The 72,089-nt window shown below is 39.3% G+C and overlaps 1 protein-coding gene across 2 annotated transcripts; it reads left to right on the top strand.

Annotated features, from left to right (window-relative positions):
• Positions 1 to 26,750: 26,750 nt before the first annotated feature.
• SPARC (secreted protein acidic and cysteine rich) lies at positions 26,751 to 48,871 on the top strand. Of its 2 annotated transcripts, none has more exons than XM_070739035.1 (10): positions 26,751 to 26,985; positions 38,087 to 38,156; positions 39,377 to 39,427; positions 39,890 to 39,974; positions 42,124 to 42,245; positions 43,177 to 43,297; positions 45,198 to 45,331; positions 45,431 to 45,579; positions 46,641 to 46,789; positions 48,176 to 48,871. In XM_070739035.1, the coding sequence occupies exons 2-10, from the start codon at positions 38,100 to 38,102 to the stop codon at positions 48,202 to 48,204; spliced, it is 897 nt and encodes a 298-aa protein (XP_070595136.1). In that variant the 5' UTR covers positions 26,751 to 26,985; positions 38,087 to 38,099; the 3' UTR covers positions 48,205 to 48,871. The 2 variants fall into 2 exon arrangements, with proteins under 2 accessions (XP_070595136.1, XP_070595137.1); XM_070739036.1 differs by having other exon boundaries at positions 26,771 to 26,985; positions 39,380 to 39,427.
• Positions 48,872 to 72,089: the final 23,218 nt, after the last annotated feature.

Here is a 72,089-nt window from a genome sequence, read left to right on the forward strand (position 1 = left end):
AATGTGGCAACTGATCATCAGTTAAATGCTTGTTCAAATGGTCAATGATTGGTCATGGTACTAAAATGCCTTTGGCGTTAATATCCTTTTCATCATAATAAAACTATCAGGATTAATTATCACCAAAAAAAATAAAATAAAAGGCTGTTGTACCCAAAGTTTTATATGCACAGGGTGATCTTATTTTGGAAATTCACTTACAGGATGTCTAGTTAAATTTTACGTAACTGTTTTCCTCTTTGCTGAAATTCCAGTTAATTATAAAGAGCTGAAAAGCCAGGGCTATTTAAAAACACCACTAAAGGGACCAGCAAGATTTTTTTCCATCACCAAATGGTAGAAGGAAAAACAAATCTGAAAGATGCAAAGTGATTCAAGGGAATACAAATTCTGAAGTCTCTGTTAAGCGATTGGCCTGCTTACGTTATGATATAAGAGCATCGGTACCAACTATAATGACTTGATATTCTGTTCTTTGGTATTTGCACTAAGCTCTCCTTGAAATTAAACATGTAAAAAGCAGTTAGTCTCAATATATAAAAAGTCAAAAAGGGCATAGACATCTGTTTCCAGTTTACCATTTCTGAACAGCTCAATTAATATGCAAGAACTCGCCTCTCATTGTATCAAAAATATCTCCAGCTTTTACTGACATCCAGTTAAATACGCACATACTTCTTTCCCAAGGAAACCCTGCTTCTTTATGGATTAGAACAGTGAAGAATTACCATTGTTGTCTAGGTGTTGCACCAAATATTTGGCAGGATCCTGTAGGACCAAAACAAGGTAAGCTGCAAAGACCAAAGGCAGGGTTTCTGTCCTATTTTTTTCTGGTTGGGAAGGGAAAGAGAATGGTCAGGATCTGAGATCTATCTATCTTTCTTTCTTTCTTTCGTTCTCTCTCTCTCTCTCTCTCTCTCTTTCTATAAAGTTGGGTGAAATCTATTTTAGAGCATAAGTTATCTTTATTATAATGCAGAAAATCAAGGGTCAGCCCTTGCTATAAGAATGGATTCTAGGCATTGCAGAAAAGGTACTGGGGAAAGTTTGGAACCCTAAGAACTAAGTAATTCTATATAGGTTTGGGTGGTTTTGTTTTGTTTTTTCAAAAAATGACATCTATAAAACCCAGTTCCTCCAGCATACATAAATAAGCAGTCAGTGTTTACAGGGGTGCGGTAGAACTAGTGCTGGCTTGATTTTACAGAAAATAGACTACTGCTGATGCCACTGTAACCTTTCTGTGTGAATTGTGGGAAGTGAATAACGTCAGCACAGCAATTCTTATCTGGATGGCCTTTCAACATTCCAACATTCCACATTTAACATCCTCCAGATGTGCTGATTCCAATTCCCATAATCCCCTATCATCTTACCAAGAGGCTGAATTGCTTCCTTCTTAATTACTAGAAGGAGATGCAAAAATCACAAGCAAAGCCCCAAATTTAGCTATTTCAGGATATTTTCCAATATGGACATATACCATATAGCTATCTATAACATTAGAGTAAGTTCTTAGTAGCATAATCCACTTCCCCTTTCTGAGCCCAGTGGGAAAAAAGGAATAATTCTATTCTTCCCAGCCTTCTGTTGGAAAACTCAGCCTGTCCCTACCGTATTTGTATATTTTTAAAGCTCCATGTGAAACCGGCAAAGTTAAAAACACACACAGAAATAGTTAGTTTCCCAGAGATGTTTAATGCAGATGTTTAAAAGAAGAAAAGACAGCTGTATGTAAGTGTATTAAATTAATTTCATACTATATCACAAAATAAGCTAATTTGAACATCTGGATCAAGAAGGACTCAATATAATAGTTCTTGGCAAGGACTCTATATTTTGCTCTTGTGAAATAGGTATCCAAAGCAGTCCAAGCAGTCAATGGCACGAGTGATGTTGCCTTGTAGAAAAATATTGTAGATCTCCTAACATCAATTTTTTGAGGGCCATTTCAGTGTAGTGGTTAAGATCAGAGTAAAACCTGGGGAATGTGCATTCTAGTCCTTTCTGAGGCACAAAATCAGCTGAGTGACCTTGGGCCAGTCACTTTCTCTCTGCTCTAGAAAGGAGGCAATGGCAAAGCCACTTCTGAAAAACCTTGCCAAGAAAACTGCAGCGTCTAGTCTTGGCAGTCAATGACTCAAAGTCACCAAAACAACAACACAAAACCAAACATCAATTTAGCAGGTGGACATTACAAAAGTTGTAGCAAGCTAAGAACATTTTATTATGATTTTCTGGGGCCAGGAGAAGGCCCAGGAGTCAGGAAACACTGTAGCTTCTTGGTTCCCCTTTGAGCTGATCTATTTCTAATAAAACATTTTAGTCATGGAAATGACAATTGAGTTTTTGCTTATCTATGAAAGCAAAGTAATTATACAGTATTATCTATGGCATCCTTGCCACAATTTTGATGGACAGCAGACAAGTTCTCATTGAATCAGATGCAGTGGTGGGATTCAAATAATTTAACAACCAGTTCTCTGCCCTAATGATTTCTTCCAATGACCAAGCCGTTCAGAAAATTAACAACCGGTTCTCCCAAAACTGATGCAAACTGGCTGTATCCCACCACTGAAAATGGTTTCTCGAATAGTTGCATTTCCATCCATTCAGTACTTTAAAGGGTAAAGTCAACTACTTTAACTAGTTTGGAGGAAATAAGTAGCAAACATTGCATTTACTATGACCCTCATACTGAACACCAATTAGCACCTAGTTGCAACATTTTACACCAACTGAAGTTTCAGATATTGTTTGGAAGCAGCACCAAATTGACTCTATTGCACTAGTATTGTATTAACTATGTTATAACTATAGTATAGGGCTACTGATAATTGGGGCCAGATCTTATTCACTGAAGAATGGTTGCAGCTAAACAGAGAGTTATATAAATGCAAGAACAAGGGGACACAATCTGAAGTTAGTTGGGGGAAAGATCAAAAGCAACATGAGAAAATATTATTTTACTGAAAGAGTAGTAGATCCTTGGAACAAACTTCCAGCAGACGTGGTTGGTAAATCCACAGCAACTGAATTTAAACATGCCTGGGATAAACATATATCCATTGTAAGATAAAATACAGGAAATAGTATAAGGGCAGATTAGATGGACCATGAGGTCTTTTTATGCCGTCAGTCTTCTATGTTTCTATGTTTCTAATTTGCTATTGCTGTTATTTTGAGAACCAGTCAATCAGGGATCAAAGAGCACTCTCAGACACAGGGTTAATGTAGGATATTTATCTACTCACTGGGGCTTAGCATTATGTATATAAACTTAGCCACTCTTGTTTAAAGAAACCTGCAGATGGAAAATTGAAGCCTGCTTCCTTCCACTTCTCCTGGTGCCATACGTAATACATTTGAAAGGTTCAAACATGAGAAATGTTTTGTATGACATGGAAACCCCTCTGTCTGTATGCTTGCATTGCAGGGAATTGTGTTTCGGTCATTTGAATGTATCCCTGATCAATAAAGGCAGCTCTTGGATAAATAGCTTTGAATGGAGTTGGAAGCAGTTCCTGATGGCTTCAAAAAAAGGGACAGTATACTTCAATTCCACCAATAGAATGGAATGTACTCCCACATGGATATCATTCCTGCTTCTGCTCTGCAGTCCCTCAGAAACATAATTATTTTCAGGCTTCAGTGTCTTAAAATGTTGAAGATTGGGAGCAAAATTGGCACTGGACAGAGGAGGGAAATAAATTGCCCAACTCCAACTTTATGTTTACATTATGTTGTCTCTATTTGTCTGGTCATATACCAAAACACCACAGCAATTTGCATGTAGGGGACCAAATCATGAATTATCTTGAAAATTATGAAGCCCAGGTATTAATATATAGATGGATGATAGATAGATAGATAGATAGATAGATAGATAGATAGATAGATAGATGGATGGATGGATGGATGGATGGATGGATGGATGGATGGACTGACTTTAGTGTCTATCAAGTCATGTCATTTCAAGTAAACCATAAAGGAACCAGAAATAAACTAGTTCAGCTTTTGATTACATCTGATTTAATGGATGAAAGAGGTCTAGAACTGCTTTCAAATTGGCAGGGTTCTTATGTGAAAGCCCCTTATGTGAAAGCCTTACATGAGATTAAGTCAATGGTAGAGAGGACACTAAACTTATTACTTGCAGTTTCTATTGTCTATGTATTAAATATCATAATCTAATTTGATAGGGGGGGGGTTTCCATAAAGGCAACAGCATCTGTCAGCTTCACCTTTCACGCCTTTTTGAGAAAGTGATAATATAGAAATTGCAAAGCATTGACTTTAGGAATAAACAATGTAAAGGGGGAGAGAAGTAACTGCAATCTCCCTCCATTCCATCAGATTTAGAATGCTTTGGTATATAAATGCACAATGAGAAAAGAGTGTGTGAAAAGAAAAGTTAGCTTGGGAATTCAAAATAAAGAAATTCTTTATCTGGATAAATCCATTGTATGCATTAAGCAAGCGACTAACATATTAAGTGAAAATTCTCTTGAGAACTAAACTATCTCACTAGAAGTTTTAAAAGCTGAACACTTGACATACCCTGGCTATGGTTCCAAAACTTTAGAGCCACAGATTGGCCTTTGTCCGATATAAAAGTAGTCTGGCACCCTCTAAGATACCTCCTGCAGCAATTGCTCAGCCCTGAATAATATAGAGATGCTAAAATTTCTTGAATCAAATACATCTTCCAAACTGGGTCCAAGGGATCACAAAGCTTTTTTGACATTGCGTATTAATCTATAAATCTATGTACTCCTAATATTTCTGCATCTTATTTCTTATTTGTTTTCACCTTTCCATCATCTCAAGAGCAGTAAAAAGAAAAAGAAATACCCTTCTTTGTATCTCTAAATGGACTGAATGGCTTTTCTTTCTGAAGTGGGAGCTCAAAGCCAAAAGCCTTCAGCCAACTTGGACAAATTGTTAAAGCAAAGGGAAACAGCCTAACCAATCTTTGTGGCACTTTTAGATTCCTCTACAGTTGAAAATTCAGCCCTCTTTATATTTAACTTTGCCTCGAGCAGATTTCCTAAATCATTCCTCCAAAATTTCAAACAAAATATTTGCATATCTGCTATGTGAGTTTTTAGAAGCCCTCACAATCTAGTCCATTCAGATGATAGTCTTCCTCCTTTTTGTTTCCACTGTATTTGAGGAGTAGCAGTAATTTCCTTGCTCATGTTGAGCTAACTAAAACCACTACAGGTATATAGCATGATGGTCCATTGTCAATGTAGAAGGCATAAATAATGACTTTGAAGGACAAGAAGAGAAGCTGTTACCAAGGCAACCATTAGACAACCATAGATTAAGTCTATTCCAAGAAACTGATTTGAGAAAGCGGTTCATATAGACCTTACCCAAAGATAAAGCGATGGGGAGAAGATTCTGATACTATACTGTATATGTTCCAAATAAAAGTGGTTTTAGATATACAGTATATGGCAATGGGTTTTTAGTTTGGTTTACCTTATAGAGCTGCTTGTCAATATTTGTATGTGTTAGGGAGGAAAGTAATTCGGAAATATGGTTCCCCTATAAGTAGTGGCACACTGATACCCCTGAGATATTGGAACACTGCTATCATGTCTCCCCTAGTCCTTCTTTTCATTAAACTGGAGGTACCTAGTTCTTGCAGTCATTCTTCATATGTTTTAGCCTCCAATCCCCTAACCATCTCTGTTGTTGTTGTTGTTGTTGTTGTTGTTGTTATTATTATTATTATTATTATTATTATTATTATTATTATTATTATTTAGATTTGTATGCCGCTCCTCTCCGGGGACCCGGGGCAGCTCACAACATATAATGCAATGTTGCTCTTCTCATACTCTTTCTAGAGTCTCAACATCCTTTTTGCAATGTGATGGCAAAAATTGAATGCAATATATTCCAAGTGTGGCTTTAACAAGGCATTATAAAGTGATATTAACAGTTCGCATAATCTTGATTCTATCCCTCTGTTAATGCAGTCTAGAACTGTGTTGGCTTTTTTGGCAGCTGCTACATTATTGACTGCATTTAAAGTAAATCAATATAAAATGCTTTCTAGATGGCATTTAACACCAGCAATTTACACAGGAAATCAGACCACATCCTCCAAGATCTCTTTCTAACTTTCATTGATTATGTGCCATCAAGTCCATGTAGACAAACTTTCTCCACAATAATCTTGTCTTTCAAGTTTTCCAACAAGCCACTGTAACTGAATCTGTTGATCTTATCCTCTTCTTCTCTTTCCTTCCACGTTTCTCAGCATTACAGCCTTACTAGGTCTTTGCATAATGTGCTTTAGGTCTTATTACCTTTTAAATAATTTTATATTTGTATCATCTTTAAAACTATTACTGGCACCAGATAGTTTATTCATTTAATGGCAAGTCCTATGAGCTAGGATTTTCTCTCTCTAACCCTCTAATTTTTTCTATATATTATTTCACATTTGTGAAATACATTTAAATGTTCAGTTTTTGCAATTACATAAGCAGAACAGAAATCTAACATTTCTTTAAAAGGCAATAAAACTGACTACCCTGTAGAATGGTTCCAAGATTCATCATAACCACAACAGCCAACAGTGGGTTAGTCTAGTTGGCTTTTGGCATTCAAAACATTAGAAGCCAAAAAGTGTATTGTCTAATTTTGTTTTTTTGCTCAAAGGTTTTGCATGATATTTAATTCCACAAGAAATGAGTTGCATGTGGAGGAGGAAAAAAAGCTTAAATTGCAGCTTTGGGATAATTTTCTGTGATAGATTATCAAGCTAAATAAAACTTATATATTGTGCTATTATACAAGTAGCCAGTATATTGAAAGGCTATGATCTGTGTCATATTGTTAGATTGTAAAATTGTCTTATCATACTGGTATAGTTTAATGAACACTGACATCCAACAGTATATATTTCTTAAAGACAAGTATTGGTCAATTAATTAGTACACAACCCTTAATGGAAAGTCCAGAAATATTCAAGAACACACAAAAAAAATATTGCTTTTTTTACATTTTATAGACTAAAAAGATCATTAATATAATCTCAAATGTTGAATATGAGAATTTATTTCTAAGTAAACATACAAAGATCAAATGTGTATTCCCTTAGGAATCTAGGGATTAAATAGCTACATGTCTATATAAATATTTTTATTTTTGAGAGAAAAGATCACCAGTTGCTGCTAAGTACCATACAATTTGGGGTTCAAATTTGTCCTATTATCCTCAGTTTAAAAGTAATGCTTCCCTTGAATTGAGATCCATCAGATGGAAAAATCGGTGCAGTTTCCTTGATAACTAGGTAGAAGTTCGTTTGCTGTACTTGTCCCAGAATATACATGTTTTTAACTTTCCAGTCTAGCCTACAGAACTGTGATTTCTTAGTGGTTTCCCATCCCAAGTGTGATGGCAAAGAGAAAGTGGCAAGACTATATTTGATTGAAAAAGAGTGAATTATTTTCTTATGGCTAAAAACAATTGAATTCAGTGGCATTGCACTGCAAATAATTATGTACAACCCACAAAGCATCAACATGTCCATACTTTTTCTTTCTCTTTTCTTTCATTTTGGATAATGCAAACTCCTGAGAAAAAAACTGCCTGCTGACTTTCTGTCACATCAACTTGGAACTGGAGTGACCTGCTTTCTATTCCAGATGCAAGCTATCACTTGATCAAAAGCAGCTGCAAGACCACTGAACCTTTCTCACTCTTTCCAGAAAGAGATTCCAAATCGGAGACTCATTTTAAAAGGGAGGGGTGAGCTTGTAGAGAAATTACATCCCTTGATTTGATTTGATTTGATTTGATTTGATTTTCAACTGGACTCCTACCCTTCATTGATAAAAGTGGGAGCTAATTTCACAAGGAAATTGTTTTGGAAAAACAAAGAATCTTTGAATCTTTCATCATTTGCAGTGAACCGCAAAGCAAATTTTCATCAGCAACCCTTTTTATTTGCTGTGTCCTCAAAATGTTGTTTTCAACTGATCTCCAGTTCATAAGTGAAGCAGTTGTAAATTGCGCTTAGCTGTAACTGGGTTTCAGTGTTTTTCTCTTATCCTGACAGTTTTTTCCATGGATACAATTTAATCCACTTCTCAACCACTCTGTTGATGGCCCAATCAAAGGACTCCTATCCTGGATGATGGGATCAGCCAGCCCTATAGCTCACTTTAGGCAGGTCACACATTTCTCTCACCTTTCTAATCCCTGAGCAATGTTTTCAGGAGTATTCTGCTTTGAGAAGCAGGAGGTTCCAGGTTTTTTTCCAAATTAATATCCCCTCTCCCCAATTTCCAGACCTTCAGTTCTCAGCAGCTAAACAACAATAGTGGCAGGGGTTGGAATTGTTTTCAAATATAAATTTAGCAACATTCCAGGGGAAAAAAACTATTTCATAAAGTAGCATTACTATATGAAATCTATATCCACAAAGATCGAGCAATATTAGCTGCCTCTAAACTTTTATTTGTTTGTTAAACCAGCCCTTTAAAGCCCTACGAATCCCAGCGACCGATAAGGTCCCACAGAGTTGGACTTCTCCGGGTCCTGTCGACTAAACAATGTCGTTTGTCGGACCCCAGGGGAAGAGCCTTCTCTGTGGCGGCCCCGGCCCTCTGGAACCAACTTCCCCCCGAGATTAGAATTGCCCCCACCCTCCCTGTCTTTCGTAAACTACTCAAGACTCATTTATACCGCCAGGCATGGGGGAGTTGAGATATTCCTCCCCCCTAGGCCATTACAAGTTATGCATGGTATGTCTGTATGTATGTTTGGTTTTATAATAAGGGTTTTTAGTTGTTTTATTATTGGATTGTCACATGCTGTTTTTATCATTGTTGTTAGCCACCCCGAGTCTACGGAGAGGGACGGCATACAAATCCAATAAATTATTATTAATTATTATTATTATTAATTATTATGAGTATCATGGCTAAATAGATGGCTAAACCAACCGACAAAATTGATTATTGACTGACATCAATTAGAGTGACTGGAAATATGTTACTGCTGGCCCAGTGATGTTTGGTGAGAGTGGATGGAAATTAAAGTCAGGAGAATTCACCAATCCTTGTTCTTAATTTACCCTTCGTACTCTAAATAAGGATGTCATTACATACCAGTCTTAATTCTGCAGCAGGGTTGGAATTAACAGTGGGTGCAGCAAATTTTATGAAGGCTCAAGAACTGGTGGATAAGTTTTTAAGTCCATTCCCTAGAGCTGCCAACATTGGGGGGGGACCTCTTATTTTTCCATCCTTCACAGCCCCTTAATCGTCAGCAATTTGTATAGCATTTTTCACAGAATGCTATAAAAGCTTCATTTATTAATTTCAACAGTTCAAACAGAGAGCAGATCCAACTATTTGTCTAGTGAGTTTACATAAGAAAATTCCATCCTTTGGCTGTTTCTGATTTAAGAACAGCATAAACGCTTTGCCTTCCAAATATTCTCTGTATCAATTCCTCAGAGAGACAGTAAGTGGCCCAATTTTTGAGCAAGAAGAGAGTCAAACACAGATACACAGCAAAATGAAGGCGTTTGCTTTGTAAATTTTCTTTGGAAAAACTGTTGGCTGAAAGGTCTAATTTAGTCTTCTGCAAAGCCTCAAAGGCTTTCCTCGTTCACCCTTTTCAGGGTCACCAGAATGGCCAAGTAATCTAACTTTAACCTTATCCTCATGACTCTGTCATTGTCCTATCTCAGTCCATGATTTAACAATTTTTTCCCTACATACTCTCAAGCAGAAGAAGAGGAAAGGGCTAGGAAAAGGTCTGTTACTGCATGGGGTGGGGGGTGGCTTGCGCTAAAGATTGATAGCAAGGAAAGATTCTTATACAGGCTCCATCTCCATTGGAAAGATGCCAGTTGGATATGTTCTTTCCTTCTGAGCTGATCTTTTGGCTTGTACAACGCCATCTGCACACCACACCCTTCCAAAATCATACCAATGTCCTACATTTTGTACAGCTGAGACTGATCATGCTACATATCTTGGCGGGACCCAGGGGAAGAGCCTTCTCTGTGGCGGCCCCAGCCCTCTGGAATCAACTCCCCCCAGAGATTAGAATTGCCCCACCTTCCTTGCCTTTCGTAAGCTACTTAAAACCCACCTCTGCCGTCAGGCATGGGGGAATTGAGATCCTCTTTCCCCCTAGGCCTTTACAATTCTATGCATGGTATGTATGTATGTATGTTTGGTTTTTATATTAATGGGTTTTTAATCATTTTAGTATTGGATTACTATTGTACACTGTTTTATTGTTGCTGTTAGCCGCCCCGAGTCTCCGGAGAGGGGCGGCATACAAATCCAATAAATAAATAAATAAATAAATAAAATATATTTAGAGTTTGGCCACTAATTTATTACCCAATTAAAAATTTGGATACTGATGCATTTATTCAATGGTTGATAAATACTGGGCGATAACTAAAAGTGAGAATATAAATGCCATGGCACTTCAGCAGTTACCAATTCAAATAATAATAATAATAATAATAATAATAATAATAATAATAATAATAATTCACTCCATGTGTAAATTATCATCTTTTTTTCATTTTTCTTCCTTTATTTCCACATACATTGATTCACTTATGGAATAATGCCTGGGTAAGGCCATTCCTGGAATACTGCATTCAGTTTTGGACACCACAATGTAAAAATGATGTAGAGACTCTAGAAAGAGTGCAGAGAAGAGCAACAAATATGATTAGGGGACTGGAGACTAAAACATATAAAGAACGGTTGCAGGAACTGGGCATGTCTAGTTTAATTGAAAGGAGTAGGGGAGGCATGATAGCAGTATTCCAATATCTCAGAAGAAGGAGTCAGGCTATTCTCCAAAGCACATGAGGGTAGAACAATAAGCAATGAGTGGAAACTAAACGAGGAGAGAATCAACTTAGAATTAAGGAGAAAGTTCCTGGTAGTTAGAACAATTGATCAGTGGAATGGCTTGCCTCCAGAAGTTGTGAATCTCCAACACTGGGAGTTTTTAAGAAGATGTTGAATAACCATTTGTATGAAGTAGTGTAGGGTCTCCTGCCCAAGCAGAGGGTTGGACTAGAACAGCGTTTCCCAACCGGTGTGCCGCGGCACACTGGTATGCCGCGAGATACCGTCAGGTGTGCCGCGGCGAGAGGCGGCGGAGGAGAGTGGGCGGATCGGGCGGGCAATGGGGCAGGGCAGAGAAGCCAGGGGCACTTTGCGCCATGAAGAGAAAACGGCCGACTTTTCCCTGCTGCCGTTTTCTCTTCATGGCGCAAAGCCACACAGTCCCGGACTCCCGGATTCCTCGCCCCAAGGCAGGAGGCGGTGGCAGAGAAGAGTGGGCGGATCGGGCGGGCAATGGGACAGGACGAAGAAGCCAGGGGCGCATTTGGCCGGAGGCACCGTGGGGAGGCAGGGGCAGCCGCGGCTCCCTTTACTCCTACTGCCGCACCTCCCTGCCCCTGCCTCCCCACGGTGCCTCCGGCCAAACGCGCCCCTGGCTTCTCCATCCTGCCCCATTGCCCGCCCGATCCGCCCACTCTTCTCCGCCACCGCCTCCTGCCTTGGGGCGAGGAATCCGGGAGTCCGGGACTGTGTGGCTTTGCGCCATGAAGAGAAAACGGCCGACTTTTCCCTGCTGCCGTTTTCTCTTCATGGCGCAAAGCCACACAGTCCCGGACTCCCGGATCGCTCGTTTCTCCGGTCAGCAAAGCCATCTGCCCAGGAAAGCGCCGCGCTGGCCGGAGAAGCGAGCGATCTGGGAGTCCGGGACTGTGTGGCTTTCGGCCGGGCTAACGGGAGGCGGCGCGAGGCCGGGCGCTGGGGACGTCTGGGAGGGCGAGGAGGCTGATGGCTGCTGTGCACTCCACTCTCTCTCCGGCTCTCTCTCGCTCTTTCTTTTTCTCTCTGTTGCTGGCGTGGTGAACGAGAGAGAAAGAGAGAGAGAGAAAAAGGAGGGGAGAGAGAATGAGAGAAAGAAAGCAAGAGAAAGAGAGGGAAAGAAAGCAAGAGAGAGAGAGAAAGAAAGGGGGGAAGGAGGGAGAGGGAAAGACATAGAGGGAGGGAAGGAGGGAGAGAGAAAGAGAGCAAAAAAGAGAGGAAGAAAGAAAGAGGGATGGAGAGAAAGAAGGGAAGGAAGGGAGAGAAAGAGGGAGGGAGAAATAGAGTGAAATGGAGGAAGAGATATTTTTTTTGTCCAAACTTTTCTTTAGCCCCCCCGCCCCCGCCTTCAGTGTTCCCCAGAATTTTGAAAACATGAATAATGTGCCGCGGCTCAAAAAAGGTTGGGAAACACTGGACTAGAAGACCTCCAAGGTTCCTTCCAACTCTGTTGTTGTTAAAATTTCATTTTCTGAAAATCAGGCCTCTCTTCATATATCTGTCTTTCATACCCCACACAATTATGGCTAACATTTCCAACAAGTCTTGAATGGGACTGTCACTGTTGCTCTTTATTTGAGTCACAGAACTTAAAAAAAAACCTTTTCCTCACATATAAATTTTATATAATGGAACTTATTCACAAGAGTACAGCCTCTTGGCCTTTTTAAGGACCAGAAGGAATCAAAATGGTCAAACACTGATCTCTTCTTGTGCTTTATTCAGTGTTGTAACCCAATCTGTCTTGTAAAGTTTGCAGATACAGTAGATTCTGTAAAATGAAACGCATTGTTACTGTTGTATCCTGAAATGGCTACCTTGTAATTCCTGTAAATAGTTTGTTCCTCTTTCCAGCGCTGTCTGAGCCGAAGCAGGAAGTCGCTCCTGATTGGCTCAGACGCGGCCGGCTCTAGCTTTGGCGGGAACCGAAAATGTATAAAAGGAGCGGTTTCTCCAGGCAGAGTCAGTCGGTACTCGCTGAATTGTCACTTTGCCTTGCTGAGCTGTCACTTGTTCTCTGAGCTGAATAAAAGTACCGATTGCTTGAATCCTGCGTCTGGGTCTACTTCACTGGCGACGAACGGACGGAAGAAACATCGCGTGCAACATGAACAAAGTCCAGATCGGTCAGGCTCCGGAACTCTTCGATCCCGAAAAAACGTCCTGGGACGAATACATGGCCACCTTCGAGATCTTCCTCGAGGCGGCGGGAATACAGGACGCCGAAGCCGATCGCAGACGGGCTATTTTCCTTAATTACTGCGGCCCAGAGATCCGTGGCCTTGCCCAGACTCTCACCGACCCGCAGCCAGCAAGAACCGTAGCTTGGGACGTCCTACAGGAGAAGCTAGCGAGCCATTTCAAACCGACCAAACCAGCCATGGTTTTTCGGCATCAGTTTTCCATGATGGCTCAGAAAGAAACTGAGTCAATCAACCAGTTTACAACGCGACTTCGAACGGTACTTGCTCAATGCAAGTTTAAAGACCCGGAAGCTCGCCTCACCGACGCCCTGGTTTTCGGCATGAAAAGCGCCACAGTGAGGAATAAACTCCTCACCGAAGAAGAGCCGACTCTACAAACCGTGATTAAACTGGCGCAAACCGCAGAAGCCGCCGACGCAGCAGCTAGAGAATTGAAAGAACACGGAAGGCTTGAACTCATTGCCAAGATTGACTCCGCGTCTCCCCGCGCCGTAGAATTAGACGACCCCAGCCAACCAGCTCACAACGGGGACAACTGCTTCCTGGTACAAGACCAGCCGAGACACCACAGAGCTACTCACCCAGCCCCTTGCGCGGGCTGCCGGGGAAACCACCAGCGCCATCGATGCCCTTTCCGAGACGCCACATGCCACCGCTGCAACCGTCGAGGCCACATCGCCATCGCATGCAGAGCAACGGCACCAGAAGAGACATTCGCCACACCGCAATACCAACGACCACAAAACCAGACCCCCCAATCGCGAGAAAAGAGACTGTTCCGCAATTCGGGTCAAAGAAACTACTCAACCGCTAACCGCGACTACTATAGAGGTAACTCTCAATTTTCCGTGAATAACACGGCAACAAAAAAAGGGGCTAAAATTGTTATTTCACTGTTACTAAATAACCAACCTTGCTCAATGGAGCTCGATACGGGATCTAGATATACCATCATGCCTTGGGAGAAGTTTAAACTGTATATGCCTAATATGTCTAAAGCTGATCTAAATCAAACCTCTTTAGTGATCAGAGATTTTCAAGGGGGGGTAATCTCGGTCCTGGGAACAGCAAATGTACCTATTGCATTCAAGAATGTTAAATGTACCCTTCCCATGCTTATTGTAACGGGGGCTAAGCACTCTCTTCTGGGTTTAGCTTGGATGGAACCGTTGGGGATCGAAATTTCGGGTGTGTGTAATGTAAAATGTGATAATATGCCTAACTTTGTGAAAGAGTTCCCTGAAGTGTTCAGCCCCACCTTAGGATTGTATAAGGGGGCCCCTATATCATTCTCTATTGACCCCAAGGTCCCACCGGTCAGGCTAAAACCTCGCAGGGTCCCCCTTCCGCTTCTCCCCAAACTAGACCTGCAGCTGGATAAACTCATAAGCCAAGATATTTTGGTCCCTGTGGAACAGGGGCCATGGGAAACTCCCATAGTTACACCTCTGAAGCCAGATGGTTCTTTAAGGGTTTGCGCTGATTACAAATCTACCCTGAATAAGGCACTCCAACACCACCCCTACCCCATCCCGGTTGTACAACAGCTTCTACACTCCCTGGGGGAGGGGAAAAGGTTCGCAAAGATCGACCTTGCGCAAGCTTACCAGCAACTCCCGGTCGATGAACAAACAGCAAACGCACAAACAATTGTAACGCACAGGGGGGCGTTCAAATGCACGAGGTTACAGTTTGGGGTAAGCATAGCCCCAGGGATATTCCAGAGCATTATGGAACGCCTATTGTCAGGGGTAAATGGGGCCATTCCATACTTTGATGACATCTTAATTGCAGGGGAAAACCAGGAACAAGTAAACAAAAGAATAAGGGAAGTACTTAAGAGGTTACAGGACAAAGGCTTAAGAATCAAGCCTGACAAATGTGTCTGGGGAACAAACAGTATAGAATTCCTAGGATATAAAATAGACAAAGAAGGTATCCACCCCACAACAGAGAAGCTGAGAGCCATTAGAGAAGCCCCAGAACCACGAGATAAGAATGAGCTGCAGGCATTTTTAGGCCTCCTTAATTTTTATTCCGTTTTTTTAAAACAGAAGGCAACAGTAGCAGAGCCTCTTCATCGTTTACTCCAGAAGGAAGCCCGCTGGACCTGGGGGGAAACTGAACGTGAAGCGTTTTTTCAAATAAAGCAATTATTAACTTCTAAAAGTGTAGTAGTCCAATATAGTGCTTCACTACCCATTAGGCTCGCGTGCGACGCTTCGCCGTACGGCATAGGAGGAGTCCTAGCTCACGTTCTACCTAATAAGACAGAGGCCCCAATAGCATTTTTTTCAAGAACCATGACCAGCACAGAGAGGAATTATAGCCAGTTAGACAAGGAGGCTCTAGCTTTAGTGGCAGGGGTAAAGAAGTTTCACAATTATATTTTTGGAAGAAGTTTTGAACTAGTCACTGACCACAAGCCCCTACTAGGTCTGCTAGCCCCCAACAAGCCCACTCCGCCTTTTATGTCTCCAAGACTAATCAGATGGGCTCTTTTCCTCTCAGGGTACCAGTATGATCTCACCCACAAGGGGGGGAAGGAAATCAATCACGCAGACGGCCTCAGCAGGTGCCCCATAACAGACTTAGTGGAGGACCCTGTTCCTTCCACAGATGTACTAATGATAGAACTCGAGGATAACCCACTAACCACGGCCAAAGAGGTAGCTGCACACACGCAGCAAGATCAAATCCTTAAACAAGTGGTGAACTGTGTACTAAAGGGATGGCAAAGTGATACTGTGAAACCTGAACTGTGTGATTTTAAAAACAAAAGACTTGAGTTATCTTATGTAAAGGGTTGTCTGCTGTGGGGAGATAGAGTGATCATCCCCAAAAGCCTAAGGGAAAAGGTACTCAAAATGTTACATGTGGGTCATCCTGGGATTGTCAGGATGAAGAGCCTAGCAAGGGGACATTTATGGTGGCCAGGGCTGGATGCTGACATTGAGAGTTGGGTTTCGAAGTGTGAACCATGCCAAGAGTCACGGCCTAGTCCCCCCAAAACAACTCCGGCTGAGTGGGAGCAGCCTGCTGGTCCTTGGTCAAGAATCCACATTGACTTTGCTGGTCCAGTGGGGTCCCAGTATTTTCTAATAGTGGTTGATGCTTTCTCCAAATGGGTGGAAATAATAGCAATGAACAACATAACCACAAGTGCCACCATCAAGGTATTGAGTAGACTGTTTGCATCCCATGGTTGCCCAGATATCTTAGTGTCTGACAATGGGCCACAGCTAACAGCCAGGCAATTCGAATTGTTCCTAGATGGCCTAGGGGCAGGCATGCCCTCATCTCGCCTTATTCGCCCTGGGCTAATGGATTGGCAGAACGTTACGTTCATGTGGCAAAGGAGGCATTGCGCAGGTCAGGCCCTGGGGATGTACAACAAAACTTGGACCAATTCTTACTCACCCAACACATTACCCCTAACTCGCACACACATGTAAGCCCTGCAGAGTTATTGATGGGAAGGAAATTAAGGTCACCACTAGATAGGTTGAACCCAAGGTTTTGTGTTAATAATAACCAAATGTGTGTAAAACCTGAAAGAGAAATGTATTTGGGACAAAATGTATATGTAAAAAGTTTTGATGGAAATGTAAACTGGATGAAAGGAATTGTTGTTAAGCAAAATGCACCAAAAACTTATATTGTAAAACTTGAGGATGGTCGTTTGTGGAAACGACACATAGACCACATTCGGAAGCGAACAGAAAACCAATTGCCACAAACCGCTGACATGGACTCTCCCCCTTCAACAGACTTTAACACACTGCCCGAGCTAAGAAATACGCAAAGAGACTTATCGGGCCAGGGGGAGCCTTCCAGCGACGCCGAGCCATCCTCATCCTCCGAAGCCTTCGTTGGGCCCGCCAGGCCAAGTCCGCCGCGCCGGGAGAACAGCGGCGAGCCATCCTCCACAGTCGGTGTCGAAGGAGAAATTGAACTGCGCAGGTCAGAGCGAGCTCCACGGAGGCCTCACCGATTGGACGACTTTGTCACATGGCTTTCATGATGGTTGTGTCCAACTATGAGGGGAGGGGTGTTGTATCCTGAAATGGCTACCTTGTAATTCCTGTAAATAGTTTGTTCCTCTTTCCAGCGCTGTCTGAGCCGAAGCAGGAAGTCGCTCCTGATTGGCTCAGACGCGGCCGGCTCTAGCTTTGGCGGGAACCGAAAATGTATAAAAGGAGCGGTTTCTCCAGGCAGAGTCAGTCGGTACTCGCTGAATTGTCACTTTGCCTTGCTGAGCTGTCACTTGTTCTCTGAGCTGAATAAAAGTACCGATTGCTTGAATCCTGCGTCTGGGTCTACTTCAGTTACCTGATTCTTTCTTTCTTTATTTATTTTGTCCAATACATAATACACATTGAAGAGAAAGATATGTAATAATATAAGTAAAGAAAAGAATAGAAGAAAAGATATAAAAATATAGGTGAACATATTTGAAAGGAAGAAAAGATAAATGAGATAAGGAGAGACAATTGGACAGGGGACGGAAGGCACACTGGTGCACTTATGCATGCCCCTTACTGACCTCTAAGGAACCTGGAGAGGTCAATCGTGGATAATCTAAGGGAAAAATGTTTGGGGTTAGGGGTTGACACTACTGAGTCAGGTAATGAGTTCCACGCTTCGACACCTCGGTTGCTGAAGTCATGTTTTTTACAGTCAAGTTTGGAGCGGTTAATATTAAGTTTGAATTTGTTGCGTGCTCTTGTGTTGTTGTGATTGAAGCTGAAATAGTCATTGAGAGGTAGAACGTTGCAGCATATGATCTTGTGGGCAATACTTAGATAGTATTTTAGGCGACGTAGTTCTAAGCTTTCTAGACCTAGGATTGATAGTCTGCTTTCATAGGGTATCCTGTTTCGAGTGGAGGAGTGAAGGGCTCTTCTGGTGAAGTATCTTTGGACATTTTCAAGGGTGTTGATGTCCGAGATGTGGTATGGGTTCCAAACAGATGAACTGTATTCAAGGATGGGTCTGGCAAAGGTTTTGTAGGCTCTTGTGAGTAGTGTGAGATTGCCTGAGCAGAAGCTGCGTAGGATCAGGTTAACAACTCTAGAAGCCTTTTTGGCTATATTGTTGCAGTGGGCTTTGGCACTTAGATCATTTGATATTAGTATTCCAAGGTCTTTTAATGAGTGGGGGTTGGCTGTGAGATTTTGTTTATTCAGTTTATATATGAGGTTCGGATTCTTTTTTATTCTGTCTCATCGCTCATATACACAAAGCCAAGATCCAACAGCTGGGAAAGACAAAGGGAGGACATCCCAGAAATAAATGTTTATATTAAGTATTTCCCTCCTTTTGTGTGCCATGAGCTATCTTGCAGCGTGTATGCATTATTGGAGCTTTTCTCATGAGAGACTGTGATTCATTGCCAAATCATGCATTTCTGAATTCCTCTCCTCCAGTCTCGCAATCTTCTGAAAGTCAGATGAACGATTTTCTCCATTAACATGTGTTCACTTGTTTCTGACTATATCCAGAATTAGGCAAAACTATTATTTGTGCTTGCACATAAAACATAAAGAAATGGCAAAAACAAGTAACCTTCTCTCCTGGTGTGTTGTAAATTCACAGGCTTTAGATATCTTTTATAAAAAAAGTTTTTATTATACAAAGATTAAAAAGCAGGCATATGGGATAGTACATATTATATCATTTTACAGTATCATTATTATTTGTTGAAATATTGTACTTACATTCTAAAATATAATCTACAGAACTGCCAGTACTTCCCCCTCCCTCCCAATTGAACTGTTAGTCACACAGTTCTTTTTAAATTTAATTATGCAGCCTATGGCATCAGCGGTTATCAAATGTTTGTTCTATAATTCAGTTGATCTAAGGTCAGATTAATTTGATCTTAATTTTATATATTGGATTGATTCTGGGAACATCCGATTTATTTACCAATTGGAGATAAACTGGCATATCCATATAACTTTTGAATAGAACCTTCTGCTTTGCTACTACTTCAAAAATTCCAATTGTTATTTGAAGAATATTTTTTTTTAAATGAAATATTTTATGATATTTCATATGTTATAAAGAAAATATGTAGAATTTTGCATCTAAGATCAGTCAATTAAGACTGACAAGGAAATTCATTGGTATTCAATTGACTAGTGATGAATTATTTTTAAAAATGCATCGAAATGAACAAACAATAGCACATGCTATTTAAGGAGTTGATACTGTATACATATACATATACATATTCAACATATTTAAAGGCAAAAGACAGATATTGCATGATAACAGGTACAGCCATATAATTCAAAGAGATACATGGTAAATAGTCAATTAACTATTATAGTGATCTGTGGGGATAGTGGTCTGCTTTTTAAAGAAAAGATATTCTTATTACAATACTTCATAAACTGGAAACAGAAATATATTGTACATACTATAATACTAATACAGTACTAACATATACTGTACAATACTAATACTAATACTAATACTAATACTAATACTAATACTAATACTAATACTAATACTAATACTAATACTAATACTAATACTAATACTAATACTAATACTAATACTAATACTAATACTAATACTAATACTAATACTAACACAGTGGTACCTCATCTTACGAACGCCTCTTCTAACGAACTTTTCAAGATACGAACCCAGTGTTTAAGATTTTTTTGCCTCTTCTTCCGAACTATTTTCACCTTACGAACCCAAGCAGCTGCTGCTGGGATGAAGGAGTTTCTTTTTTTCCCTTTTTTGAAGAAAGAAAAGGGAGGGGCGGCTTGGAGGGGGAAAGACTTTGCATTAACAAAAGTAGGAGAACAACATGCTTGCAGGCACTGAAAGAGTGTCTTTTGAAGAAAGAAAAGGGAGGGGCGGCTTGGAGGGGGAAAGACTTTGCATTAACAAAAGTAGGAGAACAGTGTGCTTGCAGGCACTGAAAGAGTGTCTTTTGAAGAAAGAAAAGGGAGGGGCAGCTTGGAGGGGGAAAGACTTTGCAGAGAACAGCGTGCTTGCAAAGGCACTGAAAGAGTGTCTTTTGAAGAAAGAAAAGGGAGGGGCACCCCCTTGCCTTACTTCCTTCCTACTCACCCTTTAGCCTAGCCTTGCTTCTTCCACCTGCCCCCTTTAGCTTCTCCTCCCTGCCCTCTGTTCGCCTCCCTTCTAAAGTTTGGGATTTTCCTGAAGGATTTGCATGCATTATTTGCTTTTACATTGATTCCTATGGGAAACATTGTTTCGTCTTATGAACTTTTCACCTTACAAACTTCCTTCTGGAACCAATTAAGTTCGTATCATGAGGTACCACTGTACTAATACCAATACCAATACCTATACCTATACCTATATCTGTACCTATACCTATACTTATACCGTATCCTATATGGTGAAACTTTTTTTGCTTGAGTGCAAAAAGGATGTGCAAGTGGGTGCCCACACCCATAATGCAATGCCCTCGCCCTCAAGTATGTGCACCCAACCCCTGCACTGCCATCCTATGCAGACCTCACTGAAGCCTCCAGACTTCCAGTAGGCCTATTGGGCAATTTTTTGTGTTTCCCAGGCTTCAGGAAAGGAAGCTTCAGAAAGTTTGGAAAGTTGTTTCCAAACTTCTGGTAGGCCTTTTGGGTAAGGTGACCAGACATCCCGCTTTCCGCGGAACAGTCACGCTTTTGAATCATTTGTCCCGCATCCCGCCAAGTTTCCAAAATGTCCCAATTTTGGAATGAAGAGGGGGACGGCCAGCTGCGGGGGGAGAGCAGGAGGGGAGGGGCATGTTTCAATTCTGCCCCTCCTCCTCCTCTTCGTTGGTAGTCTTTTTCCTGCCTTCACCCCATGCCCCAACCAAGCCATGCTGACCGTGACTTGGTTGGTCAAAGGCAGCGTTTGGGGGCCACCATAGGAGCCAGTACTGTGAAGAGCTGAGGAGGAGGAGGAGGCGCTGAGCCCTGGAGCAGCCCTCGGGCTTGGACTCTTTTTACGCATGCCATCCTGAAGTTTCCCCCCTCCCCTTTAACAAGTAAAGAGCATTTATTTTTCTTCTTTGGCTGCCTGCGTTTCCTCCGTCCCTCTCTCTCTCTCTCTTTTTCTCTCAAGGTGGGAGGAGGGAAGGGGAGGGCTGGCGGATTGGAGGAAACCTGGCTCCTCTTTGGCCTTTGCCAAACCTCACCCCCTTCCCACCTCAGCCTCGGCTATTCTTGAGAATCTTGAAGCCATCCCCCTTCATCAGCTCGAGCCCTAGCTCTCTTCCCCCCCCCCCACTTGCACCCTGTTGCTCCATTTGGGTGGCTCCCTGGAGGGAAACTTTCCCGGTCTCTCATAGTTTAACTGTCCCCCCAACTTTGTTTTCAGTGAGGGAAGAAAACGGTGGCGGGGGGGGGACAGTGGGAGGATGAGGGTGATGGGCACCAATTTTGCTGAGGCTGAAGGCACGCGCGGGGGTGGGTGAGTGGGCGGCACAGGACATTTCTTTTGCAAGGAGGCAGAAGCCAAAGCCGAAAAGTAGCAGTTTCAGAGCCGGCAACCTAGTAGTAGCTAGAAGGGAAAGGAGTGAAAAGTTGAAGAGAGAGAAAAAAGAGAGGAAGGAAGAGAGAAAGAGAAAGAAAGAGGGAGAGAGAAAGAAAGAGAGAAATAGAAAAGGAGGGAGGAAGAGAGATAGAAAGAGAGGGAGAGAAAAAGAGAGGAAGGAAGAGAGAGAAAGAAAGAGGTACAGAGAGAGAAAAAGAAAGAGAAAGAGAGAGGAAGAGAGAGAGAGAGGAAAGAGAGAGAAATAGAGAGGAAAGGAGGGAGGAAGAGAGATAGAGAAATATTTTTTTGCTCCATATAGACCAAATTTTTAATCAAGAACCTCTCCCCCCTCCGGTCAATGGTGTCCCTCTTTACCAATGTTAAAATCTGGTCACTTTACTTTTGGGTCTATTTTTTGTCATCCTCGGGCTTTGGAGGCTTTTTTGAAGCCTGGGGAGGGGAAAAACAGCCCCCCACCTTCCATAACACTGAAAATCAGCTGCCAGTACACATATGCACCCTGGAACTGACATAGGGCAATGCCTCGTGTGCCCTCAGATATGGTTTTGGGTTCCACCTGTGGCACACGTGCAGTGAAGGGCTACCAAAATTTTTACTACCGCACTGTGGGCGTGGCTTATGCGTTTTCTTTCAACATCTTTCAGTGCAAATTTATTGGGTGCTCTGAGGTGGAGCTCCATTTTCGCTACCCCACTGCGTCCCCGCCTCCTGTCCAGGCAATAGCCCACCCCTGCACATGTGCCATAGGTTCACCATCATGGCTATATACTATATATGTAACATATTTTTTCTGGTAAGGAAGGACATTAATATAGATCTATTTCAAGCTATTTAGCTCTCATCCGTGTGGTCATCCAACTTCTCTCCAAGCAAAAAAAATCAACTTCAGATTACTGAACGTGGTGATCTAAGACTCCAGCTAAGTGACTTAAAACCAGTCATTGGTAAACTGGTAACACTTCATAAAGCCCATCCATCATATTAAAAATTTATTGAACAGTCAAGTAGTTACTAAATTTTACTGGGTTTATTTCGTTAGTTGTTGCTAAGGTTCTTGATAAATGACTATCAGACTTTGAAAACCTGGTATCACTGGATCATGTTCAACAATTCTGTTGAATTAACAAAAGGTTTTTCAATTGGATTTTGTATAAATGTGCAGTTGTTACAGTTTTGAATGTTACTGTTACTATCTTCCTTAGTGGTTCGGGGGAAGTGCTATTCCAAACAACGCTATTTATAGGGACGGTAAGGGGGGGGGCACTGAAGATACGTTTGTAGCACCAAGGTGGCAGAGGACTGAAAATGTTTGGGAACCACTGCACTATACTATACACTACTATACTATAACTATACTATAACTTTATTATGCTATGCTATACATTTCCTGTCTAGTTAGATTCAGATAAACAAGGCAATGCAGAAGAAAAATGGGTGCTTAATTTTATGCCTTTTAACCCAAAGGCAAAAAGAATAAATGTTGTTTCTGCAATCTTTTGTCAATGATCTGCCTTCAACTGCCACGTATGTTAAGAAATTCCCATTGTAATTATCTTGCTGGCTCTGTTATTTGGGGCTCTTTAAGTAATGAAACGGTTGTGTGTGTTTTTTTTTTAAAAAAAAAAACCTTGAGGCCAGCATATCTAAGTTTAAACAGCTGCCACGTTGCAAGTAAACTGAGAGGTGGTTCTACTTTTTAAACTTTTCCAGATGTTTTTGTTTCAGCAGGACAAGTCTCAGCAGCAGCTGCCTCTTCTCAATGCCTCTTAGTCCAAAAAGGCAAAGCTAATCCGCTGTAGAAAACATTCAGCATTCCTGGGCAAAGCAATATAAATGTAAGACTAGAAATAGAAGCACCCATAATCTTCACCATTTTTCTTTTTTGACTTTGCTTTTTCGTTGTGTTTATTTCTATGTATTAAGCAACAGTTTGACATGCAGAAACACAGCAATGTCATGCATTTCAGGATTAGCTCTTCTTTGATTTTTTTAATACGAGGAATACTGTAGTGGCTTTTCCAACTTATGCATATCTAAGCTTCATTAAGCTTGGTTACATACGATGCAGTTTTAATTCATTTGATAGATTGATATCTTGTCTTTCATCAGGAACTCAAGGTAGTATATGTATAGTGCTTCTTCTTTCCATTTTCACCCATAACAACAAACTAATAATGTAAGTCAGGCTTATAGAGTCAGATAATCCTGCATGTACGACCAGGCATGTACAGAACTGAAAGAAGTGACTTATGATTGTTTTTCAAACTTATGACTGTTGTAAAATCCACATGTCACATGATTAAAATTTGGACAACTGGCTCATATTTATGATGATGGTGGTAGCATCCTAGGGTCATGCAATCATCTTTTGCGACCTTCTGACAAGCAGAGTCAATTGGGAAGCCAGATTCACTTATCCTATGGTCTTCCTTCCCCATCTTTCATTGTAAATTATTGCTTTTATGGTTGTTTATTGTTTTAATATTTTATTGATTTGTAATATTTTCGAGACAGACAGAATCACCTCTAAGCTGGGTGGCAAAATCATTAGATGATAGATAGATAGATAGATAGATAGATAGATAGATAGATAGATAGATAGATAACTTATCTGATCGTGCTCGTGGATTTTGCATTGCCGTTCCGGATTTTTCCCAGGACCTTGTGTCTGGATTTCAGGACTCTGACCATAAATCATAGTGAGTTTACAATGTCTGAAGAGAAGTAGCTGTGACGAATTCACAGCTACTGGTTAATTGACTTGAATTTGTTGTTTTTGTTATTTCACTGCATTCAAGTTTGTTTGTTTTTACAAGTGAACCCTTTGAATTCAAAAGAGGGTTTTTCTTCTATTTTTCTTTGGATAAAAAAACTATTGTTGCTTTTTCCTGTGTGTGTGTGTCTGTTTTTGCTACTTTTACATTTAATTGAAGGCTCGTGCCAGGAGCCGGCAGAACAGATAACACTTAGACTTATAAGTGCTTTACAGCCCTCTCTAAGTGGTTTATAGAGTCAGTATATTTCCCCCAATAATCTAGGTCCTCATTTTATCCACTTCATAGGGATGGAAGGCTGAGTCAACCCTGAGCCTTGTATGATTTGAACTGCCAAATCACAGGCAGGCGGCAGGCAGCAGTTTCCAGTACTGAATTCTAACCACTGTGTCACCAAGACTCTAGCTAGATGATAGATAGATGATATATACAGTAGATAATTATAGATAGATAGTCAGATAATAGACAGACTATAGATTATAGCAGAAGGCAAACCTTTTTTTGCTCGGGTGCCAAAAGAGCATGTGCAGCACAATTCTGTGCCCACATCCATAATGCAATGCTATCCCCCCATGCATGTGGACAAAAGCCCCCACTGCCCCCCCCCCCCACATGCGCAGAGACCTCACTGAAGCCTCCAGGGTTCTTGTATGCCTGTTGCAGGGGTGGGTTCCTCCTGGTTCGCCCAAGGACCAGTTCACCCAAACCAGTAGCGACCGCTGATGATGTCCCAATGACATGACCAAATTGTAGCAGTCGATGCCAGTCTGTGGCCACCACCATTATTTATTTATTTTTTGAATTTTTGAATTTTTGATTTCCTTCTGAGCATGGACAGAAGCTGAATTCTGGCACTGTGCATGCGGTCACTATCTTTTTTAAAAAAATTCATTAGTACACATGTACTTGTGTGTAAAGCATGTGTATACCCATGCAGGACATCCACACAGCTTGGGAGCGACCGAACTGGCAACGAGGTAAGTTGGCACTCCCGCCCCCAGAATATTGTACCGTTTTTCACCCTCCCCAGGCTTCAGGAAAGCGTCTGGAGCCTGTGGATGGTGAAAAATAGGCCCAACAGGCCTACCGGAAGTTCAGGAGCTGACATAGGGCAACACCTCATGTTCTCTCAGATATGGCTCCATGTGCCACCTGTGGCCCACATGCCATAGGTTCGCCATCATGGGATTATAGGCTTCATGTACTTGGATCCCTTTCTTTAAATCTTGTCACCTTGGAAGACTTGGAACCCAGCCTGTAGAGTCTGGCAAGCAACCAACCTCTTAGCAAAAAAAGTAAGAAGTTCAAGCATTGGATAACATGCTATTTTAGGTGCCAGGATTTCTTTTCTGAACATTAGGGTATTCATATTTGTGTGCATGTCTCTTGTTTTTAATTATTGTTTTGTGAACTATCTAGAATTGTGACAGCTAAGATAGGTGACCATGCAATTCTGTAAAACAAAACAAAATGTTTTTAATTACCCAGAACTGCCCCTGCAAAATAAAAATAAAGAAGCGAACTGACTATACCGTTTGTCACCCTATCTGGGGATATGAAAAGGAGTGATTTTGACACTGGGAAAAAAAACTTTGAGGAATAGTCAAAAATATTTTGTCTATTGGTGGAAAACCTACACCACTAACTTGTGTAGCACAGCAATTTCTATAAACTATATTTGTGGTAATGTTGTACTTTGATTTTCTAACCAAATCAACTATGTATTTTGCTACTCCAAAAATAAAATAGAGGTAGTTTTATATAACATAGTTATTTACAAAGGCAAATAAAGATTGCTTGTTTGATGTAGGAGCTGATTATAATAGTAGCTGTACCTATTCTTTCCTTGAATAAATTCTGCTGTAATGACAATCACATTTTTTGCAGTACCTGTACTTTAAAGACTGACACATTTATTATTGCATTTATTATTGCAATTAAACTAATTGAGTCGCTCCAAGTCTACAGAGAGGGGTGGCATACAAATCTAATAAATTAAATTAAATTAATGAATTAATGACATAGTAAATCCTTCTCTTTCAACAAGAATATCTATCTATCTATCTATCTATCTATCTATCTATCTATCTATCTATCTATCTATATCTATCTATCTATCTCAGTATATAAATCATTCTCCCTAGACTGCAAGCTTTTCATTTTTTGAAAAGCAATAATTGTACCCCCTTCTCCAAAAGAAACCCTAAAGAGGAAAAATGATCTCATTGGAGTCCTCAGTGAGGCAATAGTTGCCATAAAGACAGCAACAGCCTCTTTCTTACTCTCTATTCAACTTTACAGACTCTGACACAGTTTGATTGCTCTGGCCTATAATTTAGCTGTTGGCTGCAGCCTCAGAATATATTTTGGGAGAAGGAGGGGGTGGGGAGGGAACAGAAGGTGAAAGCCAGCCCACTTGTAGCTGGAGAGAAAGAAAAAAAGAATTGGAAAAAAGAGGAGGAGAAAGAAAGCCCAGCCCAAGCACCCTCGAAACAGTTTCCTGTTGCCATCCTCCAAGATACTTAGATTCCTTCAGACCTTTGAAAGAGAGGCTGGAGTTTTCTCAGCTGCCCTGCCTTTGAGGTATGATATCAAAACTTACTTTCCCATTTTATTTATTCTTAATTTTTCTCCCTTTATCTATTATAATTAAGCAAAGGAGTCCTGATTGGGCTCAAAATTAATATCTGCATTTGAAAAATAGCCTAACATTTCTCCCTTAAACTCTCCACAATTGACCTCTCCAGGTTCCTAAGAGGCCAGTAAGGGGCGTATATAAGTGCACTGATGTGCCTATCGTCCCCTGTCCAATTGTCTTCCCTTCCCTTATCTATCTATCTATCTATCTATCTATCTATCTATCTATCTATCTATCTATCTATCTACATATATCTATCTATCTACATATATATACATACATATATCATATATATTCTCTCCTTATTTCTTATATCATATATATCCTCTTTTTCCTTCTATCTTTATATATATTACTTAATGCCTACTCTCTTCCATATGTATTGTATATTGGACAAAGAATAAAATAAAAATAAATAAATAAATAAACAAGAATAGCATTGATGAGTAAGAATATTGAGTGTTTTGTTGACATTCTTTACTGTTGGGAATTCTGCATGCTATGCCTGACTTCTGTTTTGCTGCTAATTGTTTTTATTAATTGAATTAGTGTTTTTTAAAAAAACATCCATGTTTGGCAACAATTATCAATGCTCTTTTCTACTTGCTAAATAAATACGGAGGAGTGTAAAGTTATTTTCAGGCCAATTACTACTGTGTATCTAGGATTTCACAATTTATTGCCTCCTAATTAATTAGGACTGTCACATGGAATAAGTTCCTGGGTAATTGAAGAATAAACTTGGCAAGTAAACCTTTTTTTAGGACATTTCCTTGGGCTATATTAGCTTTTGGAAAAAGGGAGCGGGAAACATAATTTTCTACTTCCACCTTCATCTTTATTTCTTAGTGTTTTATTGCAAAGCAGATTTTATTTCAATCTGTATAAGTGTAACCAAAAGGAAGCATGCAATTCATTGCCTTTAAAATTCATAGTCTCAGAATTCGTTCCCTGACTTTATAGGACTACAGTAGAGAGAAGAATTAAATTGTGTCTCCTTTCCGTAAGAGTCTTTTATTCCCTCTCCTACCTTACCCCCCCTAAAAAAGTTTTTTTCTGCAATTCAATGAAGTCAAATTGAGTTATTTTAAAATGTAAATGTTATTCTCTTGCAAGGTAAAGAAAGAGGTTCTGTGGTTTATGGCATGCTATTCCCTGCCGGAGACAAAACATTAAAAACAACAAAGGCAACAGATTCTTAAAAATAAAACCTATTCTGGAAGCATGGCAAATTAGACAAAAGTGTTGTGCAAATGCCAGTGAGGAGAGATGAAAGGAAATGCATGAAACCCGTTTAGACAAAGCCATTGTATGCCACATAGGCAGAGTTAGGAGACATGGGGAAAGGGGAGGGGGGAAGAGATATCAACTTTTCATGTTTTTGCCAAGCCCCACCTACAGGGAGGGGGGAAAATCCCTTCTGTGGTATGACTCTTCTACAATGGAATGTCGGCTCCCATGGAAACCCTTTCAGGGTCTTCTGGTTCAAAAGATGCCCTGTCCTTTATGACCACAGATATGAAAGGGAAGGATGCATTCAGTTGGGGTGTTTTGTATCAATGTTTTGACCCAAAATATTTCTGGTTTGCTATATGGCATCCAAAACACAAAATGCATGACACTTCAAGTTAATTAAAAGGAATTATTCTACATTGGAGATCTACAAACTTGGCAACTTTAAGACTTTTGGACTTCAGCTCCCAGAATTCTCCAGCGAGCTATGCTGGCTGGAGAATTCTGGGAATTGCAAGTCCACAAGTCTTAAAGTTGCCAAGTTTGAAGACCTCTGATCTACACTGTCTATTATTCAACTCAAAGTTTAGTTTGTGTCAAGGATCATCCAAATTTTAGGCCTAAATCTGTGTCCCATACTATCACATTTAGATTGCTTTTGAAATTGCATCTCAAAAGAGCAAGGATTCCACAAACACAAACTGTAATAGCCGGAAGGATTATACTTTTGTAAATAAAGAGACAAAGGGCAAAAGCACCATGCCTTTAATTTAGACTTCATTGTGCAGGTGGTAATTTAGTAATACTGTACAGTCATTCTCTGCAACAGTAAGTAACATGCTGATAACTTTTCCAACTGTCTGTGAGATAAAAGTATGGGGGTTTTATTGGTAATGATAATCTAGGCTACCATCCAGTCCAAATTTTGGTCACTTTTCTAATGTTTGACAATATTGGAACTGATAAAGGAGAATATTTGTAGCTCAAGGTTGAAATGAGAGATCTTTGGTGCTTTCTGAGTTTTGTTGTTTTCTTGCAGACCTTTCATTATCCAAACTAGGTAACATCATGAGTCTGTATGAAAACAAACATGTTCAGAAATCACCAAGGACCCTTCAATGTTGGGTCTTGACAGTAAGTCTATTGGACAATTGCTTTTGCTTTTAGTGAAAATTATTTGGAACATTATAGTCATAATAAGCCCCATCTTCCATGTCTTAAGAGTACTTTTCAGCCCCAATGGTAAATCTGTGTGGTTATTCTATTTGTAGAGAGAAATTTTAGACACCGCTGTGTTGCCAGATCATCCTTCTCCAGAAAATAGGACATCTCCCTAGAGGTTTGATGATGATGCACAGATGGATGCTAGGACAATCTCTTCTTAGAGGGAGAGGCACTGGAAGAGTAAATTCCTCCTATGCCTTTTGCACAACAAAGAAGGGGCCAAAAGGAATACAAGAAACTTGGGTTATAGTTTCTTTCCTCATGTCAGACAACAGGGAAGACTTGAGTATGAGCTAGAGACATCACATGGCAAAGCCAGAATTCCCGTTAAAGCATTGACCAAACAAATCCCCCCCTTTTTTTTGTATGTAGGCACAGCAATTGCAGGGAGGAAGTAGGAACCATTGGAAAATGTTTTTAATTAGCATTTAGCATTTAGACTTATATACCGCTTCACAGTGCTTTACAGACCGCTCTAAGTAGCTTACAGAGTCAGCATATCACCCCCAACAATCTGGGTCCTCATTTTATCTACCTCAGAAGGATGGAAGGCTGAGTCAATCTTGAGCCTGGTGAGATTCGATCTGCCAAACTGCTGGCAGCTGGTGACCACCAGAAATAGCTTTCAGTACTGCACTCTAACCTCTGTGCCACCGTGGCTCTTAATTGACCAGTAAACATGGCAGTGGCATACAATCTTTACTGAGCCCAAGACTTAAGTTGCACTTTGAATTGTGTCTTGGAGTCAAATCAAAAGTTTGCTCCAGTCAGCTATTTAATAATTTCTCCCTTCTGTCAATTAAAAATTACAATTGGATAAAAAGTTGTTTGAGGGCCCTGGGAGCCACATTCAAGGCTTTGAGGGACAGAAGACAGCCTGGGGGTTCAGCCTTTGCACTTCTGTCTTCTATGTACCATAGCCAATATATTGCTGAAATCAGAAATTTCTGGAACCAGTGAACAGCTTGTATCCTTCCAGATTTTGGACCGAAGTACTCATAGTTATATGGGAATAGAGTTTAATATCAACCTTCTTCATGCCCATCAAACACATTTTTTCAAAGATTAAGTCAATCTGAGGTCTGCATTATGGGCAGCTGTTAAGATGCCAGATTGTCTGCGCTGATTCACTTTAAAATTTTTGCCAGGCCTAGCATCCATAATGGCTTACTCTGGGTACCTTCAAAGATGATGATTGATTATTCTTAAGTAAGGACCATTGGAATTTAACGTAGAATGCTCAATAAGCTTTCTTGGCGTTATCATACTAATGATTTGCTCGAGTCCATGAATCAGTTTGCTATTAAAAGAGGAATGGTAGACCAAGATTGACAAAGCTGAGGCTCAGTCTTCACCCACTCCTGAGGGATGATTCATCTTAAATTACCTCAAGATATAAAGAATAAATGGGGAAATCAGGAAGGCAAAAATAAACACTGCTTTGAACTCCTGGAGAGAAAGAGTGAAATGAATTATTTTTACAAAATGCCAACTAATAGGGTGCAACCAGGGGTGGGTTCTTCTTATCTCCCCTACCAGTTTGCATTCCCTCTGTCACATCGTGCAAATGACCCTCTTCACATGTGCAGAAGCCTCTGCGCATGCGCAGAGGGTTCAAGGAATGGAGACCAGAGAACCGATTTGGGAGCGTGGCCAACTGGCCATCAGTGCTGGTTCAGCAAACAGGGGCCACCAGTATGGGAGAACCGGTCCAAACCAACAGCAACCCACCACTGGGTGCAAGATAGTTCATTTTACAGACATCTTGGTCTAAATATAGCAGGAAAAGAGCCAAAGTACGTAAGAATAGTGTGCATGGGATTAGAGCACCAACATGGAATTTTAGAAGAGGATTGCCCCAAGGGATTTACTTTGTTTAATTGAAAACAGGAAAGATCACATAAAGGGTGGATACATCCCCCCCCCTTTCAGTTAAACTTTGACATTTGGGTATGTTTGTTAGTAGTTTAACATGAAATTAGATTACATATCAGTTTTCCAATTTTCGGTATGAATGGCAGATGAAAGCTTTTCCTTTTATATAGCTAACATCAGAGCCCAGATTTATTCACACGGGGCTGTGTGTGGAGTATTGCTGTCCAGACCTCCAGCTATAATTCTTTTATATTACAGATGCAGCTAAAACTAAAAATCCTTGGAATTTGAAGGCTGAATTATTTTTCTTCCATGATTTTATGAGTGTTGATTACATAAAGCTTGACTAAGCCTTTTTGCCGTATGATTCTGCTGACATTTCTGGGCATTGATCATAACAAGCTAGTTAAAGCTCGTGTGTGATTTCAGGCATTTCTCCTGCCTCTGCGAAACCCATAAGTTTAATAAAATAATACACAGGAGAAATTTGAGCTAGAGATTTTGTGACTCCTGCAGCATGCTTGGGAGGTGAAAGAATGCAGAATAGATTGTTCAAGATGTGTTCTAAAGAGCAGTTTTATAAGAAACAAATCTGCTAAAATATAAATTGGTTCATTTCATTTTGATGTATTTTAAACCTAAAATCATATTCATACCTGGTCTAAATAGACACTTGATGACATTTAAAATTCATTCCATCAGTTACTTATCCTGGAAATCAGGCAAAATCCTTGGCAATTGTTGTTTTATGTTTATGGATTATGGATAACGTGTCTGTGATCTCTTCAACGAACAATAGTTAAACCAGTGTTTCCCAACTTGAAGATATCTGGACTTCAACTCCCAGAATTCCCCAGCCAGCTGGCTGGAGAATTCTGGGAGTTGAAGTCCAAATATCTTCAAGTTGCCAAGGTTGGGAAACACTGAGTTAAACGAAATACAATATGTGAATCAGGGGCGGATTGCTCCTACCAGCGCTATCAGTGTGCTGCCTGCACAGCTTTGGGTGTCTTGCGTGCATGCATACGTGTCAGTCACTGCATGTTTTTACTTCTGCCCATGCGCAGGAAGCAAAATCTCGTGATGGGGTGCACGCATGCATGAGATTTCGGCAATTTCTTTGCTTCCGCACATGCGCAGAAGCAAAAAATCACCAAAATCTCTCTCGCATGCGCATCTCCATGCAAGGTTTTGTTTTCTGTGCTGCGCTGGGATAGGCGTGCGTGCATGCCATTCATCCAAAGCAGTGCACACAGCTCAACTTTTGCTACTGGTGCGGCATCCTTTATTGTTCTGGTAGGAACCCACTACTGATGTGAATCTAGAGACCACATTTGATCCCTAAGAATAGAATGGAATGGAATGGAATGGAATGGAATGGAATGGAATAGAATAGAATGTGTGATGTGTCTTGGTGGACATGCTCTCAGCGTACATAAAAGAAAAAGATACATTTGTCAAGAATCATGTGGTACAACACTTAATGATGGTCATAGGGGTCAAAAAAGCAATAAAGAAATAATCAACATTAATAAAAATCTTAGGATACAAACAACAAGTTACAGTCATACAGTCCTAAGAGGGAGGAAAAGGATGATAGGAATGATAAGAAAAACTAGTGGAATAGAAGTGCAGATTTAGTAAAAAGTAAGTATAACACAATGCCTTAGTTACTTTTGTGTGGACTACATTTTAAATGAAACTACCCTTGAAGCTCACTCAGAGGTTGCATCTGGTCTATGAACATGAATATAGTGGCATGCTTCAATTTACCCATATAACAATGCTGTGTAAGCTGCACTAATTACAGATGCTATTCAAAGCATTTCTTTGAAGAGGGTCTACTTATCTGAGGAATTATCTCTCACACAAAGTTTATAAGAACTGACAAATTAAGCCTGCTCCAAGCTCTGTCTTAAAAACAACACAAGCTGATGGGATCCAAGAGGTTTCCCATATCTGTTATGGAACAGACACCCTCAAATGGTTTGAGTGATCCCAACCTTGTTGTCTTTTAAACAGGCCTTGAAGACTTGGTCTCCCCTCCCTCTCCCAGGTTCCTATTAGATGGGATAAATGTCTTCTGAATGTGATGGTACTATGGTGTTAGCTTATATTAGTTCCCTGTTTATTCCCATTTTTCATTTGCATTTTGTTTTGTGAGATAGTCAGCCTTCTAAATTTGATTTATAATTATAATAATAAATAATCACAACTAGTGAACACTGATAACATTTCAAATACAGCACATTTCACATGGTGGTCAGAACAGAATCCATCATCATAGCTGTATAGATTCACATGGTTAGCTAAGAACAAAATCAACCAAACCACATTACGTAATGGCTGAGCTCACTTATTGTAAATTATTTCTTTTCAATCAAAGTTTATGGAAAAGTTCTGATTTCCAGTTTTCCAATTAGCAAATAGTATATATCTATTTAATGGGGATATGTGTGTCATTAACACAGCCTGGTAATTAATACATGTTGAAATCATGTTTGACAAAGGCACCACTAAAGTATTATCTTTCCTTACTCCTTTACTTAAAAGATAGAAAAATTAATACCAGGCTAATTTGTAACATGGAGTAATTAAAGTCCTGTTGTAATAATTCTGGGCCTAGAAAGCCTAGAACTACGGCGCCTAAAACACGATTTGAGTATTGCCCACAAGATCATATGCTGCAACGTCCTACCGGTCAATGACTATTTCAGCTTCAACCGCAACAACACAAGAGCACGCAACAGATTCAAACTTAATACGAACCACTCCAAACTTGACTGTAAAAAAATATGATTTCAACAATCGAGTTATCGAAGTGTGGAACTCATTACTGGACTCAATTGTGTCAACCCCTAACTCCCAACATTTCTCCCTTAGACTCTCCACGATTGACCTCTCCAGGTTCCTAAGAGGCCAGTAAGGGGCGTACATAAGTGCACTGGTGTGCCTTTCGTCCCCTGTCCAATTGTCTTTCCTTTCTCTCACTTATCATATATATTTTCTTTCTTTCATATATCCTCTCCTCTAAGTTCACTTTTACCCTTATATATATTACTACATGTCTATTTTTCTTCCTATGTATTTGTGTATTGGACAAATGAATAAATAAATAAATAAATAATAATTCATTATTATATTCAAAGATGTTATATAAACATTATTCTCAACATGCTCTACCTTTTATATTAGCATGATAATTCATCCATAATTGTTATCTAACTACCTATAATAGGGATGCCTAGGAGATGCTACTGGCAGTTCCAAGGTAAAAATTTCTATCATTCCAATTGTGACTGAAATGAAGGCTAGGGAAAATGGAAGGTAGTTTAGGTTTTAGATATGGTACTACACTTATTCCTTAAGAATCCTCTGAAGACACTTATTTTCAGTCAATGGCAAAACCAGATCCATATACAGCTACAAAATCTAGATGAACATACAATCACAGAAAAGGTACATGGTTAAATTAAAACTATTCTGACAATCTATGACAGTGTACATTGTGAAATCCAACTGTTCACACAGCTTTTTCTGTACATGTATATTGAAGCTTGCTTTTGAATTTGTCACACCAACTTTAAAACTAAGAATTAATTCAAGAAGACGAGGCGTAGGGAAGCAAACAGAAAAAAATACCACATTAGCAAGTGAGGTGCTAGAGAAGTGAATTGTAGGCACTGAAAGCTGGAAAATGAAAAATGTCTACATTGCCTTGAGCAGCCGCAGAAAGAAAATAGTTTTTTTAAGTGACATCACTATAAAATAAACTTGTATTCCTTTTACAATGGGCAAAATCAATGGTTGAAATTTGCAGCAGACTCTATTATTCTCAGCCTAGTACTTTGAGTAGCATCAATTATCCATTTTAATTTCCCAGACTGATCCTGATATAATGCTCCTCTGAGAAAATCATATCGGGTATCTGGATTGTGTGTCCCCACCCTTCCAGAGCAAAGCCAGAATTTTGTTCAAAACCCCTCTCCTCATTTGCAACCCAATTAATGCAAAAGCAATTTAGCACTGAAGGGCAGCGTTCACGGATACCTGTGTGAGGACTTTGAAACACACTATTGTATTCTATAGGATTATGGCAAAGCGCTCAGCTAGAGCAGCATTTCTCAAAAATAAATGAGTTGATGAGGCTTTTCTTTATATTTTGTTTTTCAAATAAACGTGTTTCCTGTCTCCGGTGACAGATGTTTACGCAGGACCTATTTGCTCAGTCTTTTTACCTCCAATCACAACAGTGGAAGGACTGAGCATTGACTGGTGTGTTGTCTGATGGCCTCCCAATTACAAGCGCAAAGTCAGGCTTTGAAACCTGGTATTCTCTGGCGCTGGAGGACCCGGCAGAAATCTTAACCCAACATTGACAACTACTGTGTCTTGAAGGATGCTGGTTTCTGAACATCCACTCCCCCTTGGCACCCCATTCATAGAGTTCTCCTGCCTTGGTTGTAAATAGAGTTAGGAAGCAAGGCAAATATGCCAAGCTTCCTGAAGCATAAGAAAAGCCCTTATAAATCTGGAATGAGGGAAACAGCCAGATTCCGCTGTACTTTTCCACCCAAAAATGCCCTTGGAAGGGAAGAGCTAGTGACCTCAGCTTCAGGTCTTGGCAGTGATGGAAGATGCTTTCAGTGGTCTCGAGAGCAAATAAAAGAGAAGGGACGCCATGTACTAACCCGGAGTAAAATAGGTAGGCATAAGAAGAGGAATGAATGCATTAAAGTGGAGCCAAGGAAAAGGGAAATGGACAATTTACTTTAGCTACTCACTGCCCCTGCCTATAAAAAAATCTGGATCCATGATGTGTTGGCCACACTGCCAGTTATAGAGATAACCACATTACATAATTTCCATTTGGACCTATTTAAACTTTGAGCCTTCTGGTTATTACTATGATGTAAATGTAGCCATAAAATTCTGAAACAAAGTAATATTGAAAGAGATTGTGGCACCAACTTGTATTAATAATACTCGTTATAGGTAGCAGAAACAAATATATCTAAGAAAATTGCAAAGGTATGTAAAAGTATTACAACATATTGTTTGGCACAGAATGCCCGGTGCTGGCCCTTGACCTGTAAATGTATAGTGTGAGCATTTTTGTAATAATAATAACAACAAAAACCACCACCACCACCATCGAAGCAGTTTCACTATACAAGTTTCATCCGTAGATTCACAGTGGGCCCATTTAGACTCTTGCTTATGTGGTAGACAAAACAGATGTTCCTCCTTTCCAGCTTATCTCATTTTACACGCAACAGATGCACGGCTAAAAAAATTAATTTTGCTAATTGGATTTGGAGCAAATACCATCATGTGGAGGGATTGAAACTCTGTGCCAGCAATTCTCTAGAGAATGATCAAGGTTCAAGGCACCAAGCCCTGGTATTAGATGAACCAGCACAACAGTGGAATGCCAACTGTAGATAAGCAAAGAATTTAATTGCTCAAGGTTTTCTTTGAATGCTTCTTTTTGGAAAAAAATCTGGATGAACAAGAGTGGGCAAGCTTGAATACTATCACAAAAGACTAATTCCCATCAACTGCTATGCACAGATTTTACATAATGTCAGGAATAGGAAGCTACACGCTTCAGATTTTCATATTTTTGCATTTGTTTGATGTGAAATGTAGCTTTTTGTTAGAAATGTTGACTTCTGGAAGAAGATGCCTGGGTTAAACATATATCCATCCTAAGATAAAATACAGAAAATAGTACTGTATAAGGGCAGACTAGATGGACCATGAGGTCTTTTTTTGCCGTCAGACTTCTATGTTTCTATGTTTCTAAGCATTCTTTTGGACTTCTAACTCCCAGAATTCTCCAGCCAGCATGTCTGACTGGGAAATTCTGGGAATTGAGGTTGACAGATCTCAAAGTTGCTAAGGTTGGGTATACCTGGAGTAGAGGAAGAAAATCAGTGTGGCCATGTCCTTCCTGTTTATTTTCCTTTGCCTGCCTAAGAGGCCCATGGTAGTCTTCATAGGTCAATAAACAAGAAGTGTTACTAAGTGTGCAAAAGCAGTTTTATTCCAGTGCATTTTTTTCTGATAGCACTGATGCTTCAGATTTCTATTGGAATTAGTACGTATCTGCTACCTTTCCTCAGATGGTTGAGTTTCATTTAGGAACAGAAGTTCTGGAAAATCTATAGTTGGATAGATTGCAGGAGACTCCTGCCTCATGGAATTGCTGAATATCCCAAGATTTCAATGCCTGACATTAAAATGGCATGAAAGTTGACAATTTCCTGGGATTTTTGCTATTATAAAGAAATATTTTTATTTTTCTAACTACTTAAGGTACCACTGAAACACCTTTTTCGATCACCATTTCAGATCACAGATTGGGACAATATGCTAAGTTGGCCAGTTAGTGGCTTAGTTTGCCTTGTAAACCACCTTAGATGATTACTAGAATGGGAAATCATGGACTTCAATGGGAAGGAAGATGACCTGACATTGTGTGCATGATAATGTTATATATTTTCCAGCATTTATCCATTGATAAATGCTGGAAAATGCTATTTTGTTGCAAATTTTATGTTGCCTTGAGTTATATGGAAGAATTGGGTATAACTATTAAAAATGAAAGAGTCCAATTCAAAATACTGATAACTGTGAAATGTAAGGGAAACAATATATTCCCTCCAACTTGCAAAATAAACTTTGGTTCTCTTTTCCCCATAAACTCAGGTTTCAAAAAAAGATGCAGGCCTGGATTTTCTTCTTCCTCTGCCTGGCAGGCAAGGCACTGGCCACTCCTGTGAGTATCATTACCTCTAAAAACCCATTTTCTGAATGTTATAGTTGCTGAAATGTCAAACTCGCCACACTGTACAGCACAGTTGAAAGCAAGCACTCCAAACCATCTTCACTGCTCCGAATACTCAGAAATAATTCAGCACTGAAAATCTCTCTCAACTTTCCTACCCATTTATCAAAGCTTCCAATTTCTGCTGATTAATTTTTTCCAGTTGTATCTCATACACTCTGCAGTGAATGCACTGGCAATTAATTGCAACAATTAATATGCCAATTAATTGTTACATTTTCTTTAAATATCTTACCTTTCTCTTTTTGATGATTTCGTAAGCTTTCAACATCATCCAATCATGACTTTCCTAATTTACACTCTCCTCTGATGTCATTCACCCTTTGATTTTCATTTGAGTCCTTCCTTCATTCTTTCATCCATTCTAGTCACTCATTTGATCCTCACCTATACATTTTTTTTACACTCTCTTATTTTATTTATTTATTTATTCAATTTTTATGCCGCCCTTCTCCTTAGACTCAGGGCGGCTTACAACATGTTAGCAATAGCACTTGTTAACAGAGCCAGCATATTGCCCCCACAATCCGGTTCCTCATTTACCTATTTACCTATTTCATCTTCATTCAATTTATTTTTATGTATCTTAGGACATACCCGCTATTATATAACAGAGTAGGCAGAACAAACCTAACCATACCGTAAGCAAACTATTTCAAAGTGTTATATTTTAACATTTCTCAAGTTATACTTGCAACCTTATCATTTAATGAAATGATAAAATAACCTATATACTTCAATATTATAACCAATATAAAACCAACAAGATAAGAAATCCCCTGAGAAATAAGTGTGCACATTTATCACCAAGAGAATGTGGAGGATATTTTGTATTGTTTATAGGAGCATACTATGGCCCAGGAGAGTTAAGTGCTTTCAATTCAGGTTTTGCCTCTCAGAGAGGAATTAGAAAAGGAAAACCCCATCTTTCAAATGGAATTTGGAGATGGAGGTCAGATGTTCCAAGACGTTCTTGAGAACCTCTTTGTTCTCACTGTGGCGCAGGGAAACAGATAAAAATGTCCACTTGGTGAGTGTTAACAGCAACATGGAGGCATAGGCAAGCAAAAGGGATATCCCAGAGTTCTAGTACCAACTTGAAAACTCAAAAGTAGTAATCTTTATTTGCTTATTTTTTCTCTCTTTTACAGCAGGATGCTTTGCCAGAAGAGATGGAGGTTATAGAGGACCCTGCAACACAGGTACAGAATAATGCAGTGCTGACTCCAATAGATATGATTTGAAAGAATGCCTTGCTTCTTAAACTTTGGGTGCTTCTTTTAAAATGTGAGGGGGGGCATGTGTGTGCATGAGGGTACTGTAAATATATCAGAAAGCAGCATTCTTCACTCTGTGGCACCTTCAAAGTGTGTGGTTGCACTTCAATTCCTAGTGAACTCTGTAGCCTCAAGCTTTAGGAAGGCTCCCAGTTGCAAAAGATTAATTTGGTTTATTTTTTGTTTTCTTTCATTTTTCTTTGGTATTTTGCTCTTTCTCTGTTACTCTATTATTCTACTGTTGTAAACTGCCTAGAGTCATTCAAAGGAAGGTGGCATTCATGCTGAACAAATAAAGATGGCTTCTGAGTCTTGAGTACAGTAGCCATGCTACAGAAATCATCCATGAGACCTTGACAATTGATCTCATTCCATCTGTTCATTTAGGAACCAGTTGGAATCAATCCAGTCCAGGTGGAGATCGGCGAGTTTGAAGAGACCACTGTGGATATTGAAGAGATTGTGCCTGAAAGTATGTGATTGCATAGCTAGATCCCTAAGATGTACTTTTTATAAAGTATTTTGTATATATGCAAGATCTATGCATCTGTAACATTCATTTTATACACATAAGATATCAAGATAATTGAAATTGGAATCTGACACTATGACATGTGCAGTAGCCCATTCCTAGAGGGCAAAACTTTAAACCAGTACAAGAAGAAAAAATAAATTTAAGATTTTCCATTTACAAAAAAGAGGCCATACTTGGAGTGGAAAGGAATATACTTTTCAGGTGATTTTTGGATCAAGAGCACTGTGCAGTGCATTTTGTATAACACCACTGTACTGATTGTACAGTGGTGTTATATTCACTATACAGTATACTAGTCTGATTGGTAATGAAGATGAAATGGGAATTGTTTGACAAAGAAAGCATTTGTCTTTGTCTCACACACACTCACACAAGGAGTTTGACACTTGCTTTCTACTCAGATATGGGAAGGTTCATAGAAAAAATCTCAGCACACAATCTATTATAAGTTAATCAGTTGGAAGTCTTTATGTTTTAAACCCATACACACATTCCCCTTTGGAGCTATAAAGAATCCCGAAGATGCTTTTCACAAGAGGTAACTGGTCCTTCCTGGTTTTTCTTTGAAGGCGTTTCACTCCTCATCCAGGAAGCTTCTTCTGCTCTGAAGAAGCTTTTTGGGTGAGAAGCAAAACGTCTTCAAAGAAAAACCAGGAAGTCCAGTTGCTTCTTGTAAAAAGCTCCTTTGGGACAACCATGAAATGGATGACTGAGAATCTCCATAGACAAACAGTAGAAAACTGAAGTGCTTACATTTCCTTTCATTCATTTCCTGATTTTGGTGACTGCACAGTTCAGATTTTCTCCATAACAATCTGTCCCTAAGCTAGGTCTTCCAACATCATACTCTTCACTACTATAATCTACCTTGCTCTCTTGTCTTCCACTTTTCCCAGAATTAGAGCCTTCTCTTCCAGAGAGCTAGGTCCTCACATAACATGATCAAAGTAATTTGAACATGGAGTACATAAGAAGTGCATAAATTTTCATACGAGGCTGAAAAGAATCAAGCAGGCCTGGAGTGTAAAGAGAATCGGGTGGTGTTTAGGAAGAGTTCCCCTCCCCTTACACCATGAATGGCATTTTAGGTCCCAAACTGGGCAATCAATAAGTCTCTTTACACTTCCTCAGAGCAAAACAACTCCACAAAATTATTTAATTGCAAGGAGAATTAGAGTAAATTGCAAGGGTCTCTCATTTCCCTCTCTTTTCTAGTGCCATCAAAGAGGAAACAATGAAGTATTTTCTTCCCCATGGTAATTAATTATAGATTGCTGATCATCTCCTCCCACTAGCAACAGGAAAACAGCAATCCAGTCTCTCTTAGCATATGTATTAAGTTATAAACTACCAAATCTTTTCTTTTCCTGCCAGGGAGTGGATGATACTAGCTATGGGAAACAGTGGGGAGGGGACTCACGGTGAACCATCACAGCAGTGCAGGATGCCCATTTATATTTCAAAGACTTTTGAGGGGAAGAAATTGTCTGAGGATGGATATTTTTTATCTGCAATCAATCTACACTTTGTTTAAATGGTTTATTTAATCCTTTGTTAAATGTTCTTGATTAAATGAGAAACTCTTGAAATACATTCAACCAGAAGTTTACAAATGCATTAAACCAGAAATTCCACAAAGTTTATAAAACCACAACTGCTCTTTGTGAGTTTGTGAGCAAAGCTAGGAGGGAGTTTTTTCTTGTGCATGTTTTTAAAAGTACAACCACTTCAAATTATTGGGATCTTTTGGGGAATCCTAGTTTGAGAATCCTACATTAGATACTTTTTTGAAAATACATGGATACAATAAACGTCCCACTCTCACAGAATGATTTGCACCATTCATGAGAACCAAATATTGGTCTTGGCAGTTTCCATGTTGCTCCAGTCAGTGATAAATGCAAACAATATAACTGGACCTTACAAATGTACTGCATAAACATTCTTAGGAGGTTATCCTGCATCTGATGTGCCAGCTAAAGACTGAGTAAGATGACTATGGTTTTGTCATGACTAGTCCTTCATTTTTTGTGAAGCAGCATTGGCCCTTTTGAGGTTCTAAAATGGCTTCTTGGATCTCCCTTAGACCCCTGCCAAAACCATCACTGCAAACACGGCAAAGTCTGTGAAGTAGATGAAAGCAACACTCCAATGTGTGTATGCCAAGATCCTTCCAGCTGCCCATCCAGCACTGCAGTGTTTGAGAAGGTAAGCGATGACTTTAGATACAACACAAGGTGAGTCAAATTATACTGGTACAAGATAAAAGAAAGATACTCATCTATAGTTAAGCTAAATTGTAGCTACATATACAAGATTGTAATGAATTGCGTGTCAGGTTCCCCAGTGAAAGCTGATGTAGTTACTGTATGAGTTACTACCACTTCTGCCTTCATTTAGAAAAAAATGAACATGGGGAGGATTGTCCTTTGGAGAGAATGGGATCAGCGTAGGAGGATTTATCTAGGCTCATGTAGGGTAAGATTATGAATGAAAGCCAGATTGGTTGGCAGTCCATAATTCTGTTTAGTTCTGAACAACTGCAATTCTTAGTCATCACTCCAGCTTTGTAGATTAGAAACATAGAAACATAGAAGTCTGACGGCAGAAAAAGACCTCATGGTCCATCTAGTCTGCCCTTATACTATTTTCTGTATTTTATCTTAGGATGGATATATGTTTATCCCAGGCATGTTTAAATTCAGTTACTGTGGATTTATCTACCACAACTGCTGGAAGTTTGTTCCAAGGATCTACTACTCTTTCAGTAAAATAATATTTTCTCATGTTGCAGAAGGCAGATGAGAATGGGAGGCAATGCTTATCAATGGTTCTCTCTGAGATGGATAAATAACAGCAGGCAACATTGGGGGACTTCAACTCTCCCATTTGTGATTTGTAGCATGCAAATGTCATTCATCATTTGGAAATACAGTAATATCCATGAACTTTCCATTTACTTTGAATTCGGGAAAGTGAACTTAGTGCTTGAAAAAGTCCCAGTTGTGTTATGAGTCTATGAAATCTGATAGATGGAAGTCTAATCTGAGTAGACTTGTTGATTTGTTGTCGTAGAGTAGGAGAAAGACCATGGTCCATTTGGACACTTTTTCTGACACAAACTTTCTGTTTCACAAAGGTATGTGGTACTGACAACAAGACCTATGACACCTCCTGCCACTTCTTTGCCACCAAATGTACTTTGGAAGGCACCAAGAAAGGACACAAACTTCACCTGGATTACATTGGACCTTGCAAAAGTGAGTCATTAATCTTAAGAGTGGAACAGTCCAATTAGAAAATAACTCCTTAGTAATGTCCTTGTTAGTAATGACCTTGTTTTCAGAAGCTAGGGACTTTGACATACATGCAGTCTGAAGAATTTGGAACTACATAGAGGCCATGTTGACATGTACTGAAATGTGATTTTGATAATGGGTATGCTGCAATTTTTTGTGACAATTGGTAAATGATAAATCATTGATGGGCTCCACACCCATTTACCTGATTACTCCAGGTGTCCTTAAGGACTCACTAAAAGAATGCAAATGACCAACTGTCTGCAAGAAGTATAAATCCTTCCATTGCCTATCATTTCCTCGTAGCTGAAGAATTTTCTTGGATGAGAAGTGAAATGTCTTCACCCCACCCCAAAAAAGTCCAGTTGTCCCCTGAAAAAGCACCTTTGGGACAATCATGACCTCGATCTCCATAGACTATTCTTCGATTGTGACAATTTGTTACCTCAGCTCCTTTATTCAGCAATGGTTTCTAAAGGTTAAGCCTTATTCCCCTCCAGCCATTCATTCATTTTCATAAAGGTCATTGTACACATTGCCAGCAAAACTTCTCTTTCCCTCTTTGTTCAAATAGCAGAATGGAGACAATGATAACACATCAGTGCTTACTCGTTCCTTTTTAAAATGCTGGGTGTATTCCCACCCCCAGTTTCTAATAGTCCATGAATTAATACTTTACAAGTAAAGCAAGTAAGTTTTTATTATTCCCCTTCCCCACACATATCACATAATTTTACTCATATTAATTTAGCTGCAATTGTTTGACACTTTGTGAACCATTTGTTCTGATAGATGATGGTTAGAAGAGAAATACAGAGGAGAGGGGGAGAAGCCTCAAAGGTCATCAGCAATGCAGAGGGAATCCTGTAAAAGCAACTCTGAGTACAGTATTACATGCCAATAAAATCACATTTGAGGTTTTTCCCCTAGGTGGGATAAAAGAAACATTAACTTGCATCTGGGTGGCCATGGCAGGCAGGCTCTCCAAAGTAAATTAGCCTAAGAGGAGGATGGTTTCATTGGAACATTGGATTTCCTCCTCCTCTGAACCAAATAGTTTCCTTGGGAAGAAAGAAACGGTGGCTTTGGAAATCTGCATCTCATAAAATAAATAGAATTCCAGAAATCTGCCAGATTTAAGTGGGCTTTAATCAGTGACGGGCTACCAAACTTTTTACTGCCACATTGTGGATGTGGCTTATGCAGGATTCCCTGCATTTTCTTTCAACATCTTTCCGTGTAAATTGTATGCCCTGGCTTTAATACTACATTTCTGATTTGGAGTGTTAGATTCCACCTCCTACTTACTACTATTCCTTAACTTTTAGTTAAAGGGGTAGGAGGAATCTTTAAAACCTTTTAAAAGCAAAAACCGGGTCAATCAATATCATTGTAGGGGGCTAAATTCAACTCTAAAATATCTCTCAAAAATTAAGGCTGGCTCAGAATACTGAAAATTGAGAAGATAATTTATCTACAGTGCAGAAGTTAAAGAGCATGCTCCATGTTCCAACAGACATGGAAAAAACTGTTGACCAACATGGGCATTAAATGGTGCAACTATGTGGTGCTGGGGAAGGGAAGCAGTGAATTGGAAGGGTGATAGAAGGTAGAAGAAATATTCCAACAGGAGGGAAGCATTGCACTGCACATCACAACGCCAATATGATTAAAGGGAGGGGGTGTAACTGGAGGCACAAAGCAGCAGCATCTCTGTCCTATCACAGAAAATGCAGCTGGTCTCCAATAGCCTTTTTTCCATTTATTAGTTGGGATCCATATATCCAGTGCTGAATATAATAGCCCTATTATTTTTAAAATAAGTTATGCCTGGACTGATGGGGCTCTGGTTGCATTTCAGTCATTCCTGCCTGTCTTGATACTGAGCTGACTGAATTCCCTCTGCGCATGCGCGACTGGCTGAAGAATGTGCTGGTTACCCTGTTCGAGCGGGATGAGGATAACAACCTGCTGAATGAGAAGCAGAAACTCAAGGTGAGCAGGGGATGCACTTAAGCAGAAGCCCCTTAGATGATGATGCCTTTCTTACAAAGGGACCCAGTTAATATTCCCCCAATGTGTTTTCCTGACTAGGTGAAGAAGCTCCATGAGAATGAGAAGCGCCTGGAAGCCGGAGACCACCCAGTAGAACTCCTTGCCCGTGACTTTGAGAAAAACTACAACATGTACATCTTCCCTGTGCACTGGCAATTTGGACAACTAGACCAACATCCTGTTGATGGGTATGTACTGCTATTCCTTACTTATGAGAAACTAGGCATAGACAAGTCCCATTAACTAATGAACAAAATTATACCTTCATTACTAATGGTTATCCTAGTGGGGCTAAAATATTCACCTGGGATACAGAAATGAAGACTCCAATATAGTTTAGAGATTTGTAGCCAGAAATGGACTTGAACCTCAGTTTCCTTAGTACCTTAACACTTTAAGCACCATGCCACATTGACTCCTGTATTTGAATCCACTTTTTAATGCCACTCATTATTTAGGATTTTTCAAGCTCCCCCCACAATGTTGAATTAGTTTCAGTTTCACTGCGGTCCTTTTTGCAGTGTGGCTGAAAAATTGCCCAAATATAAAAGGAAAGCGATCAGTTAAGTATCCAGTAAGCCTAATGCACATAGAAAATTTTAAAATTTCTTATGGAAGAGAAGTTGCATTGAAAATTTTAGCCTTGTTCCCTTTGGTGGGTAACTTTTGACATGAATTTCAGGGGTAGAACCCTGATCCTGCCTCTCCCTCTTATTTGTGATTCTTCCTTCTATTTCCCAAGCCCTCCTGTTAAGTACAAACACACACTTGTACAGTCTCACACTTGTATAGTTCAAACAAGGTACTTTATTGTTCTACTCCTATTCCATAGGATTCTCCCCAGATTGGCAACTTTGGCCTGGGAAAGAATAGATACTGTAAGGCTCAAAGCCATCTGGTGGTGGTGGGAGTCCTCTTATATTTACATAATAATTCTAGACTAATCTCCCTCTTGGGACGTTTGATCTCCAGCACTTCCCAAGCACAGTTGTGCATTCTCCATCATCTGCTCACATCTCATGCTCAAAATGTTTTGGAACTAGTTCCCAAATAAAAAAGATGCCAAATAAGGTAGGAGTATAAAGCAAAATAGTGCAATCGTTGTCTCGCTTTTTCATAAATGCTTTTCCAAGTTATTTGCACAGTAATTTTATTCAATGAAAATATGCTGGGAATTCCATCATGCATGTCTTGTCTATGAGATTTTTGGAAGTTGTCATAATTGTGCCCACTTTGATATGCCTTTCAGATACCTGTCCCACACTGAACTGTCCCCACTCAGAGCTCCTTTGATCCCTATGGAGCACTGCACCACTCGCTTCTTTGACACATGTGATCTAGACAACGACAAATACATTGCTCTGGAAGAATGGGCCAACTGCTTCGGCATTAAGGAAAGTAAGTGTCACAATTCTGTCCTGTCTTAGGAGCATAGGGTTGGAGGTTAGCAAGCCCACATTCAAGACTCATGAGGTCCCATACTTTGTTCCAGCTCCCACCAGGGACCTGAAAAGAGCCCCCAATGGGTCATTCCCCAGGTAATGGAGATGTCATCTGCTAATCCTTTCAACCAGGAAGCGCATCAGTGCTTCTGATATGAATGCAATGCAATCTCTGGTGACCACAACTGAAAGGGGGAGAGAGGAGAAATGGCCTTAATTCTAAACATCTCTAGAATAATATCTGCCCAGGAAAAAGAATTGCTGATCTACAATTCAATTATGAGCATGCTTGCTCAGCAGTAAATGTGTCAGCCTTATGAAATTCACTCTAAATAAGTGTATATAGAATATCAACAAGAGAAACTTTAGGAACTGGAATTAGATATGATGCCCTTGATAAACACTGATTTTAGTGATCACCAATTAGCTGAATTAGCTAATTGGAATTAGCTGAGGCACTTAAAGACAATTTTTCTTCATTTGTATCCCAGCTTTCCATCAAGAAATTAAGAATACCTTATATATAATTGGCTTATAAAGGCAGTCACCATTTAGCAACTGACCTCTCTAATGATTGTTAGCAGTTATGGCAGTGGTGAAAAACTAATTATGCAACCAGCCCTCCTATTTATGGCCTTCATAGATTTGTAAAACAAAGGAAAGCTAAAGTAGGATCGTAAGCAGTCATGCTTCCATTTACTTAATAATCAAGCTGCTGTTCCCAGTTCTGGATGCTCAATGAGACTACCTGTAACCATATCCAGGAGCTTCCTTAGACCAGTGTTTCCCAACCTTGGCAACTTGAAGATATTTGGACTTCAACTCCCAGAATTCCCCAGCCACCATTTGCTGGCTGGGGAATTCTGGGAGTTGAAGTCCAAATATCTTCAAGTTGCCAAGGTTGGGAAACACTGCCTTAGACAAAACTGTTTAATAGTAAAACTAAGTCATATATGCCTTTAAAATTACCGGTACTAAAGATTAAACATTTTTTCACAAATCACTCCTCTGCATTCTAACTGGCTAAACATTCCTATTCCTTAGTATGGCTCTAAAAATCTTTTTCTGAAACAGCAGCCTATTAGCCAATACCTTATAGCAGTATTCTCCAAGCTAATATCCTCCAGATATTACAACTTTACAATTCTGAACATCGTGGGCAGGAATTCTGAGAACAGTAACCTTTGCATCTGGTTGGTCCCAATTTGGAAAAGATGTTCTTTAGATATCAAATCTAAAATCTAAATCCTAGGAGAAGTGATTGAATCACATAAATGTTGTGTAAGACAGCGACAGAAAGCATTCTTCTTACCTGATGTCTTCCTTTCTTTCTTTTTTACAGAGGACATTGACAAGGATCTTGTCATCTAAATTTAGCAGCTTCTTCATCTGTTATGCACAAGTTGTGTTTTTCCATTTTAACAAGTTGAAGAGTGTTTTTCTTTATTTTATCGGGGACAAGGTGCTAATATAGGTCTAAACATATACATTAACGGTGCTAAAAAAAGAAGACAGAAAGTTGATAGTAGCTTAATCTATACCACTAGATCACTTTGCTCACACACTCATTGTGCATTTCTGTTGGCCTTTTAATTTGATGATAGCAGTACAGTAATTTTTTAAAAATCTGTTCCAACTTTCTAGTCCTTGGCTTATTTAAATTGACTCTAGTTGATAAACTCAAGACTATTAATCCCCTAATTTCAAAGAAAGGCAAGAAAGGAAGATAAACCAAAAAACCGTGTGGAGAGACTGGGCTTTACAAAGTCAAGTGTTGGAAATGTTTTATGAGAGTTTAAGAAACTTGGAGTTTATATGATAGTGCAGTAGGAATGGCAGGGGAGGAGATGGGACAGGACTGAAAATTCAGAAAGGCGGATTTATAATGTTGACAGTTCTTGAATGTAACAGTAATTGGGCACAAACTCTAACATAAACAGAAAACAACTGAAGTGTTGAAAAGTTTAAGATTTTGTAACCCTCTCATCCTCCCACCCTTTAAAAATAAAAAGTTAAAAACGCTTATGCTTCACAGCTACTCCGTGACTGTATTGCTTTTTGCTGTGTTTCTATGTCTTAAAAGTTAAATTTGGTGCTTATCAAAAATTGGTTGTGGCTGTTTTTACTGGGTCTTTCTCTTTTGGTGATTTATTTGTAAATGATATACATTTTGGCATAACAAATCTCATGCCCCTGATTATTATATCCTCTCTGTATCCCTAATCATATTTTTTCAGCCAATAATTTCAATTCTGCCCTTCAAGATTAAATTTCAAAATAGAATAGAATAGAATAGAATAGAATTTGTCTTGGTCCATATCTTCTAAGAGTACATAAAAAAAAAGATACATTTGTCAAGAATCATGAGGTACAGCACCTAATGATAGTCCAGGTACAAATAAGCAATCCAGTCATATTAGGAACCAGACAATATAAATTGTAAGGATCCTGTTATATCATTTTGTGATATAATGCAAAAAGTTTTCAAATGTTTCTTGAGTTTGCTTACTCAACTACTAATTAGTTATTAGAATAGCAAGGTTGCATTTTCTTTTTGTATTCATATCCTCTCCCGTTTTGCAAAGGACAATAGATAGAAATCCTGCAATGGAGGAATGAAAGCTAGGAACCACTGATTAAAATCTGTGATTAATTGTATTATCAAAAGACATATTAAAGTTTGAATGAAGAGTCCATATGGAGTTAAGGCGATATTAAGGGAAAGAAATGGGCTGGATGGTTTTAAACTGATTTGAATTATTCAAGGGAATAATGTCTTCTTTGTCCCTAATGTGGAAAACAAGCACAGCTGCAACAGAAAATTGGACATAGATGGTCTTCAGCCAGAAATATAAGAAGTCACAGCCAGCACCTTAAAATCTGATCTTCCGCTCTTGACATCAGCAAGAAATTCCAGCACGTTAAAGGCCAGTCAGCTGGCAGACTAAGAAGATGACTGGGAGATGATTGATCAGGCCGCAGAGATCTTCACCTTAGCTACTTCTGTTCAATGTTAATAGGACAGCTCCTATTTGTTGGAGTTGGTACAAAATTCTGCTTCACATTATAATGAGTGCACACACAAAATTAATAAAATTGGCTCCCTGAAGCTCAAAGGGCCAAAAGAGGTTGCCATTCCCAGGTTCTTCAACCCATTTCTCATGCAACATCAGCGGAAAAAGAACTCACCATTATGTAAAACAAAAGGCCATGTGTACACAGAATGGATATTTTTTTTGTCATTTGCAGACATTATTTAAAACTTACATAAACTCTCCATCTTCTAACCAGTTCTGGATGGCTCCTAATCAAACGTTAACATATAAAATCTTATTAAAACTGCTATAAACGGCTTAAAACACCAAAGCCAACAAAGACCTGGCACCAATCAACCTGAGTAAATTATTTATTTATTTGACTTATATGCTACCCAATTCCATGGGACTCGGCAGCTCACAATAATAAAAACTGCAATAAAAAGTCAAATTCAGCATTAATAATGATAAAATTCCTCAATGTAAAACCCTTAATAAACATTAAAAATCCTTAAATTAATAACAATAAAACCCCCTGGATTCAATCAATACTTTCATACCATCATGCATACCAATCAAATGATGTTTGGCCAGAGATAAACTGTTAATTCTCAGGGCCCCCAGGCCTGTCGGCAGAGCCAAATCTTCAACTCTTTTCTGAAAGCCTGTATGATAGGGACCGTACAGGCCTTGTGGCATAGTTGGTTCCAAAGAGCCGGGGCTACCACAGAGAAGGCCCTCCCCCACGGGCCCACCAATGACATTGCTTAATCGATGAGACCCAGAGAAGGCCGACCCTATAGAATCTAATTGGTCTCTCCAATTCACCCAGGATTCCTACAAACATAGCATACTTTGATGGCAGTATTAGTTAAAATTATAAAACGTGTAAATTTCCAGCTGTGTTTTCCTAGATTTAAGGTAGGGTTCCTTCATCAAATGTGCTCAAACTGTTAGGTCTAGAGTGCTTGCATTCTCTCCACTCAGTCCAGGTTATGTATTTGAAATGATCTTTCTGCCCTTCAGAGTTCATTCCTCCTTTCTCAAGCTGCAAAAGCCCTTGACCTTTGGGATGAGGGTGGGGGAAAGTGTGCAAATCATTTGAAACAAGTGTCTGGCACAGTTGCTTTGTTTAACTAAGACAAACTGCCTTCAACCACTGGAGCCTTGCAAAGAAAAAAGAGAGAGATGTTTCATTTGTGCTTCTCTGCTCTGCAAAAGTTCTTTTTAAATGCTTTGTATAATTCTAGCAGGGAATTGCAATCTCCACAAAAAAAGCATCAGCCCAGGTAGGCAAATAAAGAAAGCCCTGAAATCTTTTCATTTCTTTCAGATTTGTCTTCGCCTTTCTCTTCGCCTCCCAAGAGACTTGTTTTCTAATCTTGGTGCCAACATTCTTCTGCCTTTGCAATTCCTGTGATTTCACACCCCTAGCCTGCAACAGGAGGAAAACTACTACAGCAGCAGGAGCAAAGGGGGGAGGACATTCCATTCCATTTCTCCTTGAGATCAAAAAAGCTCTCCTCCAATTTGTAATGCCTACAGAAATTGGGCAAGGAGAGAGCTAAGGAATGGTTTGATTGCCTCCCCTTTCGCCAGGCTTACATGTTATATCAGTTATATTTACTTTCTTCAAGCACTCCATCTCTTTCCAATCGTTCACATTTTATTTATTTAGCCCAAGAAATGAAGCATACTGCTTTTTATTTGAGCCAAACATAGTTATTGGTTCTTGACCACTTATGGTATATGATTTAAAGAAATGTATAATTACACCTCTGAACTTTGATCCATTTTGAGGAGCCTAAAACCCCAAAGAACTACAGTGGAACCCCGACATAAGAGCTGCTCTACTTAAGAGCAACTCGAGATAAGAGCTGGGAGGGGAGAGATATTTTTGTTCTACTTACAAGCCCAAATTCGAGATACAAGCGCCAAGGAGCTGTCTCCTGAAGCCAAACGCTAACTTCCGCGTTCGGCTTCAGGAGACAGCTGCGAAGCGGCGCACGTGTTTTAAAAGGTTGCAGCCGGCCTGGGGGGATGGGGGGGTGCTTGCAGCTTTCTTTCTTGCTCTTTTTCTTTCTCTCTTTTACCTTCCCTTCCTCTATTTCTTCTTTTCTTTCTCCTTCCCACCTTCTTCCCTCCCTCCCTCCCTTCACTCATTCCTCTCTTACTCTCCCCTTTCATAAGTTTCCTTGCTTCCTTCCTCTGTTCCTGTCCCTTCCCCCTTTCTTTCTTTCTTTCTTTCTTTCTTTCTTTCTTTCTTTCTTTCTTGCTCTTTTTCTTTCTCTCTTTTACCTTCCCTTCCTCTATTTCTTCTTTTCTTTCTCCTTCCCACCTTCTTCCCTCCCTCCCTCCCTCCACTCATTCCTCTCTTACTCTCCCCTTTCATAAGTTTCCTTCCTTCCTTCCTCTGTTCCTGTCCCTTCCCTCTTTCCTTCCTTCCTTCCCACCCTCCGTCCATTCATTCACCCATTCCTCTCTTGATCGCTTAAAGCCGGTCCCTGGTGCAAAAAGGGTTGGGGACCTCTGTCCTACAGGATTGGGTGGCAGAGAAGTTGAACATATGTAAATTTAAAAGTTTAAGAAAGTTTACAAGTTAAGTGAAAGAAACTTCATTATTCATTTATATGTACATGTACATTTCTTCATTAAAAACATGTCTTTCTGCATAATTTAGACTAACTTTGTGAGTTTTTTGAGGGCTGGAACCAATTAAAATTATTTACATTAATTCCTATGGGGAAAAGTCGTTCGAGATAAGAGCTGCTCGACTTAAGAGCCCAGGTCCGGAACGAATTAAACTCGTATCTCGAGGTACCACTGTATTCCAGATTCAAACAAATGTGTCTGCTTGAATTTAACTAATTAATTTCCAAGGTGCAAAGCCTAGCATCCATCCATCCATCCATCCATCTATCTATCTATCTATCTATCTATCCATCCATCCATCCATCCATCCATCCATCTATCTATCTATTATTTGCATTTATATGCCACTCACTCCAAAAAGGACTCAGAGTGGCTAACAGTAATCATAAACACAACAGCAATAAATATATAGCAATAAAACCAACAATACAATAAAAAACAATAGTATCCTAAAAAGCCATACATACTTACAGTCAATCCTAATTCCAGGCCTTCCAGAAAAGCCAGGTCTTAACGGCTTTCAGGAAGACCGGAAGGGAGCAGTTGATTCCAAAGGGTCAGAACCACCACAGAGAAGGCTCTTCCCCGAGGCTCTGCCAACCGACATTGTTTGGCAGACTGGACCTGGAGAAGGCCGACTCTGTGGGCACTTACTGGCCGCAGCAAGGTATGAGGGAGGAGGCAGTCCCGTGGTAAATCATGATTTAGAGTACACTTGCTATTTCTCATGAATGTTCAGCTTTCGAAAGAATCTTGTGAAACACCAAAGTTGGCTTCCAACTTGTTAAACATTAAAATAATAAAGTAAATTGTCCATTTTGGAAATGACAGGAAGTATAGATCTATTTCAAGCTATTTTGCTCTCATCAGCTAATCATACCCTTACATAGATTTGAACCTGGAGAGTCTGTCTGTAAAGCAGTAGCTTTCACCTGTAGACCACAGGTTCTCCTCCTCTCAGCTTGTATCAGGGAAGAGTTATATGTTGTTGTTTTTCTATCGAATCATCCTGGCATACCCAAATATGGGAGGGAGCATACTATATATAGTATGTATATATACTCATACACACATACACACCAACAGATATAGAGATAGAAATAGAGATAGAGATGATATAGATACATATTTGTTTTCGTATCTTTTCATGGGTATAGGTATGTAGGTCTTGGCATATTCAGGTTTTTTCTCGTGTAAGGTTGATTCTATCAGGATTCTATCAGGATTCTATCAATCTTACATGGGAAAAGACCCAAATATGCCAAGACCTATACACACAGAGAGACACACACACACCATTGTTATTGCTAAAAATTGAATTTTGCCTAGTTCTGTGAAGTCACTCAAGGTCATCTTGATCTTTATATAAGCTTATATATACAATTTAGTTAAATTGAACTGTTACAGTGTGTGTTCCAAAAGTAATGCAATTATTTTTTTTAAAGTAATTTATTGAACAGATTTGCACAAACACTTAAAATTCTTCAAAGTACTGTCCTTGGGCCTCTACACATTTTTTCCAGTGACTCTGCCATGACCAGTACGCGCCCTGGAAGGTGTCTTCACGAACCTCTCGCAAGGTCTTTGTCACAGCTGATTGGATCTCTTCTATAGACAAAAAACGGGTTCCTTTCAGGGCTGGAAGCAAAAAGAAGTCTGCTGGGGCGATGTCAGGACTTTGGGGGGGGGCAGCATTGGCACCTGGTGTTTGGCCAGGAACTTGCGGACTCATAGCGCATTGTGGCAAGGCGTATTTTTCATCCATAGAAGAAATCCAATCATCTGTGACGAAGACCTTGCGAGAAGTCCCCGAAGACACCTTCCAGGGCATGTATCGGTCATGGCAGAGTCGCTGGAAAAAATATGTAGAGGCCCAAGGACAGTACTTTGAAGAATTTTAAGTGTTTGTGCAAATCTGTTCAATAAATTACTTTTGGAATGTACCCTGTATTTTATTTGCGCTGGGTTTCATTCCTAGTTCTGCGCATTTTTTAATTTTATTTTTCTGTATTTCTCATATGTGTGTCTCTCACCCACCTCGCAGAGCATGACTCTAAATGGCATGCAACAGTTAATTTTAAAAAAGGAAACCAATAAGTATATAAAACCCCTTCTTACTACAAAAAAAACCCTATAGGAAAAAAAACCACAGGAGCAAGAAAGGATGATTTTAGCCACAGTAAGGAGCCATTGCAAGATCTTCCTGGTCCTGTGGGACCCTCAGGCTTCATGGCATAGCCAGAATTTGAGAGATTTGAAATAATACCAAGAGGGATGGAGTTAACCTCACTTCTGGGAGGAGAAGATTACAGAAGGAGGGCACCATGGCAGAGAAGTGTAGTTCCCTACCAGATGGAATCCGCAGCCTGTCTTTTCTGCCAGATCTGATACGACAGGCAGTCATAAACAGGGAGAGGCCGGATAACTCAGCTCTGATTTATAAAAGGCTTTAAAGATTTAAAAAAAACCTTCATTGGACCCGGAAGTAAACTTGCAACCTCACAGACTGGCAAAATGCAGCTTGTGAAGCAAAGATGCAAGACACTGTTCTAAGGGCATGCATAACTGCTACATCACTGCAATTTTGTACCAGCCTAAGTTTCTGGATATTTTTCAAGGGAATATAGAGCACATTTATACAATCCCAATGGGAGAAGATCAGGTCATAAGTAACAGTGAACAGAGCCACACAATCCAGGATTTGAAGAATGCTTCCCAACTATATTTTGTAAGCAGTGTTTGCTTGTCTATTCCTGTTGAGTTTGTCTATTCCTGTTGGTCTATTGTCTATTCCTGTTGGTAAGGACTCTAGGATCAGTAATGGACTGCTGCCCCCATGGGGGTGGGGGGGCAGTGGGGTAGTAAGTTTATGCACCATTTATTGAATACTTAATAGGTTTTTTATTGTCCTTCCTTCTCTAGTATCTTAGTATTATTTATTTATTTATTTGTTTGTTTGTTTGTTTGTTTGTTTGTTTGCTTATTTGATTGATATTTTAATGCTGCCCTTCTCCTTAGACTCAGGGTGGCTTACAACATGTTAGCAATAGCACTTTTTCAAAGAGCCAGCCTATTGCCCCCACAATCCGGATCCTCATTTTACCCACCTCGGAAGGATGGAAGATTGAGTCAACCTTGAGCCGGTGGTGAGATTTGAACCACTGACCTGCAGATCTAGCAGTCAGCTTTAGCAGCCTGCAGTACCCACTGTGCCACCTCGGCTCATGATCCTTAATTACTTTAAAAATAGGAAATAATTAAATAGTATGTTTTTACCCATAAACGCTTTAATCATTTTAATCATTATCTAGAATTGAACTTTTATAGCAATTAAAGAAAATTGAGCTATTTACCTAATCTGTTATCATACTGAACCTTGAAATATTACTGGGCTCCTCAACAAAGAATACTGTATATCATTTGTCCTTTTTGTGGCTATTTTGAGTCTACGGAGAGGGGCAGCATACAAATCTAATAAATAAGTAAGTAAGTAAGTAAGTAAGTAAGTAAGTAAGTAAGTAAGTAAGTAAGTAAGTATAAATAAATAAATAAATAAATAAATAAATAAATAAATAAATAAATAAAGTGAATTAATGAACTGAAAAAGAGTCCAAGCACCTATATGAAAACTTATCTTGGTCGGTAAGCCACTCCCACCCAGTCACATGACCTTTAATCCACCCCAGTCACATGATTGTCAAGTCACTCCCACCTGGTCACTCCTACCCGGTTGCATGACCATCAAGCCACAGCCACACAATAAGCCACGCCCACAGTGTGGTACTAAAATTTTTTGCAGCCCTTCACTGTCTAGGATAGACAATGAGAGATAGTGAGGTCGGGTCCTGGCTTAGCCATGAAACCTGGCTGAGTGACCTTTGGCCAGTCACTCTCTCTCAGCCCAGTTTACTTCACAGGGATGTGGTTTAGGGAAAAATAGAAGGAGGAAGGTATGTTGGAATTTTCCACCACCTTGAATTATTTGTAAAAATAATAAAAGTTATTATTATTGTTGTTGTTGTTGTTGTTATTATTATTATTATTATTATTATTATTATTATTATTTAGATTTGTATGCCGCCCTTCTCCAAAGACTTGGGACGGGGAATATAAATAAATATAAATATAAATATAAATATAAATATAAATATAAATATAAATATAAATATAAATATAAATATAAATATAAATATAAATATAAATATAAATATAAATATAAATATAAATATAAATATAAATATAAATATAAATATAAATATAAATATAAATATAAATATAAATATAAATATAAATATAAATATAAATATAAATATAAATATAAATATAAATATAAATATAAATATAAATATAAATATAAATATAAATATAAATATAAATATAAATATAAATATAAATATAAATAATCAAATCTGAAATTGCAAAGAAGCTCCAAACAAGCATTTAGATCAGCCTGGCACAGCACTCCTCCAGTATATCTAATATCCTTTCCTAAAGCTGGCATGACATAGTGAGCAGGCAATGCCTACATCCTCAGATTACCTTTCATGCTTTATCAGAGGATTCTGGCACAGAAGGCTGCAGGTGAAGGAGGAAGTGATAAAGTTGCCTGGATCCAAGCCAACAAATACAAAACTTTATGATAACAACAGAAAGTTATCGCTATAATCTGGTACTGCTGTTTTTCTTACACATAGCAATAATTGCCCTGTATGAGGCTGTCATCTTCATATTTGCAGAGCAAGTGTAGTTATTTCATAAATTCAGAAAGCAGTTTTGGCAGACACACCTGATACTGTATAATCACATTTGTAAGTATATCAGCCACAACACTCTTGGCTCACTAGGGTAGAAATGTGCAAAAGCCTTGCCCAGGGCAACAGAGCTTCCATATTTAGGAGATATCGACAACTTTCATTAATAATCTGTTTATTCTTCCAAGATTCTACACATGAATTTAATGCCTGATAAAATTGTTTTTTTTTAGAGATTAACTCAATTAAATTCCTCAGCATGAGTGAGGTCTGCATTTCTGTTCAGCCTTTAAGAACATCCATTCCTTTGGCACTTAAATGGTTTTGAGATGTGTTTTGCCTGTAGTGTTAAGATTACCAACTAGCATGGCTTCTGGGAAGTGCACCACCAATGTATTTTCACAAGATTGGAGTCTTGGAGAAAGTTGATAGAGACAGAATACGAGGCACCCAAAGGGCCCATCATTGAAGTCACATGCATGCTCACTAAATGTTACAGGAAGCCAAATATGAAGCCCTTTCATTTTTCTCCTCCTGAACTGGAATGAAAAATTGTGATTTTGGATTATAGAATCAACCCAGAATCAAGGAGAAACTTCCTAACAGTGAGAACAATTAACTACTGGAACTGCTTGCCACCAGAAGTTGTAGGTATTTAAATCACTGGAGAAGAATAGACAGCTGCTGTCTGAAATGGTATAGAGCAGTGATAGCGAACCTATGGAATGGATGCCACAGGTGGCACGCGGAGTCATATCTGCTGGCACGCGAGCCATTGCCCTAGTTCAGCTCCAATGTGCATGTGTGTGCTAGCCAGCTGATTTTTGGCTTACACAGAGGCTCTAGGATCCAGAGACCCTCCGGGGGGATGGGGGAGGGTGTATTTTTCCTCTCCCGGTTCCATGGAAGCCTTTGGAGCCTGGGGAGGGCAAAACACGAGCCTCCTGGGCCCACCAGAAGTTGGGGAACAGGCCGTTTCCAGCCTACAGAGGGCCTGCAGGATTGGGGAAAACTGTTTTCATCCTCCCCAGGCATTCAATTATGGGTGTGGGCCCTCACGCATCACAATAGTGCACGCACACGCTCTTTCAGCACCCGATGGAAAAAAGGTTTGCCATCACTGGTATAGGGTCTCCTGCTTGAGCAGGGGATTGGACTGGAAGATCTTAAAGGTCCCTTCCAGCTCTAGTCTGATTGATTGATTGATTGATTGATTGATTGATTGATTGATTGGTTGGTTGGTTGATTGATTGATTAATTGTTAATGGTACTGGTAAATTTAAAAAAACCTCATTTCCAGAAGTGCAATAGGGCACAGATATGCCCATCCTGACTATCATTTTTACAAGAATGCCAAGCCTGATTTTATATGGGGGTGATGGTCCCCCTCCAATAAATAGACCTTTATTACACTGAAAAACCATCAATATAATAATAATATTTTTTTAAAAAACAGAACATCCAAGAACCGTTTCAGATTCTTAGAATCTAGACATTTTAGTATCTCTTTGATCCTGGTAGCAATGTATTATTTGCATAAAAGTCCAGACAGCAAAGATTTGTACTGTAATTAGAGAATAATCTCTTTCACCAAACAGTGAAGCATTTTCTGACCACAGGCCTTCCCATCGCTTGATTCTGAACTACTTTGGCTGAGATCAAGTCTGCATTGCTTAAGAGAAATTATCCCTAATCAGCATTTTCCCTTTTAAGCCTATAGCTGAGCACAGAGTTAACTGTCAATCAGTCTCTGCTACTCAGTTAGGGTGAGTCAAGAGTCAATTTGATGTACTGGTGAAGGAACCAGGGTAGATGCAGTGAGTTCTAATCCCAGTGTAGGCACAAAGTCCGCTTGGTGATTTAGAAGGGAGGTAATGGCAAACCACCTACAGGAAAAGTGCAGGGAGTAGTCCAAGTAGATGCCAGGAGTCAAATGCCGACTCTAAGGTGAACACACACACACACAAACACACACACACAATTAAAGAAAACAAAAGTGACAGATTCAGTTATCTGAGAAGTTTGTTGGTGAGCCTACAAAGTCTGAATTGCTCTATAGTCTGCATGTTCAGATTTTACATTGAGTTTTTTTTCTGAAATGTTTGTCCGTAATAGTGTTAATAACAGTGTCTAGTGAATGACCAGATTTTATTTTATTTATTTATTTATTTATTAGATTTTTATGCCGCCCCTCTCCGCAGACTCGGGGCCGCTAACAACAGTAAAAAAGACAATATAAACAAATCTAATATTAAAAGTAATTTTAAAAAAACCCAATTTAAGAAAAACCAATCATACATACAGATATACCATGCATAAATTTTATAAACCTAGGGGGAAGGGAATATCTCAATTCCCCCATGCCTGACGACAGAGGTGGGTTTTGAGGAGCTTATGAAAGGCAAGGAGGGTGGGGGCAACTCTGATATCTGGGGGGAGTTGATTCCAGAGGGTCGGGGCCGCCACAGAGAAGGCTCTTCCCCTGGGCCCCGCCAAACGACAAGATGTAGATACAGATCTTTTTTTGGTTCATGCATGATCAAAATTTGCTGGATAGTGGAATGGAGACACAAATCTAGAATAATGCAAAACTTCTCAATTTGTTTCTCCTTTTTATCAGAAACAGGCAACCACTTGCCTAAATGTGCACAAATACAAATATTTTCTCGCAGCTCAGAGCTATCTGTGATTTTTCAGAAATCTTTTCCTTCCCCCTTTCTGGATGGACTATTTTTTAAAAACTTTGCAAAGACATATATTTTTTGTGTGTGGTCTAAAAAAAAAACTTGTCTCAAGTTCTACCACACAATGTTTCACAACTTAAGTGACTTAAAAGATACGTGGACTGACTTTTTGGGGAGCTGAAGTCCGCATATCTTCAGGTTGCAGAGATTGAGAAATTCTGCTGTGGGAGGACTAAAAATAAACCCACGGGAGGGCAAATGGGATATGTTTCCCTTCTGCCTCAGGCAATAGAGTTGGGTCTGGTATTTGCAGTTAACTCGCATTGGGAACTGGAGCAAAAAAACCCACCCCAACAATCCCGTTTCTGGATGAAAGTGCTCCTGAGTCCTGCTCACCACTCGGTCCTTCGCAGCCTGGAGCTCCCTATCTACGGCAGCAACCCAAGCGAGGCCAGCGATCATTCCAACTAGCAGCCTGCATCTCTTACGCCAAGCGAATAAGAGCCCAGCAGACAAACACTTTCCCTTTGTCAGACTTCCGTCCCAGTTTCTATTCAAAATTACGCTTTCCAGCTCCCCGCGCCCTCCCGCTCTCCTCTCCCGAAATCAGTCAGTCCCTGACGGAGGAAAAAGCGAACTGTCGCTAAAAGCCGTAGAGCTCCCCCTGGTGGCCAGTTTCTTCGAGTCCCTTTGCCAAAAATGCAGCCCAACGCCACAATTACAAATATTGTATATTATTTATTTATTTATTTATTTTGTCCAATACACAGTACACATCGAAGAGAATGGACATGTAGTAATATATATACAGAAAAGGATAGAAGAAAAGATATAAAAATAGAGGAGAAGATATAAGAAGGAGGAAAAGATAAAAGCAGCCCCGAGTATTCGGAGAGGGGCGGCATACAAATCTAAATAATAATAATAATAATAATAATAATAATAATAATAATAATAATAATAATAATAATAATAATAATAATAATAATAATAATAATCCCTAACCCCCAATATTTTTCCCTTAGATTATCCACGATTGACCTCTCCAGCTTCCTAAGAGGTCAGTAAGGGGCATACATAAGTGCACTAGCATGCCTTCCGTCCCCTGTCCAATTGTCTCTCCTTTATTCCATATATAATTATAATAATAATAATAATAATAATAATAATAATAATAATAATAATAATAATTATTATTATTATTATTATTATTATTATTATTATTATTATTATATATGGAATAAAGGAGAAACAATTGGACAGGGGACAGAAGGCACGCTAGTGCACTTATGTATGCCCCTTACTGACCTCTTAGGAACCTGGAGAGGTCAATCGTGGATAATCTAAGGGAAAAATATTGGGGGTTAGGGATTGGCATTATACATTATTATTATTATACATTATACTGTACATTATTGGGCAAACTGATTTCTTCCAAAAAAATAAATGGAACAAGCGGCATATTAAGTCATGGGTCGCTATTTACAATGCCCTGTGGCTGGATTTATGCCCGAATCAAAACTGCAAAATGGTGGGTGAAAACTGAATGCCTGGCATAAGGATGGCATGGAGAAATTTGTCGGCCAGATGTTGATTTTGGGAGGTTGGGAAATTAATCCCTTCTTTTGAAATAATAACCTTCGTGGTGTTCTTGGCCTGGGACAGGACAAAAGGACAAAAAGCCTCTCTAGAAGATATACTGCTCAAAAAAATAAAGGGAACACTCAAATAACACATCCTAGATCTGAATGAATGAAATATTCTCATTGAGTATTTCATTTGCACAACTATTCCATTTGCACAACAGAAATTGACTGTCAATCAGTGTTGCTTCCTAAGTGGACAGTTTGGTTCCACAGAAGTTTGATTTACTTGAAGTTATATTCTGTTTTTGAAGTGTTCCATTTATTTTTTTGAGCAGTGTGTATTTCAATATTTTATATTGAAAAAATCTGAAGGCCAATGTTTTAGTATAACTGATTGATTTAAATGTTGGGGTCATTTTTAATTAATAGTCATTTTGTTTTTGTAAACTATCTGATACATATTTAATAGAAATTCCGAAGGTCCAAAGCACTTTGACATTCCTCTGAGGACTTATTCAATCTTAACTGGGCTTTATTGTGGGAGCTTCATCACTGGAGACTTTCAAGAAGAGGTTGGACTTCCATTTGTCAGAAATGATGTAGGGCAATGATGGTGAACCTTTTTGGTTCGTGTGCCAAAAGGGTGGGTGTGGGTGTGCTAGCATGCTTACACGTGTCCCCCCCCACACTTATGTGCACCCCCATGCTGCTCCCATGCATGCGCACCATCCCCATCCCTGTGCATGCATACAGGCCTCACTGAAGCCTGGGATGTGAACAAATGGCCAAATGGACAAACCGGAAGTTCAGAAAAACAGACTTCCAGTTTGCCTGTTGTGCTGTTTTTTGCACTCTGGGGCTTCAGAAAGCCTCCCTGAACCCTCCAGAGTGCAAAAAATAGCACAATGGTTTGTCATGGTTGTCATGGTTGTTAGGTGAAACATGCTATCATTAAGTAAATCTGACTTCTCCCATTGACTTTGCTTCTCGGAAATCAGCTAGCAGGCTCGGAAGTGACCGTCACATGACCCACAACCATTGTAAATACTTCCCTGTTGTCAAAGTTGCATTTAGAAGCTACCCACCCTGAAGTAGAAAGGATATCAGGAACATGAGAGGTTTCAGAATGAAGACACTACAGCAGGGATTCTTCAGAAGACGTTTACTTCTTCTTACTATCAAAACTATGCTCTCTATTCTATATTACAGAACACCAAACTATCTTACTAGACACCTCTACCACTACTAACCATAAACTACAACAAATCACCACAAGCCACACCTATGCAAAGGTACATTACAGTATATAAAGATCTTGACCAATCAGGTCATAGCACATTGTGCTCATCCACCATGACTCAGTATTCCTTTCACTTTACATTAATTACAACCTTTTTCACTGTAACTGAAATATTACCTCAGGTACTAATTCTGACACCTGTTACCAAGCATCTGAATTTTGATCATGTGACTGTAGGGATGCTCCGGCAGTCATAAGTTGCAAGGAGCAGTCATAAGTTGCTTTTTTCAGTGCCGTTATAACTTTGAACAATGAAATTGGCTATAAATTGAGGGCTATCTTTCCCTCTTGTTCCTACACTATCCAAGGACAATCTTTTGAAGTATAAAATGTGATTGGCTTTGTTATCCCCATTAACCTGAAAAGAAATTGTCTGATTTCTGTGATATGGGAAATGGAATTAGCAATGTATATACTGTATTGTATCATTTGATAATACCTTGGTAATATTCCACACTTGGAATATTTCCGGGGGGGGGGAGGTTTTTTCTTCTTTTTCATTTTTTAATATTTTTTTAATATTCAAAATAGCTTTTTTTTAGAGAAAACAGAAAGGTATCACAGCAACTAATGAAAAATAACATTCTACATCTCACAGCCCCAAAGGTGTTTTTTTCAAGAGGCAACTGGCCTTTCTGGTTTTTCTTTGAAGACGTATTGCTTCTCATCCAAGCAGCTTCTCCAGAGTCAGAGCTGAAGAATGGATAAGAAGCAGAACGTCTTCAAAGAAAAACCAGAAAGTCAAGTTGCTTCTTGAAAAAAGCACCTTTGGGACAACTATGACCTGGATAACTAAGAATCTTCACAGAGATTTAACTCTCAAAGTATAACTTTACAGGAAGATCTACACATCAGTGATGCACAAAAAATGTTTTTGTTTTGGGTATTTTTGTTTTGTTTTAAGCTGCTGATACAGTTCTACAGAGGAATCTTTGAGTCTGTCATCTGCACTTCTATAACTGTCTAGTTTGGTTCTGTAATCCAACAAGACCCACACAGAATTTAGAGGATAATCAGAACTGCAGAAAAAACAATTGCTGCCAACCTGCCTTCTATTTAGGATCTGTATACTGCATGAGTCAAAAAGAGGGCAGTGAAAATATTTACTGATCCCTCACATCCTGGACATAAACTGTTTCAACTTCTACCCTCAAAATGTCGCTACAGAGCACTGCACACCAAGACAACTAGACACAAGAACAGTTTTTCCCCAAATGCCATCATTCTGCTAAACAAATAATTCTCTCAACACTATCAAACTATTTACTAAGTCTGCTCTACTATTACTACTAGTTATTTCCCATCATCCCTATCACCCATTTCCTCCCACTTAGGACTGTGTGACTGTAACTTGCTGCTTGTATCCTTAAGATTTTTATTAATATTGATTGTTTCCTCATTGCTTATTTGACCCCTATGACAATCATTAACTGTTCTACCTCATGATTCTTGACAAATGTATCTTTTTCTTTTATGTACACAGAGAGCATATGCACCAAAGACAAACTCCTTGTGTGTCCAATCACACTTGGCCAATAAAGAATTCTATTCTATTTAATCCAAAGGGTTGAGTCCATTGATCTCTTGTGTAACAAATCAAAGTTGGCCACAAGATGTCAGTAAGGAGATACAAATACATGTACATGACTGCTTGAGACTCTTGCTCAGCACATGAATTCTGCAGCTTGCTTATTTATTTATTTATTTATTTATTTATTTATTTATTTATTTATTTATTTATTTATTTATTTATTTATTTATTTATTTATTTATTTATTTATTTATTTATTTATTTATTTATTTATTTATTTATTTATTTTGCATTTATTTTGTCCAACACACAATGAGGGTTTTAGTGGGTATATATCTATATACACATAGTAAAATACATGATGAAGGTTATAGAGGAGATACTCATAGTAAAATATATCTAAGAAATAATAGAAAAGAAGATATAGGAATAGAATATATCCCAGGACTAAGTACCACTTGCTTGTACAGGTGTTAGGAAGGGTGTTTTGAAAGCTGCTTCTGCTGGAAAACGAATCTCACTTCATAGCCTGCATTATTATTAACAATAATAATTGGAACAACAACAATAATAATAACAACAGCTCAAGGAGTCAAACTGATTGCTGTTTGCACATTTTTCAACGGTGAGCCAGTATGTTTGCGATATTAGGAGAATTTTATTTATTTTACTACTGAAAAGCTGCTTTAATTTTAAGATTGTTAGGGTAAAGCTATTGTCCTATGGGCAGATGGTCCTCCAATGGCATCTCCCAGTAAATACATATTTACTGCAATGTCTTAACGAGTCCAAAGGCGGGCTACAAGAATGGTGGGAGGTCTTAAGCATAAAACGTATCAGGAAAGACTTAATGAACTCAATCTGTATAGTCTGAAGGACAGAAGGAAAAGGGGGGACATGATCGAAACATTTAAAAATGTTAAAGAGTTAAATAAGGTCCAGGAGGGAAGTGTTTTTAATAGGAAAGTGAACACAAGAACAAGGGGACACAATCTGAAGTTAGTTGGGGGAAAGATCAAAAGCAACATGAGAAAATATTATTTTACTGAAAGAGTAGTAGATCCTTGGAACAAACTTCCAGCAGACGTGGTTGGAAAATCCACAGTAATTGAATTTAAACATGCCTGGGATAAACATATATCCATTGTAAGATAAAATACAGGAAATAGTATAAGGGCAGACTCTAGATGGACCATGAGGTCTTTTTCTGCCGTCAGACTTCTATGTTTCTATGTCTTTATGGAATACTTTAAAAAAAAATCTGGGCACAAATAGAGAGTTATACAGATTATCTATATATATTATTAAAGATTTATACTGCATAGCTGTCCATCTTGTAAAGCGCAACTCTGGGTTCTTCACAACAATAATAAAGTTAATTAAAACTTAAGAAAACTAAAATAGGTACCTAACCCATCATCTACAATGCAACAATCTATATAATCTCTGAGTTCCAACCTTCCCTGTCCTAGTGCCTGGGGAAAAAGCTAGCCATTTATTAGCAGCATAGAAGCCCAAATGAATAAGCAAATATATGATAATGGTATATGGTAAATATATAGAAAGAATCAGGCACAGTATGAGCTTGAAAACAAGCCTGATAGCTGTACATAGGACTTCCTTTTGCTATTCTGGACAGTTTTCACCAACCTTGTACGTGGCGAAGCTGACCAGATGCTGACTGAATGTTATAATCCCAATGCACTGTGGGGCATCATGCTGGGATAGGCCAACGTTTCTCAATCATGGATTTCAAGTGTCTAATTTTTTAGCAAGTCCACACAAACTAGAATATTCTCTGTGTGTTTTTTAAGTCAGTGCCAAGATTGGGAAACACCGATCTAAGTGATCTTGCATGTTGATAGGAAAGTAAGGAAAGTAAAGTAAAGATAGGAAAGTTTCTTATAACACTTCCATGTTCTCATCCAGGATTTACAATCCCAGCACAGTTTATTTTATTACAGTGCTATTTTGATGCTTCCATATTTTAGTTCAGATATTAACAGAGTGAGAAGGGACCTTGTAGGTCATCTAGTCCATCCCCCCACCGCCCAAGCCTACACCACTTCTGACAAATGGCAGTCCAATCTCTTCTTGAAAGCCACCAGTGATGAAGCTCACACAACTTTGTTTTAATCTTAATATTATTGAGAGGCTTGTAAACTGCCCAGAATCAGACATGACTGGAGCAGTTCATCAGGCAAGACAGAAACTCAATACAAATCACTTTGAAGCAGCTTCTCCTAAGGGGTAGATAGGTGGAAATTAGAATGTACTGAACATATTCCAAACAGATTAAAATCTGTACATACACAACAATGGAAAACCCCATATATACATGTATATGAGCCTCAGAGGGGCAATTAGTTTGTGCCAGGCATTAGCTATTTATTAATATGCATCAACACAGAAAACCCACTTTAAGGAGTACAAAAGAGTCTTTTCTCTTTGCATAGGACATGCTGGAACCGTGATTGGTTTTTCCCCCTGAAGTTTGCCTCTGGCTGCACCTTTAACATGTGTGGGCATAGCCCAAAAGAGTTTGCAGAACAGAAGCAACCAAGCTCCATGTTGAAAGAGAGAACAAACCGCCTTCCACAATAGCAAAATTCTAGCAGTTATCTTGGAATGGGACATTTGCTGATAAATTGCTTCCAAGTGGATAGACAATTCCTTTATGAGGTGGAGGGTCCTCCTAAGTTTACATCAGGAATCACTTCAAAAATGTGAAAAGTGGAGAAACGAGCTGATTCTTTTAAAAATGGATGGTCTGTTTAGAATTACTGTAAGCCAAAGAAGAGAAGAATGAAGAAGGACAAAGAAGAGGAGAGAATAACCTGAATTAGCCTGATTCAAGCTAAAGAATTCCTCAAGTACATTAATAACTCAGGACCTCTTTGCTAGCCATCTGCAAACCCCAGATGTCCTAAAGGGCTACCATGGCATTTTAATTGTTCCTTTTTTTTTTTTTTTTAGAGCAGAACACTTCTTTTCACTTCTTGTACTGTATATGCATAGCTCACAAGTTTTCATTCCTCTTTATTTACTAACAAGTTCCCTCTTGTTTGGTCTCTTCTTAAGCCAGATAAAAATGTTCTGTTCACATACTTTTTTGTGAACCTGCTTCTATCCGATACATTCTATGTTCTCTGAGCAAATGTATGCTACAGTGGCTTATCAAACAACTGCTGTAATAATGACTCGCCATCTGCAAAAAAAAATGCCATTAGTAGTAGAAGTAATATTCCTTCCATGTGTACTACTTATGTACCTGGAAGAGGATTCCAATAGGGCACTGAAACTATTATATTCAGCATCCTGGAGTCATACAAAATTAGTGTTTCCAGCATTTAATAGCTCTTTGTTTTGCTGATCATTGCCTGATTATTCTCATATAATTGTAGAATAGGTACTTGTGCCTAGATCTGGGCCTCCTGAAAATCCAGTATGTATATTGTTGTTTTTAATGGAAACCTTGTTTCTATCAAAACCAATCGTATGGGTAATTACATAGCTTATAACAGCATTCTGCAATATGAAAACACTAAGTTTTCACTTAGCAAAGGCACCCACAGGATTCCCAAAGACTTTTTGTCAAAATGAAGGCACAAGCTGGCAGGGCAACATCCACTCCCTTTGTATGTAGATCCAGTGTTTCCATGCCTGAGCAAATGGGGTGGGGTTTGCATTACATCAGCATGATCCTCCTTTCATTATTGACCTTCCTTTGATCTTTCCTACAGATGCTTTTGTTCCTTGGCTAACTGGAACAAATATCGAAGAACACAGTGGTTGTGATTTTAAAAAGGCACTCTGGCCATAGGACCCTGGACTTGCCTCTAGTGTTTCCCCTATTAGAGGACATATGACAGTAGCAGGGGTGGGTTCCTCTTTTGTCCATGCCTGATGCACTGTGTGCACGTCACAACATTTCATGCATTCGCACATGCACATCCTCTTGCAAGATTTTGCTTCTGGGCATGTGCAGAAGCAAAAAAAATAATTAGAAATTAGTTTTTTAAAATGGCACTGTGCATGGACCAGGAAAGACAACACCAGAGCTGTTGTGCGCAAATTGCACAATCAGTGGGTCACTACCAGACTACCGCCCCAGGGCGCATCGGTAGGAACCCACCTCTGGAAAGTAGACCTGGTTCAGTTAGTGCTTCTTGGTTCCTTCTGTGTCAATTCAAAATGGTTGTTTTAACATGCAAATCTCTCTATAGTTTGGATCCCGCCTACCTAAAGTATCAGTTTCCCTATAGTCTTCATCCACCTCTCCCTTGTGATACCAGTTCTTCCTAGAAAGGACGCCTGGCTAGAAATAACTGGATTCTGGGCCATCTGGGTGGTGACACTATTTTTTCAGTAGTAATTCCCTCCAATCAGGAGTAAGGACATTGCACTCCCTGGCTAATTTTAAGAGAAATCTACTCTGAGGAATGTAAGAAAACATTATATTCTTAATTTTGTCCTTTTTATGACTTGGCATGTTGGCTAATCTGTATTTTATGTTTGTTTTATGGGTGTTATTTATTGCTTTGTTCTTTTACTGAACCTGTTTTAACTGATGTAGCTTGCTGGTCTGTTCCCCCCACCCTTCTTTTCAATTGTATCCAGTTTTCAGACAATGTCTGGGCAAGTCTTTGCAGTTTACTTGGCAAGGATTTTCAGAAGTGGTTTGCCAGTGCCGTGCTTCTTACATCGGAAAGACAATGACTACAGTAGCCCAAAGACATCAAGCAGGCTTTATGCCTGGTGCCTTAAACATTACATCACATTGGTCTTCCTGTTAATTTGCTGTTATTTAGTTATGTTTATTGTTTAATTCACTGAGGGCTGGCTTTAAAAGTGACATGTGTGCACAAATTTTCACTCACACTTTATTTTAAATGGTTAGAAACACAGCAACTAGGCTTCAACCTACTACGCCTAATCAATGTTTTTAGACAGCGCAGTTCAAAATAGTAGGCTTAAATAATAGCCCTAAAGTCATGCTCTTCTAAACTTTCTTCCATCTCTGTGTATATTGCCTATATATAGTTACAATATTCATGACTGGAAGAGCCAGTGGTAACAAGGTCAGCCAATGAATAGACATACCAACTAAGCCAGCCAATTGGACACACTTCTAAGTCTGTGCAGAGAATTGAAATTGAAACTTTAGCTTAAGGTTGGGCATGGCTCAGTCCACGCTGCTCTCTGTCCACTGTGTATTCTCTGTGCTTGTCTGCTCTGCTGAAATGAAACTAACTCCTGCTTGTATTTACTTGAATAAAAAAAAACTCTGCTATTGGTATAGTAAATTCATTTGTTATTATGTTTATAAAGACGTTTATGAATCCAGCTGAATCAGTTATCTGTGTGTGCTTCTGGAAATTGATTTTTTGTAACAAACTTTAATATATATTTGCTTCACTATTGAGATACACATATTTATAATCTGATCTGACTCCCACCCCTGCTGCACATCCCCATCTAGATAGAATGTAATTTTGTTTGGAGAAGGAATTTACACTGACCTTGATTACTGGTAAGTCTATGCACACCAAGTCTATGTATGTATGCCAGGTTAAGAATTAAAAACAGATTTTCAGTTTTCATCCAGGTAGATTAATTTTGATCTCAACTTGCTGGTCTTAGTTTTTATTTAAAACACTGGAATTATACAAGAAGCTTCAATTTTGTTATTTGAAAGAGGGCAAGAATTAATCAGTAGGCAAAATACTCTTTAGTTTCTACCAATATCAAAATACCTTCCCATCAAGAGTCTAAGGAGAAACAGTTGTTGAATTACCTTCAATTAAAGTTTCAATCAGCACCATATTAAGGCAAAGAAAGTCCTGGCTGATATGGATTATGCTTTTAGATCTAATTCTATATAAACCTCTGCTCAAATTGTCAAAGAAAAAAAAAGCAAGCCAAGAAAAGAAGACTCTTAACCAGGGGTGGAATCCTAGTAGTTTGGACCGGATCACCCACTCAGTGCTGGTCTGTGGGTGCCAACATCTTTTTTTTTTCTGTTCTGAAGTTTTCTTCTCTGAATGCAGCTTGAAAAAGGGCCATCCTGCCGGCCCCTGGGTTTATATACTGTACTTACGAGGGTTGGCCAGAAAGTAATGCACCACATATTTTTCTTCAACAATTATTTATTGAACGCAATGAAACTTACACACAAGAAAGAATGATGTGTCTTCTACACTCCCTATTTTTCCATTAATCTCCATCCCGTTCTATGGCCTTCCTCCAGCGAGACACAAGGGCATGTATGCCCTGTCGGTATCACTGCTTGTTCTGGACATGAAGCCATTTCTGCCTAGCGACTAACTGTACTTCTATCGACTGCAGGTTCTCCATAAACTGTACACAAGTGTTTGTGAATGTTTACAACAGTTTCTTTCTCCACAGTGAGAAATTCAATGACAACATGCTGCTTGTAACGTACATCACTTATAGATGCCATTTCGAAACACTGCTGCAGCTACACTATCTGTCTGAAGAAACTCAAAATTTACACACGCACTCCTGACAATTCAAATAATGTATCTCTAAAGTTTCACATTAATTAAACAACCAAGAAGAATCAGAATTTTATGATATTTGGCAGAAAGTATATACTTGGTGGGAAACAAGGAAAAAGAGATAAATGTGTTGTTATATTATTTTGCATATTTGAATTTAGTACTAGAACTGTATAAGATAGTAATTACTAGTATAAACATAAATTTCTTTTATTTTTTCTTCTCTTAAAACTTTTCTCTTTTTTTACCTATATCTTTATAAATTTTGATATAGATTTAGATTCATATATTAAAATTGACATTTTTATCCTATATAACCATATGTATCTTATAGACAAATTTTCTTTTTTTTTCATTATTATGATGAAGACTTCTACCCTGAGTGGAGCGACTGTAGCTCCACTAAATGTTGTTTGTTATGTTTGTTATTTTGAAAAAAAACCTAAAATATATATTTTTTAAAAAAATTTCACATTCATAGGCTGAGAAAAAATATGTGGCACATTCCTTTCTGGGCGACCCTCGTACCTTTATTCCTTTGCCTAAAGCACAGCTGATCAGCTCTTATTCCTGTGCCCAAAGCACAGCTCAACTGCTCAACTACTGAGCATGCACGGAAGCAGAATTGCACAATTGGATGCATGCTCAAAACATCGCGATGCGAACGGTGGCAAAGGTAAGTGGAACTCACTCTAGCCCTTAACCCAGAGGTTTTCAAACTTGGCAATTTTAAGACTTGTGGACTTCAATTTCCAGAATTCTCCAGCCAGTATAGCTGGCTAGAGAATTCTGGGAGTTGAAGTCCACAGGTCTTAAACTTGCCAAGTTTGGGGACCCCTGCCTTAACCATTTATTAGGTGTAGCAAAATCAATCAATTGCTAGAGTTTCTTAAAGCTAACACCTACACTTCAGGATGTACTGCTAACTTGTTTGTAATTTCATATCCCACTAGGACATATATACAGTTCTTTCACAAGTATTTCCTAGGGCAGTGTTGGCAAACCTTTTTGGCACCTGGAAATGCCGAAATGGGAATGTATGTACGCGCATACGTGCTCATGTCGGAAACCGGAAGAGCAACCTCCTGGTGTGTATGCATGTGCCAGGAAGGTGATCTTACTGTTTCTGGCGCATAAATGTGCACCAGCCACATGGTCTTCTGGTTTCTGGTGCGCATGTGAAAACCAGCTAGACC

Source organism: Erythrolamprus reginae, chromosome 2 (genome assembly GCF_031021105.1).
Source record: "Erythrolamprus reginae isolate rEryReg1 chromosome 2, rEryReg1.hap1, whole genome shotgun sequence".
Taxonomy (NCBI): Eukaryota; Metazoa; Chordata; class Lepidosauria; order Squamata; family Dipsadidae; genus Erythrolamprus; species Erythrolamprus reginae.

Bases quoted from the DNA above. Each gene is read 5' to 3' on its own strand.
- SPARC (XM_070739035.1), top strand. From the start codon at position 38,100: ATGCAGGCCTGGATTTTCTTCTTCCTCTGCCTGGCAGGCAAGGCACTG. The intron at 42,246-43,176 runs GTAAGCGATGAC...TGTTTCACAAAG, and splicing joins GCACTGCAGTGTTTGAGAAG to GTATGTGGTACTGACAACAA. The intron at 46,790-48,175 runs GTAAGTGTCACA...TCTTTTTTACAG, and splicing joins CTGCTTCGGCATTAAGGAAA to AGGACATTGACAAGGATCTT.